The sequence below is a fragment of the Dama dama genome, chromosome 23 (assembly GCF_033118175.1).
Source record: "Dama dama isolate Ldn47 chromosome 23, ASM3311817v1, whole genome shotgun sequence".
In the NCBI taxonomy this organism is placed as follows: Eukaryota; Metazoa; Chordata; class Mammalia; order Artiodactyla; family Cervidae; genus Dama; species Dama dama.
In genome coordinates this window covers 74,249,411-74,318,016 of record NC_083703.1, presented here as the reverse complement: position 1 = coordinate 74,318,016, position 68,606 = coordinate 74,249,411, and the positions used below count along the sequence as shown (strand labels likewise).

Genomic DNA, 68,606 nt, shown 5'->3' with positions numbered 1-68,606 from the left:
TGACCCCATGGACCCCCAGTCCATGGAATTCTCCAGGCCAGAATCCTGGAGTGGGTAGCTGTTCCCTTCTTCACGGGATCTTCCCAACCCAGGAATCCAACCGGGGTCTCCTGCATTGCAGGCACATTCTTTACCAGCTGAGCCACAAGAGAAGCCCAAGAATACTGCAGTGGATAGCCTAGCCCTTCTGCAGGGGATCTTCCCGACCCAGGAGTCCACCTGGGGTCTCCTGCATTGCAGACAGATTCTTTACTAGCTGAGCTACCAGGGAAGCAAGGGTTCAGTCCCTGGGTCAGGAAGATCCCTTGGAGAAGGAAATGGCAACCCATTCCAGTATTCTTGCCTGGGAAGTCCTATGAACAGAAGGTGCTTGGTGGGCTACAGTCTATGGAGTCCCCGAAACAGTCAGACATGACTTGGTGATTAAACAACAACAAGCCTTGCCGGGATCTTGTGTGGATTCAAGGGAGCTAATTAATGAAGAGTATTTATAGGGTGCTTGGAAAGGTAAAGGCACTCAACAAATGGTAGCTGTTGTTTTATTAATTGTTTGAGGGGCTTGCACCATAAAGTGTAGTAAAGAAGCCTTTGATAAATTCAGATCAGGTAAGGTCAAAGGAGAAATGCAGAACTGTGCTTTGGATGGACACTCTGTTTTAAGGGTGGACCAGCCTTCTGAACTGCAGAAAGTTAGGGATGAATTATTTGGATGTGGGATCAGGCTCCTCCTCCTTGGTCACCTTTCTCTCTAAAATGCCAACTCCAGGCTGGGCTGCTGACTAGGAGGCAACCATGCAGATCCGGGTCTCTCTCTTCTCCAACTCTTCAACTTCTGCCAAGGGTGAGGTTAGTATAGAACATGGGAGCTCCAAGAATAGCCTGGGAACAGGGTGGGCACGGCGGGGAGGGGCAGCAACACAGAGAAAGTCTCGGACCAACACTTTCTAGCTTGACATTAGGAAAGACACTTCACCTCTTTGACTTTTAACTTTTTTCATGTAAAGTTGAAAATCCCAATATCTACCTTGAAGAGTAATTGCGAGGATAAAGTTGTTCACTTACAAAGAATATAAAAGGAAATTTATGCTTTTTTAACATAAAAGGAGTTTTATGTTTTCTTTTTTTTTACAAGAAACTTGTAACACTGCCTTAGATTCATGGTTGTCCCCTCCCCACCACAACCCCTTTAACAAATATTTACTGAGAATTCAGAGCCAGGTGTGTGTTAGGTGTGTAGACTGCAGAAAAGAGTATTATGAGGTCCCTGTTTTCAGAGTCTTCTTGGTCAAGGAAGGAAAAAAGTGATTGAGAGCAGCTTCCCTGATAGCTCAGTTGGTAAAGAATCCACCTGCAATGCAGGAGACCCTGGTTTGATTCCTGGGTCAGGAAGATCCCCTGGAGAAGGGATAGGCTGCCCACTCCAGTATTCTTGGGCTTCCCTGGTGGTTCAGCTGGGAAAGAATCTGCCTGCAATGTGGGAGACCTGGATTTGATTCCTGGGTTGGGAAGATCCCCTGGAGAAGGGAAATGCTACCCACTCCAGTATTCTGGCCTTGAGAATTCCATGGACTGTATAGTCTATGGGGTCGAAAAGAGTCGGACACGACTGAGCGACTTTCACTTTTCAGGGTTTACTGATGCTTTTCTATTTATCAAGCTTCCCACTGGTCATCTGTCACCCTTCAGTAAGTCTAAAATGTGCCTATTTTGTTATTTTAGTTGCTAAGTTGTGTCTGACTCTTTGGCTACTCTTGGTAGCCCGCCAGACTCCTATGTCTATGAGATTTCCCAGGCAAGAATACTGGAGTGGGTTGCCATTTCCTTCTCCAGCGGATCTTCCTGACTCAAGGATTGAACCCACGTCTCTTGTGTCTCCTGCATTGGCAGGTGAGTTTTTTACTGCTGAGTCACTAGGGAAGCCCAAAATGTTCATATACATCCATTTTACTTTGTATATGTGAGTGTCTAAGAGATAGGTGATTTATCCAAGCTAGGAAATGATTGAGTCAAGTTCAACCCTGCTCTCAGATTCAAGTTGGTCCTTGTCTTATGATCAGATAACTTTTCTAGAAAGACAGTGAGATGGGGGTGGATGCCTGAGAGATCATCCTCATCAAATCCTAGAAAATCAGACCTGGAAGGATGCTCAGAGATGGTGGAGTTCAGCTCCCTAATTTTACAAATGAAGAGATGGCAATTTGAAGACATTAAGTTGATAGACTATCACATGGTATTAACAGTAAGTGGCAGGGCTAGGACTTGCAGCCGCTTGAGTGGAAGTCTCAAGTCTTGGGTTTTCACCACATCAGGCTACTCCCAGAAATGAAAATCTCAACTGCTATGTAGATGGAGAAGGGGCTAGGTGGACCTGGTGGGCTGAGTGGGAAGAAACACGGAGCTTAGCTATTACAGACAGCCCGGCGCTTGTGGCCAGGGCCGTCCCCTGCCCCGACCCCCTCTGCATATGGAAACAAGAAGTGAGCCTTTCTCAACCACCTTCTCTCTTTAATCAGAATGGGCATTGCAAATGTTTGCAGATATCCCATAAACACTGGCCCCTGCGCAGAATGGACCCAGCGCTGGTTTTACAACTGGAAAACTTTTGAATGTGGGTCTTTTAATTTTGGAGGTTGTTACAGCAATGGCAACAGCTTTGAGAAGAAAACAGAATATGAAGAAACCTGCAAGAAACCTGATTTTCTAATAAGAAGTCAGCCCTCCCTGGAGTCAGGCTTGCTCTAGGGCAATAGAAGGTATTTTTGTGAATAAGAAGTGCATTCCTCCATCTCCTTCTCTCTGCCGTGTTCTTCTTTTTTTTTTTTTTTTTTTAATCACTTAATTAGGCTTCGCCAAGTTTTAGTTTTGGCATGTGGGTCTTAGTTCCCTGACTAAGGATAGAAATCGGGCTCCTTGCATTGGGAGCACACAATCTTAGCCACTGGACCTCCAGGGAAGTCCCCTTGGTGTGTTCTTTATTTTTTAATTAGAGGATAGTTGCTTTACAATATTGCATTGGTTTCTGCCGTGGATCAGAACGAATCAGCCACAGGTATACACATGTCTCCTCCCTCTCGGACCTCCCTCCCACTGCCCCCCCTTTCCCACTCCTCTGGGTCGTTACAGGGCCCCAGTTTGAGTTTCCAGGGTCATACGGCAAATTCCCATCGGCGATCTAGTTTACATTCGATATTCATGTTTCCATGCTACTCTCTCCATTCGTCTCCCTCTCTCCTTCCTCCCCCGTACCCCTGTCCATAAGGCTGTTTTCTATGTCTGCATCTCCACTGCTGCCCTGCAAACAGGTTCATCCGTCCCATCTTTCTAGATTCCATATATACATGTTAACATACAATATTTGTCTTTCTCTTTCTGAATTATTTCACTCTGTATAATAGGCTTTAGGTTCATCCACCTCATTAGAACTGACTCAAATGCTTTCCTTTTAATGACTGAGTAATATTCCACAGATATATGTACCACAGCTTCTTTTCCATTCATCTGTTGATGCATGTCTAGCTTGCTTCCATGTCCTAGCTATTGTAAATAGTGCTGCACTGAACACTAGGGTACACGTGTCTTTTTCAGTTTGGTTTCTTCAGGGTGTATGCCGAGAAGTGGGATTGCTGGACTGTAAGGTAGTTTTATTCCTAGTTTTTTAAGGACTTTCCCAACTGTCTCCCATAGAGGCTGTATCAATTTACATTCCCATCAACAGTGCAAGAGAGTTTGGTGTGTCTTTAAATTACCCACCTCTGTGCCTGAAATTCTACAAATATTGCCAAAATGTTTAAAATCTCAAGACTTTATTTTTAAAATATATACATACATACAAATATTAATATACTGTGGGGATTAAGAGTCATTCACTCTTACTACTGGAGAAGGAAATGGCAACCCACTCCAGTATCTTTGCCTGGAGAATCCCATGGACAGAGGAGCCTGGTGGGCTACGGTCCATGGGGTTGCAAAGAGTCAGACACGACTGAGCAACTGACACACACACACACACACACTTAGTATGAGTTATTGCTTAGTGATTTGGAGGATAAAGGTTTTGGGGGGTGGATGGTGAATTTCAAAACTTGGGGCATGGTATTGGAAGAAACCACATTAGACAGGGAAGTAGATCTTTGGGGTAAAGATTAAATTAAATTAAATTTTATCCACAGGGACAACATTCAATTATCATCTTAAAATAACATTCCTCTGTGTATGCCTTTACTTACTTTCTCTCTTTCTCTCCTCCCCATTTCTCTCTCTGTCTCTCTGTATGAATTATGTAGTATTTTCTATCAGGATTTTTATGTAACATTTTATTGTAAACATTTAAACATTTTACCAGATCAGTGAATATTCTTCAGCATCATTGTTAATGGCTATGTAATATTCTAACCTACAAAGTGCCATAATTTACTTAGCTAATCATCTGTGGCTAAATGTGTGCTTCCAATTTTCCATTATTGCAAAATAACACAAGGTTAAACATTAAGAATGATTTTTAATACCTTTGAAAAGTAACATCCTTAGTGACACCAGAAAGATGGCTGAATAAGAGGTCCCCCTCTCATATTCCTTCTAAATAATTGTTTGGCATCAATTCATAGACAAAAATGCCTTTGTGGAAGTTTTCAGATCCAGGAAGGAGACTGTGAAGCCCAGGGCAGCCCTAGATCTAGGAGAACCATTTGAGAAGGCAGGCCCACACCCAGGCGGCTGACACATCAATCATGGTTCCAGCTAGAGACCCAGAAACAGCTCCATACCCATGAGGACTTGGTTACAGTCCCATTTAGCTTGGTCCTGCCACCAGCACCATATGCCAAGGGACCCAGGCAGAGTCAACCTCCCCCACGCATCAGATAATAGGCCTAGAGAACTAGTGAGCACTGAACTAGTCTGTGAACTGCCTCCAGCCCCTGCCTAGAAGCCCCTGGAGGAAAACCGAGTAAACTTACTCAGAGTGTAGATTCTGAAAGGGCCCTAAAATAGGAGCTGTCTCGTCCTGTCCATGGTATGCAGACAGGCCCACTGGCTCAGGGACCCAAGAGAAGACACTCCCATCTGCGAATCTGGAGATCCCGAAAGGCCCTAGACAGGGTTCCAGCCTTTTCCAGCCACAGACTGTGAGCAGGCTTGCCAGAACAGAGACTTGGCAGGAAACACATCTGTACTTTGGGAGATACAGAAAGGGTCCTAGAATTGGCTCCGGTCCTTCCAGTCACAGTCAGGGAACAGTCCAGCCCAGCCAGGGACCCAGCAGGCAACACTCGTCTGTGCCTCTTGAACCAGGAACACAAAATTCAATCTTGGCTGTTGAACCTGAAAAAGTCCTGGGGCTCCACTTCAGTCCCTCTCAGCCATGGTCCAGGACTAGTTTCACCCACCCAGGGACTCATCCAGTGACTCAGCAGCAGCCCTCCCAGGGACCTGGCGGGAGCCACACCCACCTTGTACCTGGTAATAGGCTCGCTGAATGAGGACCTGACCTTGGACCCTAAAGCAGACCCCTTTCCCAGCACCTCCCTACAGAGCCAGGTTCTAGAGACAGTCTCATCCACCTAAGGACTGGACAGAATCCATGCCTACCTGAGCCTCTGAACTCAAACATGCCGATCACAAACCCACTGCAGATGATGCAGTGACAGTCTCAAAACCAGCTCTAATCCAGCACAACTCTGATTCTAGTGGTAGTCCTGGCAGCTTGGGGAGCTGATAGAAAGTTCTCACATGCCAAAACCAGTATATCAAGACTGGAAGAGGTGTTTGTTCCTTCAAATGCAGAGACACTGACACAAGGCCACATTAATCATGAAGAATCAAACATGGCACAACCAAAGGAACTAATAAAGCTCTGGTAACTGCCTCCAAAGAAATGCAGATCTACAATCTGCCTGTCAAAGGCTGCAAAATAATCATCTTAAGGAAACTCACTGAGGACTTCTCTGGGGAACAGTGGATAAGAATCCACCTGCCAATGCAGGCGACACAGGTTCCATCCCTGTTTGGAGAAGATTCCACATGCCCAGGAGCAGCTAAGCCCATACACCACAAAAACTGAAATGGAGAATTTCCTGCCACATCAGTAAACAAGGTTGTCACAATCCTCAGCAATCCCAGCCCTCCAATTGCGAATTCCTGAGCCCTAAGGGCACCCAGGAAGGAGAGGAATGCTTGCAATTCAGCAGCCATTAGGCTGTAGCCACTCCCTATGGTAAACCCTGAGGAATTCAAGATGTAAAAAATACATGATGCTGGCCCCATGTAGCTGAGATGCAAATGAAAGGAATGATTCTGTGAATTCAGACTCTTGCATCTTCCCATACATAGAAATGTGCTGAATTCCTTAACTTGGGATATCTGATTTTCTTTACTTCACAAAAATACTTTTGCTGTTTAGACTACCTGCCCTTTGTTGCAAACTTCTATATAACCTGACTCATCCCCCTGCCTCCTCGGAGCAGTTCTCTCAGGGTTACTTAAATACTGTCTCCTGAGCTTAAGTTTTTTTTTTACAAGGATGCAGTTTAGGTGTTAGTGACTGACTGAGGCTGTTCTGCCATCTGAAGTTCAACTGGGGAAGGATCCACTTCCAAGCTCACTCACCTGGCTGTTGGAAGGATTCAGTTCTTCAAAGGCTGTTGGCCAGGGGCCACCTTCAGCCCTTGACAACTGGGCCTCTCCAGGGGGCAGCTCACAAACATGACAATGGCCTTCATCAGAGGGAGCAGTGGGAAAAACCAGAACAAGTGCTGGCAAAATAGAAGTTCCAGTTTTTTGTAACTTAATCTTGGAAGTGACACTGCGTCACTTTTCATTACAGTACTGCTCCTGAGAAACAGGTCACTAAGTCCTGTCCACGTCAAGGCAGTGATTACACAAGAGCGTGAATCCTAGGAAGTGGGGATCACTGGCCCCCCTGGGCAGTCTGATTGCCACAGGGAGGAGGAGCTTGGCCAGAGTCACACAGCAGTGACCGCCTAAAGACTCAGTTCTTGGGAGTTTTCTGGTGGTCCAGTGATTAGGACTTCACGCTTCCACTGCAGGGGACATAGGTACGATCCCTGGTTCAGGAATGAAGATCCCGCAATCCATGTGGCCAAAAATAAATGAATAAATAAAGTAAAATTTAAAAAGACTCAGTTCTTGAGTCTCCTTCCTCTCCCTCGATCTTCTCTGATATTTGTTCACAGGTGAAAAGTTGAAGACTTCCAGTGCCTGGTTCCTATGAGTACAAATATCCAAAAGGCCTTACGTCACCAAGTCTGGGTGATGAGAACTGTTGTGATACAAAAGTTGCTTAGATGAGAAGACACACAGAAACTATCAAAAAGAAGAAACTACCAGAAGACCAGTGAGTGCCAGATAAGCTATAGGGGCACTGGAAATAACACTCTTGACATGGTGTTGAGATCTTGCTAAATTTCTTAATCCACATATGGTGGAGGAAAATCTTTCAAATGAACAAGCTCCACAAGCCTTAAAAAAACTTCCTGGGAAGACTGAAAGAGAATAATTCAGGAGCATACATTAATACAGATTTATAACCTGCTTTTATCAGTTAACAATATCAGGTGAAAATTTTCCTATATTGTTAAATATTCTTCAGTGGGATCATTCAAAGGGGTAGAGCTTTCTTGGTATGGCTGGATGATAATTTACTTAAGCAAACTTCTTTGATTAAATATGAAGAGAGTTTACAATTTCTCAGTATAATAAGTAATGCTGTTTGGACTTCTCTGGTGGTCCAGTGGTTAAGAATTCACCTTGCAGTGCAGGGGACTTGGGTTAAATTCCTGGTTGGGAAACTAAGACCACATGCCTCGGAGCAACCGAGACGATGTGCCACAGCTAGAGAGTTCACGTGCTGCCATGGAAGATTCTGCATGATGCAACGAAGATCTGATGCAGCCAAATGCATAAATAAATATTAAAAAAATTAAGTAATGGTACAAGGATAATAAGTCACTGTGAGCATTTCTGACTAGTTAGGATAGATTATAAGAAGGGGACCCTCTGGGTCAGAGAAACATGCATTTTAAAAGCTTTCAATACCTAATACCGTCTATTAAAATTTTCATAATTGCCACTTATGAAACACTTATGATATGCCAGGAACCAAGTTAAGTGCTTTACATATACACTGTCCTCTAATATTTCCAACAGCCCAAAGAGGAAGATTCTATGAATATCTATATCTTACAAATGAGGAAGCTGAAAGTCAGAAAGATAAATGGCTTGATCCAAACAGCAAACTGACAAGGAGTAACGCTGGTGTTTGAATTGAAGTGGGACTCTAGGACCTATATTCTCTTTTTTTTTTTTTCAGCTACACCAGTCAGCATGTCGGATCGTAGTTCCCCAACCAGGGATTGAACCCGCACCCCCTACACTGGAAGCATGGAGTCTTAACCATGGGACCACCAGCAAAGTCCCTAGAACCCATATTCTTAATCTGTTTGCTTTCATTAAAGTTCAGCTCTGTTGTGTGAGCAGCCCAGTCCTTGCTTACCTCTCCATCCCATAAAATCCCCTGACCTCTCCATATGGACTGTACAAGGATATTCTGGGCCTGCCTGCTTCTACCTTTTGATGTTCATATTTTGTGGGCTCTTGAAAGCTGGGATGTTGCGTTACACATTTCTGCACCCAGCCAAGAGAGGTGACGTGTGTACAGAGTAAATACTCTACAAGTACCTATTGATTTGTTTTGTAAAAATTACACTGTGGAGGAAAGGAGGGGCCTGGGATTTATTTTTCAGAGGTAAAGTTTTAAGCTCTCAGCCAGTTCTATGATTCTTGTCATCTTTGAATTACGGAAGAAAGGAAAGAAGGAAGGAAATGAAGGAGGGAGGGAGAAGCAGTGCTAATCAAATTAAACTGCAGACAATAAAATCAAGAGCTGTGAGGAGGGAGTCCAGAAAAAATCATGAAAAAAACCTCAAGAGTGAAAGCCTCCACCCACTATCGAAGGACCTCCAAAGAAATGACAGAAACCCACCAGGGATGACTTTTATCCTCTGAACTAAGATAAAAGGGGAAAGGAAATGCAGAATGTGATATCTGGGTGCTAGTTGTCCCAAGCAATAAACCCAAACTAGAGAATAAAGCCATAAATACATAAGATCAAGAGATTAGGGAATTCCCTGGTGGTCCAGGGGTTAGGACTCTGAGCTTTCACTGCTGAGGGCCTGGGTTCAACTCCTGGTCTGGGAATGCATGGCATGGCCAAAACAGACAAAAAACAGCATAGAAATAACAAGGTGACCTTACAAGTATACCACAGCTGAACCAGATGAGACCAATGGAGAACTAACCCTGAGATAAGCATGAACATGCTTAACTTGTACATTAATATGTTGAGAGATTTAGCTATTTCAAACTAGAGTCTCCAGCCCACCAACAGAGATCATGAGTGAACCAGTGTAGAAAATGTAACCCGCTGTGTCTGTCTGTATTGCCTCCTGGAGGTTGGTTAAAGGAGGGTCCTGTGGGCACCATCCAGGCCACTTGGAGCTCCGCCTGCAGAGTGAACCAGCCTTCCATCAGTGAGCGGTTGTTGTTTTCAGACTGACTGCAAAGGGCAGCTGCCTTCCATAGTCTCTTCCCCTGGTGGTGCCAAGATTCTAACCATAACCCTAAGCCTAATCCTAGCCTGTAATAAACCACAGGCTTTGGACCATTTATCTGGAGAAAAAATTCCGGAAGGCTGTTCAAGATGTGAGGCTTGCAAATAATGGGGTAGGGGGGTACTGTAGCTCTAGGGGGTTCCATCTTTTATATAATAAGCTCACCCCAGTAGGCTTGGTTTGGCTGGGTGCTGGGCTTCTGTGGGGTTGATATCCCATCCGTAGGGGATACGCAGAGACTTCTGGGTCCAAGACCTCCGTGCTCTGCAGGCGGGACCTTCAAATGCTATGCTTTTCTGTAGCTGAAGGGGGCACTGCAGCTCCCCCCAAGTACCATCTTTAACCACTAATGAAACCAGATACTCACCAGATTGCAGCTGTGAATGGAAGACTAACAGCGTCCTCAGCCGTTGCTATTTTTATGTTTTCCTCACCCCCTCCCTTTTGATCAACTGGGTAAACGTGGTCATGGGGCAGGAAGGGTAATATTTGTTGTGTTTGCAATGTGATTATTTCGTGAGCTAATTTCCCAAAGCTCCATCAATAGACAGGACACAAAGAACCACACAGGAGTCATAGGAGCCTCCATAGTTGGTACAGCCCTAGCTCCCAGGGCATTAGGGCTGACAGTTTGAGTTCCATACATGTTAGTAGATGAAGAGGCAAAAAAAGTAATTTCTTCCATGTCCTGTTGGGTCACCTAGCTGCTCTCTCTGCTTCCACATTGCCCTCAGAGTCGATTCTTACATTTAACTTTGGCTGTGCTGGGCTTCTCATTGAGCGGGGCTTTTCTTTGAGGTGCCTGGACTCTAGAGTGGGGCCTCTGTAGTTATGGGAGGTGGGCTCACTTGCTCCATGGCATGTGTGATCTTCCCAGACTAGGGATGGAACATGTGTACCTTGCATGGCGGGAGGATTCTTAATCAGTGGACCACCAGGAAAGTCCCACAGTCGATATAAACATAACAGCCAGAAGGATCTTTTTCAAATGTAAGATGACGTTGTCCTTCTGCTCAAACCCCAATCAGGGCTCCTAAATTCCTCAGAATAAGAGGCAAAGTACTTGTAGTGACCACAGGGCCCTCTGTAATCTGTGCCCACATACCTCTCTGACTATCTCCCCTGGTGCTCCTGACCCCTCACCACTCCAGCCACGATCCTCAAGCAACCCAGGGCACACTCTGACCTCAGGTTCTCAGCCCTAGAAATTTCCTCGGTCTGGCAGCTCTTTCCATGGATTTCACATGGCTCATGTCCTTCTTCACTCAGCTCATGACTTGAATGACACTTTAGGAAAGACCTTCCCTGAATACGCTCTGCAAAGCAACTACCCCCACCTCTCCCCCACCCACTGGACCCACTTGTCACACCCTACTCATCTTTATAGTTTGCCATAATCTTGCCACCACCTGACATGTTTATATGCGTTGTTTCACTCATTTATTGACTGTTCTTCCCCCCTACACACACACATGCACACGCATACACCACACACCTCCTTGATCTCAAATCCACCCCACCTAGAACAGAACATATAGTAAGAACTCAAAAAGGATTTCCCAAATGAGCAATACCTCTGCTTAAGCTGTTCCTCAGACAGGGCTTTCCTCTACTGGTCTGGCTTCAGAACTTCACTTCTTAAGCTCTGGCTCCCTCAAATGTAGCTTTCTATTATCCCAGCAACCCCAACCTGCCCTTTACTGAAGAGCAGATATTTGTTTTTGCATCAGTTTTACCGTACACAGTCCTCTAGACTGGAGGTGGGGTTTAGAGACAACAGCAAGGCAGCCTGTTATTGGAGATGGGAGGTCAGGGCAAGAAGAGACCCTGCCCTGAGCTCTGGAGGGGTGGCAGTTTACCAGGATTCTGGCCCTGGGAGCCAGGAGATGGAGAGAATAAATAAATATAGAAAGAAGGGATAGAGAGGAGGGAATAAAGAAAAGGGTACAGAGAGAAGAAAGGATAGAGGGAGTGAGCTTGAGCTCTAGCTTGGAAAGAAGATACAAGAAACTGACAGCATTCACGGCCTCCACAGAAAACAACAGAGTAGGGACTTCTCTGATGTTCCAGTGGTTAAGACTTTGCTTTTCAATGCAGAAGGTGTGAGTTTCATCCCTGGCTGGGGAACTAAGATCCCAAGTGTTGCTGCCAGAAAACCAAATCATAAAACAAAAGCGATATGGTAACAAATAAAGATTTTTTTAAAAAAAGGAATTCTTAAAGAAAAAAGGAACAGAGTAGCTGGGGGTGGAGGAAGAGTGTCAAGGGTGAACGATGTTTCACTGTGTATTCTTTTCTTTTTTTTGGAGTATAATTGCTTTAGAATGTTGAGTTAGTTTCTGCCACACCAGGGAGTTAATCAGCTATATGTATATATATATCACCTCCCTCTCCCCTCATCCCACCCATCTAGGCCATAGTTGGGCTGTTATGTGCTCTGAGGCATGTGGGATCGTCCCGGGTTAGGGATCCAACCCTGGTCTCCTGCACTGGCATGCAGATTCTTTACCACTGAGCCACCAGGGAAGCCTGGCTATTCATTTTAAAGAAGATGTGGGACATACATTGTATATCCTTTTTTTAATTTTTGAACTGTGATCCATGTGTTATTTCTACAAAATAACAGCTTGATTAAAACAAAAACAAAAACCTACAACAAAGCACCCTGACTTTGTTACCTTCTTTCTGTGTGGCCCCAAGGAAGTAACTTGGCGGAGACCTGTCTGTAACACAGGCTCAATAGTTGAGACCCAGGAGCTTAGTTGCTCCATGGCATGTGGGATCTTCCCAGATGAGAGATCTAACCCAGGTCTCCTGCATTGCAGGCAGATTCTTTACCATTGAGCCACCAAGGAAGCCCTTATCACAATCTGAAGGCTATTTGGGGGATCCAGGAGATCTCACAAGCGAATCTCCCAGCCCTGCATCAGGCACACAGTACCTGCTGCTGTTGTCAGAACTCCCAGCAACTCTGGAAGGATTTCAGCATCTCTCTGAGCCCCAGTTCTCTCCTCCATCACCCTGGGAGAATAACCTGAAACTGCACAGGGCTGGTGGGCGGATTAACGGGGGAAGGGCCTCGGCACCCAGAGCCCTGAGTTACCATCTCATCTCTTCTGGGACTCTGCCTGGACCATCTGGTGGCCACGCCCACTCCCCGCCTCCCAGCCCACAGTTGCAGGCAGGAATGGAATGTGCCGGAATAATAACAGAGGCCACAGGCCCGCCAGTGCTGGAAGCAGTCACTTTATTGGTTGGAAAAAGAAGCAGCTGTGGTTAGCTCAGGAGGGAGGGAAGAGGCCAGGGAGGAGGGCAGCTGGGCTGGAGCCAGACAGGGCCAGGCAGACATTGCTGCTCCCTCAGTCCACAGGCTGCGGTGGCTGGAGCTGGAGGAAGAAAATCATAATAATACCATCAACAACAATACCGGGGACACTAGACAAGAGCGCTTGCAGCTTAAATTCTGATCCAAAGCTCCTCCCACTCCATCACATCCCCCGCTACCTTCCTATCCACTGCCCCCCAGCAAAGCCTCACTTTCTCGAGGCCTTGGGGCTCTGCCGGCATTTTTCCAGAGGTCCTAGACTCACCTCTTCTGCTCCGACCTTCCCTGGATACACCTGGGTATACCATGGTCCCCACGGACCACTGTGACCATTCATGAGGGGTCACTGTCATTTACCTCCCTAAGAATCCTTCCACCACTAGGAAGTTGCACTATACCCCCATTCCTTTGGTTAAGCTGAGTTAACTGATCAAAAAGATCTTATTTATCCCATTTTATAAACAAAATATTTGCAGTTCAGGGAGGTGAAAAAGGCTAGTTAATTGTCATAGCTGAAATCTGAACCTAGGTCTTCCTGACTGCAACGCCAGCCCATGCTGTTGGCACACATGGAGGCAAGAGGCAGCGGGCATCGCTGGAGAGCTCCAGGCCCTGGGGAGACTGTGCTTCTCTTTCAGGCACTGAGTTAGCAACCATGGGTCCTGGGGCATGTTCTCCCCTCTCTCTGGGTCTCAGTCTTCACATCTGGGCAATAGGTTCCATCACTGGCCTGCCAGTCTATTGACTGAGAGCTTATCAACAGCAGTGCACGATTAGCCATAAGATTACAACCAGGGGGTCTTTCCGGAGACTTGCCTGTCCCGTTCCCTCCATCCGGAATAGCTTCCCTACCACTGTACTTCACCAGACTACCCACCTTGCACTCATCCTTCAGGACTGGCTCAGAACCCTGCTCCCTCCTTCCCCCACCCTTGGGAAGGCGAGGCTTCCTCCTGTGTTCCTACCACACCCAGTCCTGCCCTCCACTGATTGTAGGCCTTGGGAGTGTCTGTCCATCTGTCTGCCTCAGCCACCTGGCTGCAAGCTTGGTGAGGAAGGGCAGCAGTCACCTTTTGTCCCAGCACACGGCACAGGGCTGGATCCCTCACTGGACTGAAGATGCATGTGCCTTGGGTTTTGTTTCTCTTTTTTTTTTCTTTTTTAAAAAAAAAATCTTTATGAATTTATTCACTTGGCTGCACTGGGTCTGAGTTGCAGCATGTGGGATCTAGCTCCTTGACCAGGGATTGAACCCAGGTCTCCTGCATTGGGAACTCAGACTCTTTGCCACTGGACCACCAGGGAAGTCCCTCTCTTTACTTCCTTATGCTTGCTTTATGACTTAACATTGTTTATTTTTAATTATCTGTGGGGAAGGAGAGGCTCCACGATCTTATCTTTAGGCATGGGAACCACTCAAAGCAGGTGAATGTAGTCCTGTCGGCCACAGAGTAACTGCACAAGTGAAGGGGAAAAGGAGTAAATCTCACAGCCCAAATAATCAGCAAATATTGTCCCATCCACCTTCATGTATGTTGCAAACCCAGCCTCTTAGGTCACCTGGTCCATCACCTCCCACCTGGCCTCTTGCAGGAGCCTCCATGCTGGTCTCCCTGCTTCTGCCACTGCCCCCTCTAGGGTCTCCACACAGCAGCCGGAGCAATCCTTTTAAATCCAAGTCAAGAGCAGGTCCATTTCCAAGGGCCCAATATCTCTGGGTCAAGACCAAAGTCCTGGACTTTCCTGGTGGTCCAGTAGTTAAGAATCTGCCTGCCAATACAGGGAACCTGGGTCCAATCCCTGGTCCAGGAAGATTCCACATGCCACAGAGCAACTAAGCCCGTGTGCTATAACTACTGCCTGCGTGCTGCAATTACTGAAGCCTGCTTGCCTAGAGCCTGGGCTCCGCAACAATAGAAGACACCACAAAGAGAAACCCGCAACAAAGAGTAGCCCCAGCTTGCTGTAACCAGAGAAAGCCTGTGCATAGCAGTGAAGACCCAGTGCAGTCATAAATAAATAAAATATATTTTAAAAAAGACTGCAGTCCTTACATGGTCTATCAGGTCTCTCCACTAACCGCCTGCCTCTCTGACCCTCTCCTCTATTGCCCTCTCTTTGATCATAGGAGGCTTTTCCTGAAACACACCAGGGGTTCTACTGCTTTATATCTGCTGCCCCCACTGGCCATAACAGTCTTTCTGAAAGCTCCCAGTTCCCTTCATCATCTCCAACAAGTTTGTTCAAATGCTGCCTTTTGGAAGGTGCCGTGATAAAACAGCAACGCAGCTCCCTGCTGCTCCCCATCCCTACTCCGTATCCTCCTTCTGTTTTCTTTTTCTCCAGGTCACTTATTTCCTGCTAACATTTTACAGGGAATGAAGGTGTTGAAGGAGCCTGGTGGGCTCAGGTCCATAGAGTCTCAAAGAGTCAGACACAACTGAAATGACTTAGCACACATGCATGCACAGTATATAAAACCCATCAGAGAGAAATTTTTGTTGGGTTTGTTTACTCATGGAGCTTCCCAGCACCTAGAGCAGTGCACCACACGTGATAGATGCTCAGTGACTATGTTGAACGGATCAGAACAAATCAAAGGATGGATAAGCAAATAGCACTGTGTTAGCTCAGGGGTTCCTTTTCAGCCTCCTGCAGGGGTTGTCATATCTGGGTATCAGTGTATCCCTCCCCGCACCCCAGGGCACCTACCTCAGAAGACAGGGGTGACACAGGACACCTTCCCGCAACCATTGCGGCAGCATTTCAACAGATCAGGACACTGGCTGTCCACCTGGCACTGGTCCCGGCAGAGGCCGAGCTGGGGGAAGGCGATGTCCACCTTAGGGCAGGAGCCCTTCTTCTCTGGGTAGAAAAAGGAGTAAGAGGTGGTGAGCAGAGGTGAAGCAGGCAGCTGCACATGTCTCCACAGCACGTCTGCCCACCTGGATTCACAAACAAGACAGCTGCCTGCCTGAGCGAATCTCAGGGGGCTTGGAAGTTTGTCTGCAACCTTCCTTTCTCCTGTTCTCTCCTCCCAGGGCTTTTGAGATGACTGGACTCCAGTTTGAGTCCCAGTGCTGCCTTCTCCTAACTTTGTGGCCTCAGGATGGAAAGCCCCTAGAGCCCCGTGTCTTCAGGTGTCAGATGAGATCAGCGCTGACCACACCACACGGTTGTTATGGAAGCAATGGAGGCCAACAGACTTCTCCCTGAGAAGTCAACATCCTTTGTAGCAATAATAATGATGATGAGTAAAGGCAACCGTTAACACTTAGCTCCTTCTAAGTAGCAGGCATTATCTGAAGCTTGTGACATTTATTAAGTCATCTAATCCTCGGGGTAATCCTAGAACCGGGGACAAGGAGCTGTAACAATTTCCTCATGTTGCAGATGAGGAAACTGAGTCAACAAGAAGTTAAATAATTTGCTTAAAGTCAAACAGGGTAGAGACAAGATTTGAACCCAGGAACCTGGCTTCAAGTCTGTGCACTATGCATTTTGCTGCTTTGTAAGCTATAAACCATAGTGCCCATGTAAGGGTAACATACCCACAATGCTTTCACTCCCGTATACTCACTCCTAGTTACAACCAGGTGGAATCAAGGTTCCCTTTACACTCTCACTCTAACACCCAGAGAAGCATTCTTCCACTAGTGCACACACACACACACATACACAAAACCACAGAGATGTGCCAGTTACAAAGTCCTTAGTGCAAATCCATTTTGTCCTTTAATTTTCACATCAAACCTCTCTTCTGTAGGGGATAGTCCTTATTACTGTATTCTTGTTACAGAGGAGGAAAATGAAACCCAGAGGGGTGAAGGCATCACCCAACATCACACTGCTGATCAGAAGTAAAACCAAGACTTGAGTCCAGCCTTTCAATGTCTACACACACACAGACACACACACAGACACACACACAGACACACATAGACATACACACCCTGTGCTCCACTCCAGGCTCAAGGAGGAGGGAGCTGGGCTCAATGCCCAGAAGCCCCAGGAGCAAGTCCAGCCAAATGTCAAGCAGGCTCAGAGCTGGGTGATGAGCTGAGAGGACACGGGGGGCCTGCCTTCCTGCACAGACACCCTTTCCCCGGAGAAGGGCAGGAGCTCTCAATACCGAGCTGCCCCAGGACAGAAGGGCACCAGGAGCCCGTGACTCACCAACAAGCCACTGTGAGTGGAGGTTCTACTCTCTCCTGAGACATCTCACGTGTACCATTTTATTTAGCCTCATGTCAGTCCTACAACATCTGAGATTGTCATCCCATTATATAAAGGAGAAAGCAGAGGCTCAGAAAGGGGAAGCCATTTGCTCAGGACACACAACCTGCAGATGGTGCAACAAGGATTCTGATTTAGGAGACCCTCTGGCCCTGCCCCTCTTCCTGCCTCAGTCTATCCATCTGAGACCAGGGAGCAGCAGAGACTCCCCCAAGCAGAAACTCCTCTTTTCTCCCCACTCCCCTCCCATCTGTCTGTCTTTCTCTCCCAATGTCCTCCTCTCCTGGTTTTCCTGACTTTGGTCCAGGTTAGAGATCCACAGACCCACAAGCCCCCCTGATGGGCTGTCCCTCCCTCCAGCCCCCACCACCCAGCTCTGACTGAGGTCTCTGATTACAGGCCTTCCTGGCCCCGTGGGCATCTTCAGAGAAATCACAGGGAGGGAGCATCATAGGGACTTTTTCTCTGGGTAAATACCAGCGATCCCAACACAGTGGGATCCTGGCTTCTAGTCCTCAGTTTTTCCTTCTGAAAAATGAGATGTTCCGGGTCCAAGTTGTCTAAGACCCCTTCCTGCTCAGGTAGGAGTCCCTAGGACCTACTGGACAGTCTTGAGCTCCAGCAAGTGCTTTCTATGAAGGGTAAGCTTCACACACTCTCAGTCTTCAGAGCGGAAGAGAGGGTGTTAAGAGGAGAAGGGGGAGGGCTGCTCAGGATGGGGTCCTGACTTTCTTCGAGCCACTCAGACAAAAAAGGGACCCCCTGTGTTATGAATCGTGTCCAGCCAGGGATGGCAGTGTGACCTTGGACAAGAATCTTTCTCTCTTTTTGCAGCTCACATCACATCTTTCAGATGGGCGGAGTGCTCTCCTAAACCTGGAAAGCCTCCATCTGGACAGAGGAATTTGGGAAGTCCAGGCCAGTAGGCATCCCAAAGCCTTCCCCCAGGGCCGGGGAGGCCACAAGAAAGGGGTTCTGGAACGGGATCGAGTCCCAGACCTTGGGACTCAGCCCACTGGGCAGCCCTGGGCTGCCCCGCGGCTAAACCCCCTGCCGGGAGGAAGCTTCGACCCGGCGCCCAGATCTCAGGGAACAATGGTCCGGAACCACGTCCCCGCGGTGCGTCCCGGAAGTCCGTCATGCACCAGAGCGATGAATCTGGCTGGGAGTGGGGGACCTCCCTTCCCCTCGGAGGGATGTCAGCGACGCCCCGGTGTCCCCGGGGCCGCGGGAGGGAGAGCACGGCTGATCCGGTTCCAGCCACTTCGACCTGGTCCTGGACCCCTGGGTCGGTCGCGCTGGTGTGCCTGAAACGGGGCGCTCGCTTCTGCTGCACCTCCGCTGCCCCGCCCCGGCCCGCGCGGGTCCCTCAGGTTACCATTAGGCATCTGGCAGACGGTGGCGCAGCCGGCCTGGCAGCACTTGAGGTTGTCCTTACAGTTCTCATCCGAGACGCAAGCCTTCGTGCAGTTCACGTCACCCTCCAGCTCGGGACACACACCCGGCTTCTCTGTGCCTGCGCCTGGGAGGTGGACGGGCAGTGGGGGACCTGGGCCCACCCTCAGAGGATGCCCACCTCGTGTCTGATGGCCCCCAATCTCAATCCGCCCCCCACCCCCGAATTCTGAGTCTCTGTTCCTAGGCCCCGCCCTAACAGCCTTCAGAGAGCCCCACCTCCAGGGACCGGGTCCTCCAGGACAGGAGGGACCAAACCCTTGGCTTCTGAGCCTTCAATTTTTAGGAGACCCCAGCCCAACTGAGCTTCTAGGAGCTTCCGATGTCCCGGCAGAGGGTCCCTGCCACTGGCCATTGCATCTCCAGGTTCAGCAAAGAACCTCCCCACCCTCGCCGCCCCCCGCCCCATCCCGGGCATAAGGGTCAGTCTTCAGTGGTCTCCGCGCACCTCCAGCACATTGGACCACACATCTGAAGCTCAAGGGCTACCGCCTTCAGAGCACCAGGGATCCCCACATTTTAGTCTGCAGGGGACTCCCCACTTCCGCCCCAGGGAATCCTCACTGCTCAGAGAGGCTCTAAGCTCCTGCCCCGCTCCGTTCCTGCGCTCCTGGTTCGGCCCCTCTGGGCACCCAGCCTTTCCCCGCCCCACTCACCTGTGACTGGGGGGAGGCCCAGCAGCAGGCCAAGGAGGAGGGCGGCGAGGAGCGGACCGAGGCGGCAGGCAGGCATGGTGCTCGCCAGGGCGGGGTGCGGGAATGAGGCGCCGCCAGCAAGATTTAACTGGGTTCCTGGGGGGCGTGGGGTAGGGGCGGGGCTGAACCCCTGCGGGTAGAGGGCTCAGCACACAGGGCAGGCGGGCAGACTGCCACCTCCTGTCATTTCACAATCTCCCAGGATCAGGTGTCACTCTGGCCCCAGTGGGAACCAGGAACCTAAGCGGCTTCCTGGCCGGGTGCAGCTGGTCGCACCCGGACCCTTGTCCCCTCCCCCTGCCCCACCTCCCTCTGGGCCCTGGGGGCAGGGCAGCAGGAAGCCAAGGGCTAGACCCAGGACTCCTAGGATCCCATTCCAAGACCCAGGGGTCTCCCTGTGATGCCCACTGTGGTAGGAGAGAGGAGGGCAGGACCCACTGGGAGAGAATGCAGATGAAGTGGCTGGACTCGGGGTCAGCAGATCAGGGTTCAGATCTCCCTTTAGGGATTCGTGGTGGGCCTGTTGTGTAGTGATACACAGCTGCACAGAAGGAGCTACAGGAAAACCTACTTATACAGGAACCCACTGGACACAAGACACTGAGGCCAGAGAAGGTGAGACACCTGTTAACATCTGGAGCCGTTCGGCTGTGTGTTTCTCCCTCGCTCTCTTTTCCACGCAGACACTCAGGCTCACTCACTGTCTGTGCTCAGTGCCTCGTGCAGCCATGGATGGTCCCAGACACCTGTGAACAGAGGGATATTGTCATCGCCAACGGTTTGTGACAGGTGAACTGTGTAGAGGGGGCCCTCCCAACTTCCCAAGTCCCAAGTGAAGCTGTAGAGACAAGGTTTGATTCCTAGTCTCCATCTCTCCAAGTCTGTTTTTTTTTCCTGTCCATCATAAATGTATGATTTTGTGACACATCTAGGGCACTCAGTTGCTGTAGAGAAAGTAATTAAAGGAACTCTCAACATTGGCCTTGGGGTGACAGAGTCTGGGTTTGACTCCCTTTTCTCCCACTTCCTAGCTGCGGGACCTTAAATGAATCTCTTCTCTGTTCTGAGCAGCCAAGTTGTCATCTCCAGAGATCTGTAAATGGGCAGAGATGGTGTCTCCTGTTTGTAAGGAGACTGATGAGTAGACATCGAGGTTTAACATGCAGGCTGCTGCTGCTAAGTCACTTCAGTCATGTCCGACTCTGTGTGACCCCATAGACGGCAGCCCACCAGATTCCCCCATCCCTGGGATTCTCCAGGCAAGAACGCTGGAGTGGGTTGCCATTTCCTTCTCCAATGCAGGAAAGTGAAAAGTGAAAAGTGAAAGTAAAGTCGCTCAGTCAGGTCCGACTCTTTGTGACCCCATGGACAGCAGCCCACCAGGCTCCTCCGTCCATGGGAGGCTAGTAAATGCCAAAGCACAGTTACCCGGCAAGAAGTACCTTCAAACATCCTTATTGATCTAAATCTGAGGTCTTTGCTGCTGGAGGGTGGAAGGGGTGGAGAGCAGTGGCCATGGGGATGACAGGTGAGCAGGACTTGATGACAGAAATATGTCCAGCCACTGTCCCCACAGATGCCCCGGGGAAAAGAGGCTGCGAATGCCTCCCCCACTTCCCACATCCAGCCTGGGGACTGGAGACAGGTCCTCGTTGGAAGGGCCAGGGCTGTTTACTCTGAGCACAGAGAAGAGTTAACAGTGGCGGGAGTCAGGTGGGGGCTCAGCCCAGGGCAGCTCCTCAGTCTAGGACACGCAGAGGACGCGTTGACGGGCAGCTGGTTTCAGCCTGTGAATCCAGCTGCCTGCTGGACATTCAGCCCCGGGCGGTGCTGCCCACAACCTTCTTCTGGCACCTGGCTAGCTTGCCCATGCCAGGAAACTGCCCAGCCTCACCCCTCTCCAGCCCTCTTGGGCTCTCCTGGGGACTGACTCTCTTGACAGAAATGGGGATTAGCCTGAGGCGAGTCGGATGGGGCACACAAATGGAGGAGAAAGTGTCATAAGTCCATGGCCCATGGCATACAAAAGATGTTTAGCTTTTGTGATGTTAGCTTGTGCGCTAGGTGTGTTCATACAGTTTGCTTCTACATACACTCTAAAAAGGGCAGAGGCTAATTCCTATGTGACGTAACAGCATCTCACTTTTTGGACCTACATCTTCTTCTTCCTTGAAAGGGGTATCACGAGGGAATTCCCTGGCTGTCCAGTGGTTAGGACTCCGTGCTTTCACTGCTGAGGGCCCAAGTTCAATCCCTAGTCAAGGAACTAAGATCCTACAAACTGTACAGTGAGTGCAAAAGAAGGAGGGTGAAGTGTTTTGTAGGATTATTTTAAGGTTCAAAGGGAAGACTAAGGTCCAAAATTCAGCTTCTCTGTATGCTGGTGCTGAATTGATTCTTAGAGACAGAGTTTTGGATGAAGTAGAAAAGAGCAGCTTTGTTACTTTGCTAGGCAAACGGGGCCACAGCAATCTAATGCCCTCAAAACCATGCATCCCAACTTGGAGAAGACACTGAGAAGTTTTACAGTGATTGTGCAAAGAGGACATGATCAGCTCATGGATATTCTTCTGATGGGTTGGTGGTGACATAGTAGGAGACAGCATCATCAACTTGCAGGTAGGTCCAATGGGTCTGGGGTCGACATGCTTGTGGGCAGATTACCATCATTAATCGTCCACTTCTCCCACCTGGAAGGGGTTTCAATACCCACAAAATAGCACAAAAATATTCTTGTATGTATCTGTTAATGGGGAAGCAGAACCTTGCGCCAAGGCTGTTCTTGACTGTTTCTCCTTTGTCTCCCATCCCCTTCCTTCCCTAACTAACAATTGCTTGAATCTGCTGATTGGACCTCAAGGAAGGTCATGGAGGCTGAATGAAGGCTGTTTTCTATAATCAAAGAAATGGGAGACACAGAAAGACCTTGTGCTCAGGAGTCCCACAGGGCCCTGCTCTATATCAACAGCATAAACCAGAGGTTGCAAATCTGGATAGAATATTGTATTGCGAACCCACACAGTACATTTTAAGAGTTTGAATTAGTTGTCAAATTTAAGAGTGAGGAATTTCACATAAAAGTAAAATTCTAATATCAAAATTTCAGTAAAAGGAAATGGTCTGGGAACACAGTGGCAACCGTCAACTAGAACACTGGGCCTCAAACCTGAGCAAGCATCAGGATCACTTAGACCACTTGTTCAAACACAGATTTGAGATCGCTACCTCCAGGGTTTGAGTCAGTAGGACTGGGGAGAAATCTGAGAATCTGCATCTAAGGGTTTCCAGGGACGCTGAGGTGCTATTCAAGGGACCACACTTTGAAAGCCGTGAACTAAGCTAAGGGGGGCTGCTCTCTTCTCGGGAGGGGAGTGTTCTCTCCAGTTTCCATAATCCCCGCCGTTCCTTACTATCCTCCTGCCTCCACCCCAACTCCAAATACTTCCGTCCCCATTACTCACCTGGCCTGGAGGGCATTTAAAAGTGTGGCTTGTCGGGTGAACTCACAGTAAGTGTTTGGGAAAAGGTAGCTTGTTCTTATTTAACAAGGTTGAAATGGGAGGTGCTATGAGTCAGCTGCAGACTTGCCCACTCTAAGATGACTATAAACAAATGAACGTCAGACATCTGAGAAATTTTCAGGAAGAAACAGGGTACCTTTAACCAAACAATGGCCCTTTGTCCTCTTGGACCCTTTCAAACTCCCTAACTCAGAGGAAACCTGTCTTTCTGAGTGTATTGGCTATTTTGCTGTTTTGTCACTTAGCATCCTTTTGTCCTTTTTCTGATAACACTAGCCTGATTTTGGACTTGCCTGGTGGTACAGTGGATAAGAATCTGCCTGCCAATGCAGGGGTCATGGGTTCCATCCCTGGTCCGGGAAGATTCCACATGCCATGGAGCCTACTGAGGCCCTCCTGTACTAGGGCCTGTGAGTCACAATTACTGAGCCTGTGCCCCACAACAAGAGAGGCCCTGCAATGGGAAGCCTGTGCAATGCAACGAAGAGTAGCCCCATCTCACCGAAGCTAGAGAAAGACTGAGAGCAACAACCAAGACCTAGAACAACCAAAAATAAACAAAGAAATAAATAATTTTAAAAAAGGTAGCCTGATTTTTGTTTGAGGGATTGACCCTTCCTCCACCCCAGATGGGACAGGCAGGTTGAGGGGCTTGCCAATCAGAGTTCTTGATTTTACCCCTCAGACCAAGAGTGGCCAATCAGATGCTCTCCTTGGAATTTTAATGTTGACTAATGAATGCTTCCTTGGTGGTTTAGAGGGTAAAGAATCTGCCTGCAATGCTGGAGACTTTCGCTCCATCCCTGAGTCAGGAAGATCCTCTGCAGAAGGGACTGGCTACCCACTCCAGTATTCTTGCCTGCAGAATTCTATGGACAGAGGAGCCTGGCATCCTATAGTCCACGAGTTCACAAATAATTGGACATGACCGAGTGACTAACACTTTCACTTCTTAATGAATGACAAAAATCCTGAAAATGTATGGTATTCATTCAAAAGCAGCCTGAGAAGACCTTGATTTCTCTTGTTTCCCATCCTTTCCAAGAAGAATTCTTTTTAGCATTTCCTTCAGTTCCAAGACTGAATTACATCAGCTAGTGCTATTGGTTGCCAACTGAATGGATCCAATGGGATGTAACTTAAGAGTACAGTCAGGAAGAGAGAATAGATGCCCTCTACGTCCCCACACCATTCTCACCAATTCCTTCTCTTCTTCCAGTAGCCAGAGTCAGTTTCTGTTGCTCACAACCAGGGAGATTTGATGCCCTTACCGGTCAGCAGCAAGTTTCACATTTCCAAATCCAATGGCCTTTTCTCAGGCCTCAGTCCAGTTGGGCTCAGTTGCTCAGTCGCGTCTGACTCTTTGCGACCCCATGGACCACAGCACACCAGGCCTCCCCGTCCATCACCAACTCCTGGAGTTTACTCAAACTCATGTCCTTTAAGTTGGTGATGCCATCCAACCATCTCATCCTCTGTCCTCCCCTTCTCCTCCTGCCTTCAATCTTTCCCAGCATCAGGATCTTTTCAAATGAGACATTTCTTTGCATCAGGTGGCCAAAGTATTGGAGTTTCAACTTCAGCATCAGTCCTTCCAATGAACACCCAGGACTGATCTCCTTTAGGATGGACTGGTTGGATCTCCTTGCAGTCCAAGGGACTCTCAAGAGTCTTCTCCAACACCACAGTTCAAAAGCAATCAATTCTTTGGTGCTCAGCTTTCTTTATAGTCCAACTCACATCCATACATGACTACTGGAAAAACCATAGCTTTGACTAGATAGGCCTTTGTTGTCAAAGTAATGTCTCTGCTTTTTAATAAGCTGTCTAGGTTGGTCAGCCCTCATCCTCCTCTAACTCACAGGTAAGGTCTTCATGGCATACATGTAAACCAAATTTTTTATACAAAAATTTGTTTCTATATCATCTAATTGAAAAAACTATGAGCAGCAGAGCTTCCTTATTTGAGAACTTTGAGTCTTGTCTTGTGAATCTCCATGGCTTTAGACTATACCGCTTTCAAACTTCTTTTAGAGGGCAGTCTTTGAAGTCAGAGAGTCGAGTTCAAATCGCACTCCTGCCATTATTGATTATGTGACCTTGGAGAAGAGGTTAATCCCAGCTCCATCATTTCCTAGCTAGGTGACCTTGACAACATTATTTAATCCTTCCAAGCTTTAGTTTCTTCATCTATAACATGAAATAGTATTTCTAGCCTCATAAAATCAACTTGGATTAGGAGATAATTTTTTTTAAAAGCAACCAAGATAGAGCTCACATGTGATTAATGTCAAATGTGGTTGTCAAACATTTTTTGATTAATGTCAAAATGTTGTCAAAGGGCTCTTGTCAAAATGCCCTGTAGATGCTCTGAGCTCGGTCTACCTGGCTCTGCTTCATCCCAGTGACCCCAGGGATGTTGTCTACGTTTGTGCTCAGACAAACGTGCTTAGTCCTGGACCAAAGGCACTTTGTGACTGCACCCTCGACAGTTCATGGGGCCTGAAAATATTTTGTCTTTGCCTAGAAAAGTCAGGTGTTATATTTTATTTCTCTGCCTCTGGGAGAGAAACTGTAACAGACACTCCCAGGTATCTGCCCAACAGCCTTTTTCTTTCTTCCTTCCCGAGAAAGAAACTTGATGTTATGGGTGGCAACAAATTCTTTCCTAAAAATACCCATTAAATATGCATGTGAGAAATCTGTCAGTGTCAAGCTATCTACATGCTCTTTGGATGGAGACCATTAATAAATGTTTAGCATTTTAAGAGTAAACTAAGTAAGAATCAAACATGAAATTCTAGAAAACTGACATATAATTTCAATGAAACCTGATAATTAGTCAATAAAGAGCATATATCAAAACACAGACTTAAAAGAGATGTAATCCAGTATGTAAAGTAGTTGAAAGAAAAAAAAAAAAGAAATATGAAGGGAAGAAAGAATCTTCTTCTTTCTCCTTTCAACATCCCTTCCCAGGGTTTATCTAATCTCATCCTCTGTACAGTCATGAGGGGTGGGAGATTTCATCATGCCCTCATTATAGAGAAAAATGAGGCTGAATTGCACAACACAGGACAGGCAGGGGCAGAATGCACACACAGCCAGCATGTACTCCAAGAATTAGTGTGGCTGCTTCTTAGAGTTGTGTAAGGGAGGAGCATACATCTTAAGCAGACGTTTGCAGTGGTTGTTATTCATCTCCATCATTACATGGTACCAGGCACCACCTTCTCTTGTAAGTGGACCCACCTCCAGGGTCACATGGGAAGGCAAGAGCAGAGCCGTGTTCTCCATTTTATTGTGAATCTGCACCCTCCTGGGTCCACATAACCACTTGTTTTAACACCATTTTCCATTAGGTGAATAATCTCAGATATCCATCTCCAGCGTGGACTTCTCTTCACTCTTTTTTTTTTTTTTTTGCCACACTGTGTGGCTTGTGGGATCTTAGTCCCCTGACTGGGGATGGAGGCTGTGCCCCCTGCATTGGAAGCATGAAGTCCTACACTGGACTGCTAGGGAATTCCCTCTTTCTCTACTCTTGGTATGTTACATTTTCTTATTGTTGGCTACTGACCTTTGCTTCAAGCCTTCTCAAGGATTCCCACTGCACCTGGAATTACAACCTAGATGCCCTAAAATCACCTCTGAACAAATCCCTGCCTACTTCCCCCATAGTTTCTCTTGCTGCACAGACCTTTCTGTTTCCCACCTCATGGAGCTTGTTCCTGCCCTGGGGCCTTTCCACTCACTCTTCCTTCCATATTCACAACCATCTGCCTAAAATTGCTGTGATTTGCTTTGCCCTGATTCTGCATGATTTTCTGCCTAGGTGATCTCTTTGTGAAATGTATCTTGTTCATAATCACTGACTGTAACCACTAGCTACAATGTCAGTTCTGGCAGAGCAGGGAGCTGTAAGCTGTTCTCCATTGTGATCCAGAGCCGAGGACAGTGCCTGGCACACACAGCAGGCGTTGAGATAGGACATGGTTATCCCTTCCTGGGTGCAGGCACTATTGTAAGGTCTTTACAAGGATTCATCCCCTTGGTGTCACTATTGACCAAAGAAGTAGGTGCTGTGATTACGGCTCCCACTGTGCAGAGGATCACATGATGACAGAAGTGAGCTGACTACACAGCTAGAAAGTTGGCAGAGCCAGAGGTTGAAGTCACAGAGTCTGGTCTGAACTTTTGATCACTCTGTATTCTATTCCTAACCAGCATTTTCTGATCAAGTGGTTGGATGAATCAATGTCTACTCAACATCTTCCCATGAATGTTCTACAGGTGCCATGGACTCAACATTGACCAAGCTGAACTCTATCTGTTATGCCCGATGTCCGAATCCCCGAGAGGGAAGAGAGAAGGCCTCCAAGACAATGCAACTCACAAAAAGGGAATTTTATTGCTGACTCGAGTCAGGGCTCCTGCCGCATCCAACGCAGTGGTGCAGGGTCAGAGAGCCCCGAGCCCAAGCTGTTACACAAATTTATAGGGTGAGCACACGCCGTTGGTAGTTGGTTTAAGTGGATAAAGCAATTTCATTGGTTAAAACTTTCGCGCGCAAGGGACTTTCCCGGGGGTTTCCGCCCCGTTCCTAATTGGCAAACAGCGGTCAGTGTTAAGTGAAAGCTGATCCAGGTGGCCTGATAATCTTACCACCCAGAAGTAGGAAGGCCTGCTTCTAATCTAAGCTGCCTGCCATGGCATTACTTCTGCTCGCCTCACATTATCCTTCCCCCAGACTTGCTCCCCCTCCCTTTTCCCAGGCACCAGACTGCTGTCGATGCTTCTTCACTCTCCTCACCCCTGGGCGCAGTCTCCCAGCATTCCCTCTCCTCACCCCTGGGCGCAGTCTCCCAGCATTCCCCTCCTCACCCCTGGGCGCAGTCTCCCAGCATTCCCCTCCTCACCCCTGGGCGCAGTCTCCCAGCATTCCCTCTCCTCACCCCTGGGAGCAGTCTCCCAGCATTCCCCTCCTCACCCCTGGGAGCAGTCTCCCAGCATTCCCCTCCTCACCCCTGGGCGCAGTCTCCCAGCATTCCCCTCCTCACCCCTGGGCGCAGTCTCCCAGCATTCCCCTCCTCACCCCTGGGAGCAGTCTCCCAGCATTCCCCTCCTCACCCCTGGGCGCAGTCTCCCAGCAGTCCCTCTCCTCACCCCTGGGCGCAGTCTCCCAGCATTCCCCTCCTCACCCCTGGGAGCAGTCTCCCAGCAGTCCCTCTCCTCACCCCTGGGCGCAGTCTCCCAGCATTCCCTCTCCTCACCCCTGGGCGCAGTTTCCCAGCATTCCCCTCCTCACCCCTGGGAGCAGTCTCCCAGCAGTCCCTCTCCTCACCCCTGGGAGCAGTCTCCCAGCATTCCCTCTCCTCACCCCTGGGCGCAGTCTCCCAGCATTCCCTCTCCTCACCCCTGGGCGCAGTCTCCCAGCATTCCCCTCCTCACCCCTGGGCGCAGTCTCCCAGCAGTCCCTCTCCTCACCCCTGGGCGCAGTCTCCCAGCATTCCCCTCCTCACCCCTGGGCGCAGTCTCCCAGCAGTCCCTCTCCTCACCCCTGGGCGCAGTCTCCCAGCATTCCCTCTCCTCACCCCTGGGAGCAGTCTCCCAGCATTCCCTCTCCTCACCCCTGGGCGCAGTCTCCCAGCATTCCCTCTCCTCACCCCTGGGCGCAGTCTCCCAGCATTCCCTCTCCTCACCCCTGGGAGCAGTCTCCCAGCATTCCCTCTCCTCACCCCTGGGCGCAGTCTCCCAGCAGTCCCTCTCCTCACCCCTGGGCACAGTCTCCCAGCAGTCCCTCTCCTCACCCCTGGGCGCAGTCTCCCAACATTAGCTCTCCTCACCCCTGGGAGCAGTCTCCCAACATTCCCTCTCCTCACCCCTGGGCGCAGTCTCCCAGCATTCCCTCTCCTCACCCCTGGGCGCAGTCTCCCAGCATTCCCTCTCCTCACCCCTGGGAGCAGTCTCCCAGCATTCCCTCTCCTCACCCCTGGGCGCAGTCTCCCAGCAGTCCCTCTCCTCACCCCTGGGCGCAGTCTCCCAACATTCCCTCTCCTCACCCCTGGGCGCAGTCTCCCAGCAGTCCCTCTCCTCACCCCTGGGCGCAGTCTCCCAGCATTCCTCTCCTCACCCCTGGGCGCAGTCTCCCAGCATTCCCTCTCCTCACCCCTGGGCGCAGTCTCCCAGCAGTCCCTCTCCTCACCCCTGGGCGCAGTCTCCCAACATTCCCTCTCTCCACCCCTGGGAGCAGTCTCCCAGCATTCCCTCTCCTCACCCCTGGGCGCAGTCTCCCAGCATTCCCTCTCCTCACCCCTGGGAGCAGTCTCCCAGCAGTCCCTCTCCTCACCCCTGGGAGCAGTCTCCCAGCATTCCCTCTCCTCACCCCTGGGAGCAGTCTCCCAGCAGTCCCTCTCCTCACCCCTGGGAGCAGTCTCCCAGCATTCCCTCTCTCACCCCTGGGAGCAGTCTCCCAGCAAAGCCTGTTGGTTGTCCCTCCTCTGTCTCTGCTGTAGCCACTGCTCTCTGCTGTATCCAGGCCACTCCCATCTCCCCTCTGGACAGTTGTCACTGAAACAGGAGGGAAGGGGCAGAATGACACAGCCATATGTCATTTTGAAAGAATGATATAGCCGTAGGACATGACAAAAACTGGTTAGAATCAACTAGGACCAACCTGGCAGAAGATTCTACTCCCAGTAGACCTTGAGCCTTACTATATGCTCGTTGTAATACATTAGCTCAACACAGACCCATGACAGTTCTGAGGGCAACCATCAAAGACCAAAATGTGGGTGGCGGCCTAGTTTCTGGAAATCTCCACCCCTTCCCCAAAATAGATGGAATAATCCTCCTACTCTTTAGTCTATGAAATTACCCAGCCCATGAAAAGTAACTGTCCCATATTTTGGGGCCCCTCATCTTCTGAGATGGCTCATACTCTGTCGGTGGAGTGTGTTTGTTCCAAGACCATTCTCATCTTTTGAAATGGACCACATTCTGTCTATGGAGTGTATATCTGTCTAAATAAATAAATTTACTTCTTAATCACTTTGTCTCTCACTGAATTCTTTATGCAATGAGACTTAAAGAAGCTGAGCTTTATTAAGGTCCCAGAATAGGTGTGTGACCTCAGTTAAAAGACCATGGTTCAAGTCCCAACCTGGGTTGCATGGTTTCATCATGACCACCCTGCCTTGCCCCCGCCCCCCACCCTCCCCTCCATCCTCTGCCAGGTTCTCCTAAGATGAACAGGTCCTTCCTCTGACCTCAGATAAAGCCCCAAACTCTTAACTCATCTCACAAGTTTCCTCAAGTCTGGTTCCCACTTCTATACCCAGCGCTACCTTGTCCCATCCTCCCACTCATTCTCACATACCTCCTCCTCCATCTCTAGCTTTTCCATCTGCTGAGAACCCTTTCCCCACCTTCCTCTTAGGGACTCTAGCTCATCTCTCAGGTCTCAACAGAAAGTCACTTCCTCAGGGCATCCCTCCATCCAACTCCCACCACCTCCATTCCCCTACAAACTCTCCCTTCACACCCTGTGCATTCCATTCCTTAGTAATCACTTGTTCAATAGCTCATGGAATTTTCTGCTAGAAAATGGACTATAAGAGAGCAGAGACCATGTCTTTCGTGTACATTATAGATGGGTAAATATTTTTTAATAATTATTCATATTAACTGATTTATAAACCCACTTTATGTGCGTGCGTGTGTGCGCGCGCACGCACTCACACACACACCCAAAGAGTTGAATTTTCCCTCCTAATTGTAGAGAGGGTTTGTTTGGATCCAAGAGGCAGCCACTGTGGGCAGAGAGTGCTTTCCTTAAAGAGCAGTTCCTAATGCTGGTTCCTTGGGGCTTTAATTGAAAGGAGAACCAGCAGAAAGTCAAAAGTTTCCCCCTATATTTTTGAGAGACCATGGGGTCAAATATTTTTGCATGGGATGGGCGTGAGAGTGGATCTGGGTGAGACCTACTACCGAAGCCAGAGGGAATTAAATTCAGTGCGAAGAAGAATGGGACAAATTTGGAAGAGGACTTTGACATTCCTTAAACAATGGGGAAATTCCTAATAGTGGACTTCTAGAAGGTGATGATCCCAAAGAAAAATGCTGTTTGTTCCTTTCTTTAATGGAGTTGATAGCACACTTAAAAAGCAGTCAGGAGCCAAAACCCCCCTAAAACTTGATATTATTGTTTAGTTGCTAAGCTGTGTCTGACTCTTTTGCGACCCCATGGACTGTAGCCCACCAGGCTTCTCTGCCCATGAGATTTCCCAGGCAAGAATACTGCAGTGGGTTGCCATCTCCTTCTGTGGTTCTTCCTGATCCAGGGATTGAACCTGTGTCTCCTCCATTTGGAGGTGGATTCTTTACCACTGAGCCACCAGGGAAGCCCAAAACTTGATGTGTTTCTAGCCAACTTGTTTTGGTCTGTGGTGTTCAAAACACTTCAGCATCATAATCTGTTAGTCTTCAAAAATACCCAAAGGAGAAGATTTCTTTCATCTTCTATTAAAAAAAATTTATTTATTTATTTGGCTGCACCAGGTCTTAGTTGCACCATGTGGGATCTTTAGTCTTCCTTGAGGCATGCAAGATCTTTAATTTTGGCATGTGAACTCTTGGTTAGGCATGTAGGATCTAGTTCCCTGACCAGGGATTGAACTTGGGCCCCCTATACTGGGAGTGTGCAGTCCCAGCCACTAGGCCCCCAGGCAAGTCAGAGGAGTAGATTTCCTAAGGCAGGTGCAATTACCTTATTTTTCAAAGAAAGAAACTGTGGTTCAGAATGGTGAAGGGACTTGCCCAAGGTCATACAGCAATACCCAGAGCTACTGAAGTCGATCTCTTCTATTTAGAACCAAATACTTTTCCATTATACTGCTATTAATTAATATTTATTAATTATAATTAAATAACTTATCTATTGGGCTTCTCAGACGGCTCAGTGGTAAGGAATCCACATGCTAATACAGGAGCCGCTGGAGGCTCAGGTTTGATCTGTGGGTCAGGAAAATTCCCTGCAGGAGGAAATGGCAACCCACTCCAGTATTCTGGCCTGGAGAATCCCATGGACAAAGGAGCCTGGTGAGCTAGAGTACATGGTGTCACAAAGAGTTGGACACGACTGAGTGAGTACACACCCACAATTTCTTTATTAATAGTATTTCTTAATAATTTCTCTCATTGGAGCTGCCATTCATTGAGGGGTACTCTGCCAGGCACTTATCCAAGCATTTTATTAATACTGTATCCTTAATTCTCACCTTAATTCTATGAGAAGTTATGAGAAAGAGAAAAGCAGCCCCTGAAATCTGAAAGCCGAGTTGGCACTCACAGTTGGGTTTATGTTCTCTTGCTGAAAATAAGTATTTCACAGAATTTTCATGTCAGACAAGACCATTTTGTGTTTATGATGCATCCAGACAGTGATAGGACACTCTGTAGTTGAGTTTGAACATAGGCAAAGCAAGCTAAATTATCCCGTTATCCTGCCTAAAATGAGTGCTGCTGATGCTGCTTTACCAAGTACAGCTCTAAGCTCTATTTAATCTTCCCTTCTTAAAGATTAAGACAGCCAATCGGAGAACTGCTCACTTCCTGACAGCAGCCTATTCAGAGCAAAGCCAGCTTCCTGAATCCTGAAGCTAACCATACCACATCCTGTAAAGTTCTTTCTAACATCTTGTTGGAAAGCCATATCGTTCCTCAAGGGAGATGTTCTGTGAGGTGCTGCTGTGAGTAGTAAACCCAACTTGTTCAGCTAGGAACAGGGGTGTTTCTAGTGGTCTATGGCTGGAAACAATAACAAGTACAAGCATTATCCTTATTTTATAATTAAAGGAAGCAAAACTCAGAGATTTGAGGAATAGTCCCAAGACTATAAGGTAGTGAGTAATAGAATCACAGAAAGCTAGCCAAAATGATCACATGCAGCGCAGTCTTGTGTAACTCAGTGAAGCTATGAGCCATGCCGTGTGGGGCCACCCAAGATGGACGGGTCTTGTTCTCTCTTTTCCTTTATTTAATTATCTCTGGTATTTATAGCCTCAATGCCTCAGTCACTTCATCTGTAGTGAGGCAGTTAATCTCTGCTCTCCGAAGATCCATCCATCGTATGTTTTCTCAGAGACAGGGGCGTGAAAAATGTCAAAATGGTGCTACCTGGGAGAGTAGGGCTCTCCCTTTGACTGGGGACAGTGGATTCTGAATATATTCCCACAATGCTATGCAGCTGAGAAGCTCAAATAATGAACGTGAAGTATGATGTATCCTGGGCAATACCTCCATGAGCCTTGGAGTCCCGCCCCCATCTTCGTCCTACCCCTTCCTCTTTTTAAATAATATTTATTATTTATTTTTGGCTGTGTTAGGTCTTAGTTGTGGCATGCTCTGTATGGCAAGGCTCGGGCTCAGTTGCCCTGTGGCATATGATATCTTAGTTCCCTGATCAGGGATGAAACCCAGGTCCCCTGCATTGGAAGGCAGATTCTTAACCACTGGGCCACCAGGGAAGTCTCCTACCCTCTCCTCTCAGCCACCCTCATGTAGCTCACAGTCTCTGATGATCAGTGCTCTTGACCTATTAGGGAAAGCAAAACAGGAGGGTGACCTGCGTGCTGACCGTTCTCTTATTCTTACACCAACTTCCCTCTTCCAACTCAGTAAAGGAGTACCTCCTGAGGGTGGCTACCATCCTATCAGCCTCTGCATAAACTGATAGAAGCTGAACCAAAGGGATGTCCACATCTTTGAGGCCTGAGAATCTGAAAGCTGGCAGAGGGGACTTAGCAAATGTTGCAAGAGAACCTAAAGGACACTTTGGGAGAGATGGGGGTACTTCCCTGATTGCCATCTACCAGTGTCTCGAGGAATGTCTTAGGACAAAGAGAGCAGAATTGGTCCACAGGTTTCTTAGGAGCAGAGTAAGGACCAATGTGAAAGTCAGGGCCAGATGGGAGGGGTGCTCTTACTGGTTCATTAGGACAAAAGACTTTGTATGGATGAAAGCTGCCAGCTGGCACCTGCTGCCCAAGGAAGTGTGCTCCCCATGGAAGGAGGTATAAAAACTGAGGTTGGTTGAGTATCTGACAGCTAAATATCCCTGTATTTAATTTTTTAGATGCCTTCTTCAATTTTGTGTTCACCACCAAATCCTTCATTCCAACATCCACTCATATATGTTATTCAGCTCAGATGGGTCTGTTTCTTAGAGACGCTAAAGGCGGCTGCCTCACTCCCCCAGGAGCAGGGACTAGCAGAAGGAAGCAGGTAACTCAAGCTTTGGGACAAGGGCTCTCCCGCAAATGAGGTGTTTGCCTCACATCTCCTAGGTATCTCCTCTTCCTCTGTCTCTACTGAGGGGACTCCTAGATCTGTCTGTATTCAGGGTTGAGTGGACTTTGATGAACCAGTTGGGCTCTCCCTTGTGATGCTCAAAGGCTACATGGAAACTGATATAAACTCCAACTTGGGAGCTGGATGGAAGTTGAATCTTTGCTCTCATCTCCACGTCTCTGTCTTACCTCTTCTCTCCACCTGATAGAATCCAATCCACCCTTCCACACTCAGCTCAAACCTTGCCTCTTCTGGGAGGTGGGCCTTGACCTCTTCAGGTGACAGTTAGGGTCTCCTCTTGGGCTCCCACAGCATGCACATTTCTGAAATTATGTCTGCCTTCCAGGCCGGGTGGGAAGTTCTTTGCAGGTGAAGCCTGTCCTGGTCTAGAGGTGTCCAAAGTGGGGTGCCCTGGGGGGACAGGAGAAAACATCTACAAACGTCTGCTTTTCTTCCTCTAGCCTGTGCTGTGTGATGCTTAGTCACTCAGTTGTGTCTGACTCTTTGCAACCCCATGGACTGTAGCCCACCAGGCTCCTTTGTTGGTGGGGATTCTCTAGGTAAGAAATCTGGAGTGGGTTGCCACGCCCTCCTCTAGGGGATCTTCCCAACCCAGGGATTAAACCAGGTCTCCGGCATTGCAGGTGGATTCTTTACCATCTTAGCCATGAGGGAAGCCCATGAATACTGGAGTGGGTAGCCTATCCCTTCTCCAGGGGATCTTTCCAACTCAAGAATCGAACCGGGGTCTCCTGCATTGCCGGTGGATTCTTTACCAGCTGAGCTACCAGGGAAGCCCTTTCTCTAGCCTATTCTTTATTAAATATATATTATTGAACATTTCAAGTGTGCTTACTAGTACAACAATGTGCATATGAGTGAATGCACAAATACATATTCAAAATATTTACTAGTGTGAATGAGAGTAATCACATAGGTTTGAAAGCTACTATCTTAGTCATTACTGTTTCCCTGCCTCCTATCACAGAACAAACACTAAATGCAAGATAAAGAGTGATGAATGATTGAAAGAATGAGTGATGTTGCCTGGGTTTAGTCTATTATAATGTCTCATAGTTGTTAGTTGGGTGACACCGGGCAAGATATTCCCCTTTCTTTGGCTCTAAATTCCTCACGTATGAAATAAGGACTCTGAATCAGCTTCAATTCCACATGCCTTCCAGCATGAATATTCTTCAGTTCAGTTCAGTTCAGTCACTCAGTCGTGTCCGACTCTTTGAACCACATGAACCGCAGCACACCAGGCCTCCCTGTCCATCACCAACTCCTAGAGTCCACCCAAACCCATGTCCATCGAGTCGATGATGCCATCCAATCATCTCATCCTCTGTCATCCCTTTCTCCTCCTGCCCTCAATCTTGGCATCAGGGTCTTTCCCAGTGAGTCAGCTCTTCGCATCAGGTGGCCAAAGTATTGGAGTTTCAGCTTCAACATCAGTCCTTCCAATGAACACCCAGGACTGATCTCCTTTAGGATGGACTGGTTGGATCTCCTTGCAATCCAAGGGACTCTCAAGAGTCTTCTCCAGCACCACAGTTCAAAAGCATCAATTTTTTGGTGCTCAGCTTTCTTTATAGTCCAACTCTCACATCCACATATGACCACTGGAAAAACCACAGCCTTGACTAGACAGACTTTTGTTGACAAAGTAATGTCTCTGCTTTTTATTATGCTGTCTAGTTTGGTCATAACTTTCCTTCTAAGGAGTAAGCGTCTTAATTTCATGGCTGCAATCACCATCTGCAGTGATTTTGGAGCCCAGAAAAATTAAGTCAGCCACTGTTTCCACTGTTTCCCTATCTATCTGCCATGAAGTGGTGGGACTGGATGCCATGATCTTAGTGTTCTGAATGTTGAGCTTTAAGCCAACTTTTTCACTCTCCTCTTTCACTTTCATCAAGAGGTTTTTTAGTTCTTCACTTTCTGCCATACGGGTGGTGTCATCTGCATATCTGGGGTTATTGATATTTCTCCTGGCAATCTTGATTCCAGCTTGTGCTTCCTCGGTGAGGTCAGAGTCATTCCTTCTCCAGGGAAGGCCCATATGATTTAGTCAGTAATTATTCTAACAGGTGTTTACATTGCACTAATTACATACCAGGCTCTCTGATCTTAGGACTCAGCATGTCCTAATTCACTTTCCTCACAACATCCCCAGGTAGGAAGAAGACAAGTGCAGAGATGTTAAGTAAATTATTCAAAGCCACACAGTGTGGTAGATGTGTGCCCGCCGACTACTACCACCTTCAGTGTTGCTGGCTGGCTTCCTGCTGCCAGTATCTGCAGCTCTTTGCCTGAAGGATTTCTTGGGGCCACACAAGAAGCCTGTACACCGAGGGAGCCAGAAGTCCCCAGTCACTGAGTGACAGGGAGTTGGTGTGTAACTGCCCTTTAACCTCTCAGGGGAGGCAACTACAAGGAAGGTGTTGTACCCCACCTGGCCCCTCCCCCATGGGGTGGAGGGCATCACTAACAGTGCCAGTGGGCTTGCTCCTCCATGTTCGTTGGCCACCTTCCCTGCCCTTTCTCATACCCAATAAACCATATTCCCTTTGTTCTTGGGAACCCCAAATTAAAACAAACCCAGGCTCTGGATCTTTACAGACTGGCTGGGGAGTTGGGCTCTTAACTCTCTGTCTCCTTGCAAAGGACAAAAGCTTTGGGACAGTCAGCTAGGCTGTCATGGTTAGGGTTCTGCCACTGTGTTCCCACCAATAAAGAGATGTTGGAGTCCTAACCCCCAGGAACTCAGAATGTGAGCTTGTTTGGCAATAGGGTCTCTAGTGTGGGGATTAAGTTAAGCGTTCATTAGGATGGGCCCAAATCCAGTATGACTGGTGTCCTGACAAAAAGGGCAGATTAGGTGACAGACTGGGAGAATGCCATGCGAAGACTGGACTCATGCTGCAGCAAGCCAGGCCTTCCAGGAGCTGAGATGCTTGGAATGGATCAGGGCCTTCTGAGGGAGCATGGCCCTGCTGACCCCTTGATCTCAGACTTATAGCTTCCAGAAGTGAGAGAGAATAAATATTTGGTTTTCAGGGAATTTCTTGGCTGTCCAGTGGTTAGAACTCCAGGCTTCCACTGCAGGGGACACAGCTTTGACCACCTGGTCAGGGAACTAAGATCCTGAAAGCTACATGGCATGGCTAAATAAATATTAGTAAATAAACCACTCAGTTCATAGTGCTTTGTTATAGGAACTCCAGGAAACAAACCCACCGGCCAGCTGACATCTGCATACCCGTTTTATCCTCAAAGGATTCTCAGATGATTAAATGAAATAATGCCAGAAAAATGCTAAGCACAGAGCCTGGCACACGACAGGTGCTAAGTGGGTGGATGCTTTTCTTTAGAAGAAATAAAAGTCCCAACTCTGCCACAGTATTTTGGGGGAGGGGTTTCCTTGAGCAAGTGGACAAGTGAGCCTCACCCTCCTTCCTTTCTCCTCCCAAGAGTCCAGGAGGATGACCAGTCCCCAGACTGATCTGGTCCAAAAAGTAAACAAATGCTTTCACAGCATGGTATCTGTCACCCAGTTTTTTGTGTTGCTTGGGGTTGCCATTAAGAGGTAGATGGAGCTGGAATGGTTTCTACACCTGGTAGGGCCCAGTCTGAGAACAGAAAAAGGGGAGGTGCCTTCCACACCGCTGAACAGTGAGAAGGACCATCATTTTCATGGACCCAATGGGTTACTGTTCTTGGTTGCAGACAACAGAATTCACTCCTGTTAGTTTAATTAGAAAATGAATGTATTAGATATAAGGCCAGAGGTTGAAGCCACAAACAAATATGCAACATCACTGTGGGGCAAGGGGGTTTCTTTACTGAAAAGACTTCTGCCACCACTGATGCTCAGGGCTGGACCAGAAAATTCCCCCCTGCCCCCTCCAAGGAGAGCAGTGACGTTGGGGAGTGGGGTGAGGGTGAGGTTGCAGTGAAGAGAGAGGCAGGGTTCTGCTGAGGAGGGTAGGCTTGAGAAGGAAGCAGAAGAGACTCAAATCGCTCAGAAGCAGCCACAGCCAAGCCCTGTGTGGGGCCTCCTAGGACTTCAGCATCTCAGGGAGCACAGTTGCCGGACTCTCTGTAAGAAGAAAGAAGAAAGGAACTTGTTGACTGTCATCACCGAAGTCCCTGACCTTGACAGCCTACACCCTGACAGAGTCTTGCCAACCCCAGAAACAAGCGAGCGTGGTACTCCTGACACCAGGATGACCAGGAAGAGAAAAGCCCTTTTGCTCAGGAGCACGGTGGACCCGCTGGGCAGGGTGGCTGACTCGGTGTTCCCATCTGAGAAAGAGAAGCCTGTGAGTGGCTTAGATTACCTAGAGGGTGATTCTAGGGGTGAGCTTCTGGAAAGCTGGCCCTTGGAGAACTCGCTCAGTGTGTGGTTTCACAGGACTCTTCAGCCTCTTCTGGCAGCAGCGGGGAGGAAAGACCCGGCAGGTGGGAATGGTGTGTGGCCCCCTGAGCCCCGCCCTTTTCCCCAGCCCCTGAGCCCCGCCCCTTTCCCCAGCCCCTGAGCCCCGCCCCTTTCCCCAGCCTCTGAGCCCCACCCCTTTCCCCAGCTCCTGAGCCCCGCCCCTTTCCCCAGCCTCTGAGCCCCGCCCCTTTCCCCAGCAGCTTCCCCTCCCACCCTGCCCTGCCGGGTCTCACCCTGGGCCCTGTTGCCGCCACCACAGGTGCTGATGCACTCCTTCTCATTCAGGAAGTTGTTCTGCTTCCTTCTGCATCCTCCGTAAGTAAAGGTCTGGCAGAGCCCGGACATGGCGTTGTAGAAGTACCTGGTGAACATGGCCCTGCAGGGACCAGTGTATGGAGGCTGCAGACAGAAGGCAGGGCGCAGGCCTGAGGGGTTGGGAGGGACAATGGGTCAGATACGAGGATGGTCATCACAGCTCGGGCTACAAGTCAACAAATGGAACCTCCGTGTCTTGAAACAGAGAATGGTGGGGTGGCGGTAGGGGTGGTGAGGAAAGCCTGAACTGCGAAGCCTCCGCTTGAGGACCTACATTATGAGGCATTATTATTAATTCTTTTAGGTGTGTAGATGATTCGCTGATGGTGTAAAAAACCCATATACCCTTCATGAAGTATTTATGGATTTATTGGCATGATGCCTTAGATATAAACAATATTATCTCTATGTTGATAATTGCTGAAAGTGAACAATGGGTACATAGGGTTTAATTACTATTTTCTGTACTTCTGAGTAAGGTTGAAAGTTTCCAGTATTTAAAAAAAGTGAGAAAGAATCATGCTGTAATGGAGAAAGTCATGGAAAAACATACGGCATATTATTTAAATTTTAATTAATTAATTGGCTGCTCTGAGTCTTTTTCACTGCAAATGGGTTTTCTCTAGTTGCGGCGAGAAGGGGTTACTCTCTAGTTGCGTGGGCTCAGTAGTTGTGGCCCATGGGACTAGTTGCTCCACAGCATGTGAAATCCTCTCGCACCAGGGATCAAACCCATGTCCCCTCATTGGACAGGCAGATTCTTAACCACTGGACCACCAAGGATGTCCTACAGTGTATTAACTTTGGCTATCTCATGGAGATGGGAATACTAGAATTTTAAGGGGGTGTGATGTTGTGATTTATAATATAATTAAAAATATATATTTGGTGCTAGTTCCATCCCAGCACAAAGCTCCTAAAACCCTGGGAATTTTCTAAATGAGGAGAGTGATAAAGGTGTCTTCAGTAATGTGAAGAGGATGACTTTGGAAAGCTCCCAGGTGACCCAAGGATGGGAGCCGGCTGCCAGGGGGACCAAGTGCCTGATTGGATGGTTGAACTGTTTCCTTGGCTCTCTGAAGCCCCCACCTCCAGGGAGAAGAGAATGGGTGGAAGTTTATCAGTTACCAATAGTACATGATTTAATCAATTGTGACTGTCTGAAGAAAGTGAAAGTGAAGTTGCTCAGTCGTGTCCGACTCTTTCCGACCCCATGGACTGTAGCCTGCCAGCCTCCTCCATCCATGGGATTTTCCAGGCAAGAGTACTGGAGTGGGTTGCCATTTCCTTCTCCAGGGGATCTTCCCGACCCAGGGATCGAACCTGGGTCTACCTGCATTATAGGAAGGCGCTTTACCATCTGAGCCACCAGGATAAAGCCCCGCTTTACCGTCTGAGCCACAGATTGTATGAGTCATCATGACTGCATGAGGAAGCCTCCAGCAAAAACACAAAAGGACTGCATCTGAAGAGTTTCCAGGTCGGTAAACAGGAGCGGAGATTCCCTGGTGGCTTAGATGGTAAAGCATCTGCCCGCAATGCAGGAGACCCGGGTTCGATCCCTGGGTGGGGAAGATTCCCTGGAGAAGGAAATGGCAACCCACTCCAGTACTCTTGCCTGGAAAATTCCATGGACGAAGAAGCCTGGTAGGCTACAATCCATGGGGTCGCAAACAGTTGGACACGACTGAGTGACTTCACTAAATCACTACTAAACAGGAGCAGGTTCAGGGAGTATGAGCAAGAGACAGCATGGAAGCCCTGTGCCCTTTCTCCATATCCTGCCTTGTGCAGGATCCATATTCCAGGTTGTCCTGAATTATATCCTTTTATGATAAGCTGGTGTGTGCCTGCGTGCTACGTCGCTTCAGTCGTGTCCGACTCTTTGCGACCCTATGGAGTGTAGCCTGCCAAGTTCCTCTGTCCATGGGGTTCTCCAGGCAAGAATACTGGAGTGGGTTGCCAAACCCTCCTCCAGGGGCTCTTCCAGATCCAGGGATGGAACCTGCATCTCCTGGGGCTTCTGCATTGCAGGCAGATTCTTGACCACTGAGCTACTGGGGAAGCCCTGATAAACTGTTAATCTTGTAAGTAAAATGTTTCCCCAAGTCTGTGCTGCTCTAGCAAATTCACAACTCCAGGGGGGTCGTGGGAAGCTCTGATATACAGCTGTTGGTAGAAGCATGAGTGACAGGCTCACGGACTGTATTTAGAGTCTGAACCTGTAATTAGAGTCTGAAGATGGGAGGAGACTTGTGGGCCACAGTCATTAACTGGTGGAAATCTGACACTATTTCCAGGTTGCTAGCGTCAGAACTGGTATGATGCAAAGACAGCCAGTCAGTGTTCCCTGAGAACTGGACAATTGGTTGGTGGCTTGGGAAAACAAACACACAGCAAGAGGAGGAGTCTTAAAAACTTTCCTTACACATCTTTATATCTTCTCAAGTTCCTGTGAGCATGTATTCCTTTTGCAATTATGAAAGAAGACATATTTAAAATAAAATATACCACAATTTCTATAAGCAAGTAATGCTGTACAAGAATATTTATTGACATCAGAAAATGGTTGAAGTGTATTGTGGAGTAAAAGCGCTCCATCAAGTGATGTGTTTTGTTAAGGATAAAACTCCTGCCCTGAGGATATGGGTGTTAATCCCTTTTTAGCAACAGATCCCTTCTTCAAAAAGGAAACTTAGAAGAAATGTGGGTTTTGGGTAGGTCCCATCCTTAGCCCTCTCACTACCCACCCCTCAGAGTCATTTTCCCACCCCTTCTTACCCCAGTACACCCAAGTCTCAAGGAACATCTAGTGCAAACCCCTAGACTATATTCTTTAAAGTCTTAGAGGAGCCACTCTTTGGCTGTGTGACCTGAGGTGAGACAAGTAACCACTCTGAGCCACAGCATCATCATCATCGAAATGAGCATAATAACCCCTACCTCAGGAACTTGTTGAGAGAATTAGAGATGATGTCTGTCAAGTAACTGGTAATCAATCAATACTCAATAAACACTAGTTATTACAGTAATTGTTAGATGTGCTCATTAAATTAATTTAATTTTCCAGGGCAGAATCCAAACTAAAAAATCACTCGTGGACACAATTGCCCATTAAAGCCCTTTAAGCTTCCCCCATCTATACACAATAGAGAAGTCCCCAGGGACCACGCTGGACACCAACACAGCCAGTTTTCCCAACACTGGGAAACGTGATGCTTCTTTTCTGGAGCTTCAGATTAAGTAAATACCTTCATTATAACACTCAAGCATATCAAGAACACATATTTATTCTATGCAACATTTTAAAATATGTATTGGTTCAGAAATTGGAAAAATAATTAACACATAGTTTAGATGTAAGTTGTCAAAATGTAAACTATCTTGATGAACATTTAGGATGGGAACTCAAAAGTCTCTGAGTTATTCAATATGTTTATACAAACACAGACTTCTTGATCCCTTAAACAAACCATCCAATAAATAGGAAAAAGAAAATCCTGAAACTCAGGCTAAAAAAGATCACATAAATGCCCAGAGAGGAGAGGGAAAGCTCTCATTTTCGAGAAAACCTTTGCATCAATTAGAAAGTTGCTTTCCTTAAAGCCTAAAGAATGGCAATTCTCTATTTAAAAGAAGAGTTTCCTCTGAAGTAGCAAGTTACATCTGATAGAAGAAAACATTTTCACTTGAAATCGGGAATGAAGTGTATTCAAGTCTCAGTGTAAAACTCTTGGTCCCAGCTGAGCAGGGCCAGGGTTGGGGTGAAGCAAAGAGGCAGGTCAGGCAAGTGAAGGGTCACATCCTTTTCGTTTAAAACTTTCATATTGGGTCAGTGGTAAAGAATCTGCCTGCAATGCAGGAGACTCGGGTTCTATTCCTGGATTGGGAAGATCCCTTGGTGAAGGAAATGGCAAACCACTCCAGTATTCTTGCCTGGAAAAAAACCCCTTGGACAGAGAAACATGATGGGCTACAGTCCATGGGGTTGCAGAGTCGGACAAGACTAATCGACTCAACAGCAACATTGCAAATCAATTATGATCTATCTGCGTTATTAAGTTTTTTTAGCTTCCCTTTAAATCCTGGGCTGAGTGAGGGCCTCACTCACCTCACCCAAATTGCAGCCCCGTGGCGAAGGTGGAGCCTGTCCTCTCTGGAGGCTGAGGAGCTGAGGAAAGGGAAGGCTGTGCTTCCGGAGGGCAGCCCTACCTGCGGGGTAGCTCTGCCTAGGTGCTGCTAGATGCTAAGTCGCTTCAGTTGTGTTTGACTCCTTGACCCTATGGACCATAGCCCTCCACTCTCCTCTCTGTCCATGGGATTCTCCAGGCAAGAGTACTGGAGTGGGTAGCCATTTCCTTCTCCAGGGGCTCTTCCCAACCCAGGGATTGAATCCGAGTCTCTTATGTCTTCTGCATTGGCAGGTGGGTTCTTTACCCCTGAGCCACTGGGGAAGCCCCAAGCTCTGCCTGAGGCTGCACTGTTCCCCCCTCATCTCTGGATGAACAAAGTTGTGAGTTCATGTACATTAAGACCTCAAAGTAGAAGGATTTATCCCTAATCTTCAGGTTTCTAGATTTGAAATCTTGATTTACCCTTAACATTTTTTTTTTAAATTAGAGGATAATTACTTAACACTATTGTGGTGATTTTTTGCCATACATCAACATGACTTGGCCATAGGTATATATATATTTCCTCCCTCTTGAACTCCCTTCCCACCTCCCTCCCCATTCCACCCCTCTAGATTGTTACTGGCTTGGGTTCCCTTGTCTTATATCATACTCCCACAGGCTATCTAGTTTACATACAGTAATGTGTATGTTTCAATGCTATTCTCTCAAATCCCACCCTTTCCTTCTCCCACTGTGTCCAAAAGTCTGTTCTTTGTGTCACTCTTGTTGCCCCACAAATAGGATCATCAGTACTATCTTTCTAGATTCCATATATATGTGTTAATATATGATATTTGTCTTTTTCTGACTTCACTCTGTATAATTGGCTCTAGGTTTATCTACTTCATTAGAACTGACTTGTACATGTTCCTTTTTACAGCTGAGTAATATTCCATTGTGTATATGTACCACAACTTCCTTATCCATTCATCTGCTGATGGACATCTAAGATGCTCCCATATCCTTGCTACTGTATTTATTTGGCTGTGCCAGGCCTTTGTTGAGGCACTCAGGATCTTCTCTTCTTGTGGCATATGGGATCTAGTTCCTTGACCAAGGGTTGAACTCATGTCCCCTGTTGAAGCCTTAGCCACTGGACCACCAGGGAAGTCCCTTGATTCACCTTTTGATATTTTTATTTTCTAAGGTTTATGTATAAAACTAGTATAATGAACATTTTTCTAGTATAATGAATGTATACTAATGCATTTGTGTATCAGAAAACAGCAAAGATGCTTAATTGTTTAATTAAGCAACAGAATTATCCTGAACAGGGCAAGCCATTCATTCATGTTATTCAAGGGAACTGGAGTCAACCCAAAGACATAACAGCTACACTCTCCATCATGGCTCATTGGACCGACCACTGCAGAAGCTGTTCACCCGGCCTCTCTGTCCTTCGCCCCCTAGAGGCCACTCTCTGCACTGCAGCCGCAGGGATCCAGTCGTAACTTGAGTCCTACCGGTGGCTCCTGTGACCACTCCCAATCTCAGTGACTCCCCCGCTCTCTCAGAGTCAAATTCTGATTCTTGTAAAACCCTAGGAAGCGCCTCACGACCTTCCCCCATGGCGTCTCTGCCTTATCCCCCTCCTCTCCCCTCTGCTGCACCAACTCAGTTCCAGCCATTCTGGTCCTGGCTGCCGCTCAAACACCTCCTTATCACTGAGGGTTTTGCTAACGGGTCTGCAGAAAGAGCATGGATTCCTTTCCCCCATCAATCTCTACATTCAAAACACTTGTCATGAACTGCCATAGTATTTCACCTACTCAATTGTCTGTCTCCCTTCTAGGGTGCACTGGTTCTTGTGCTACATTTTGTTCCTAGCTGTGTCCTCACACAAAGAACAATGGTTTGCTGGGCTTTGATAAATGTGTGTCAAGTGAATGAATCTCCCACTTCAGGCGCTTGCTGGCTGCAGTCATTGAGTAGAATGAATATAACTAAATTCCTGAAATGTCTGAAGCTGGGCAGGAGCTTATGGAGTTCTGGGCACAAAAGCCTTTCTCTGTCCCCAGTTTGTTTCTTATTTGCAGGAAAAATACTTCAGCCACCTAGACTTTCCGGAATACCAAAGGGCAGATTCAATCAGTAGCTAATCAAGAAAGGGAGGGGAAGCAGAAACAAAGGAGAAGCAGTTAAGAAACAATAGTGAGCATTGGGGCAGGGCAGGGTCGGGTCCAGGCTCCTCCAGAATGAATACTTATCAGTATCTTTGAATTCTTTTGCAGCAACTAAATTCCCCACCCCTGTGGAGGAAGGTAACTTCTGGCTGAGCACAAGGTTCTTGGAACACCAACCATTCAGAAGAAAGTCACACAATCACACATCTGCAGCTTTCACCCCAAATCTTGCATGTAAAAGCTTCTCTCTGGGGGAGTTGGTGTTTTTAAGACCTGAGCCACTCTAGTCTCCTTGCATGGCCCTGCAATAAACCTTTCTCAGCTCCAAACTCAGACTTCTCAGTTTGCTTAGCCTCACTGTGAGTCAGGCACATGGACTTATCTTTAGTAGCAGCACATCTAGAAAACTATGAATCTACTGCAACATTCCATATCCTGAGATGATAATAAAATAATAGACAAGGGATTAAAGGGAAAGGCCTTGAGTCATCACAAATATTCTAACAGCCTGGGAGAAGTATAACCTTGTCCCCATAAGCCAAGTCATGGAAGTGTTGCATTTTTGCAATAGTAATGGAGAAATAATATCACTGTTGTTGAAGCACTAAATGGTGTCCGACCGAGTCTTTGCCATCCCATGGACTATAGCTTGCCAGGCTCTTCTATTCGTGGAATTTTCTGGGCAAGTATACTGGAGTGGGTTGCCATTTCCTCCTCCAGGGGATCTTCCTGACCCAGAGATCGAACCCACATCTCCATGTCTCCTACATTGCAAGTGGATTATTTACAGCTGAGCCACTGGGAAGCCCAATAATATCATTATTTGGCCCCTACATATTTTTTTCTTGGGGTTAAGTAGACAAAAATTCTTCAGACTAAGACATCTTGGTGGAAAATGTATGTTATCAGGCGTGAAATGTGAAAAAAACTCTATATTCATGATTGATAATTCCTTGCAAGAACTTGTTTGGTAGTTTTCCCTTATATAGGTGAGGAAACTGCAGCAAAGTGACTGACCTCAGGTCACAGAGGAGGCGAGTGGTAAGGTCGGGTCAATGTATAATCCTGTTACAACCCATGTGACGAAGCACCTGCCGTCTGCAGGGAATTGTTACAATCTAGGTAACTGGTAAGAGTTTCTGGGAACACTGCCCTCCACTTTTACTCACCTGTATTTGAGCCTCCTTCCAGCCATCAAAGCCCAGGGATATACGAGTCTGGATTTCTTCTGCACACCAAACATGTGGCATCTCTTCCAACACCAACCAATTCTCTGGACCAATGCGGTGTCCCTTAAGTCAACTCACTTCAGACTCTAAATCTGAAGAGTTAGCCTCGACTCCCCAGGGTGAGGGCTCAACCCCACAAGAGAGCCCCACTTCAAATGCCAGCCACATGTCCCTGGGGTCCCACAGACCTCTCAGCAACTGGCTAGAAATTCAGGGGCTGTGTGACTCCCACTCTCAAGTTCCAATAATTGACTATAATGACTCACACAACTCTTTTATTTAGTGGATAAAGGATAAAACTCAGGGGCTTCCCGGGTGGCTGAGTGGTAAAAAGAACCTGCCTGCCAATGCAGGAGACATGGGTTTGATCCCTGACCCAGGAAGATTCCACGCGCCACGGGGCAACTAAGCCCATGCGGCACAGTTACTGAGCCTGCGTTCTAGAGCCCAGGAGCCGCAACTGCTGAGCCCAAGTGCCCTAACTACTGAAGCCCAGGTGCCCTAGAGCCTGTGCTCTGCTCACTGCAGGGAGAAGCCTGCTCTCTGCTATTAGAGAAAAGCCCTCTTGAAGTTCCCCACCCAGGAAGCTCTGCGATTCCTCGTGTTTAGGGGTTTTTATTCACTGGGTTGGCAAATGGATTGACTCATTAGCTGTTGGTGACTTGACTTCTATCCCAGTACCCTCCCTTCCCCATGGAGGAGCTGGGGGCTGAAAATTCTAATCCTCTTATCACCTGATGGGTGTCCTGGAGACCAGTCCCACCCAGAAGCTATTGAGGGCTCAGATGGTAAAGCGTCTGTCTACAATACGGGAGACCTGGGTTTGATCCCTGGGTTGGGAAGATCTCCTGGAGAAGGAAATGGCAACCCACTCCAGTATTCTTGCCTGGAAAATCCCATGGATGGAGGAGTCTGGTAGGCTACAGTCCATGGGGTCACAAAGAGTCGAACACAACTTAGCAACTTCACTTTCCTTAACATACAAAAGGCAGCAAATTCCTAGAGTTTCAGGAGACCTGGACCATAAACCCGGACAAGGGTCAAATAGCGATCTTTTTGTTATGCGACAGTCAGGTTCGAGGACCAGGCAGTGACCAGGAATAGAGAGTCTCAGAGATGCGGCCCCTGATCTGATAGAGTTATGCAAGATAATATTTTAAGCTGAAAGCATAATGATTTTCTTTTTGAGAGTCATGAAATGTCCCTGGAGTGAAAATTGCTCAGTTTCCCAGGAGAAATCCAGAGAGGGTTGGTAACGCTCGCCCCACCCCTGCTCCCCAGCCCCTTCCAGGGACTCCTGTTTTCCCTCCACCCGGTCTGTAGAGGAGACAGGAGCTGGGACTTACTGTCCTTGTTGCTGTCATCACCCTCTGGGGTGCCGGCCACCAGGGTGCCCAGGAGAACCAGAAGGGCTGCAGAGAGGCAGAGCTGGCTCATCTTCGTGGCCTTGCAGGAGGGCTCCTGAGGATGCTGGGGGCTGGCTGGGCTTTTCACACCCCTTGTGAGGGGTGGGATCAGGCGATGAGCAGGGAAGGGTAGGGGGAAAGGGGAGGGGCTAGGGTCAATCCTCTCCATGCTCGACCTCCCCACCTAACCAGACTTCTTCCTGCATCTGCCTGCTGGGGCCCAACGCCCAGTAACAGTGCTTCACAGACTTCGTTCTGCCAGCGGGTCTTGTGGAAATAAATGCACATTCTGATTCCCCAGGTTTGGGTGAGGCTTGAGAAGCAGCATTCCTAACAGGCTCCCTGTTACAGGTGGGTCCCCAGGCCATTTCCTCTCCTATTAAACGATCCTCAGAACCGCGCTTTGAAAGCAAGCCTGTAGGAGCCCTCACTGGGGCAGGCGGGGAAGGGCAGCAGGCGGAGAAAAGCTGCCTTCGCCACGCACCCTGGGAACGTGGAAGAGGAGCCAAGGTCAGGAAGGGGTGACTCTCAGAAAACCCCACATTCTCTCCCCTAACCTGCACACTGGAAGCATTTGTCTTCTGTTGCAAAATAGAAACACTAGTGCCTCCCCGCTCCCTGAAGATGAAGTGATCCATCAGATTTCCATGTACAGCTGATTAGCAAACAATGTTGTGAGAGTTTCAGGTGAACCGTGAAGAGTTTCAGCTGGATAGACACATGTATCCGTTCTCCCCCCAAACTCCCCTCCCACCCAGGCTGCTGCATAATGTTGAGCAGAGTTCCTTGTGCTATACAGTAGGTCCTTGTTGGTTATCCACCTTAAATATAGCAGTGTGAACAGGTCCATTGCAAACTCCCTAACTGTCCTCCCCCCCATCCTTCCCACACAACCATGAGCTTGTGCTCAAGTCTGTGAGTCTGTTTCTGTTTTGTAAGTAAGTTCATTTGTATCCTTTCATTTTAGAGTCCACATACAGGGGATGTCATACAGTATTTTTCCATCTTTGTCTGACTTGCTTTACTCATTGGACACTCTTTAGGCCCATTCATGTTGCTGCACATGGCATTATTTCATTCTTTTTTAATGGCTGAGTAATATTCCATTGGCGCTTCCCTGCTGGCTCAGTCAGTAAAGAATCTGCCTGCAGTGCAGGAGACATGGGTTCAATCCCTGGGTTGGGAAGATCCCCTGGCAAAAGGAATGGCAACCCACTCCAGTATTCCTGCCTGGAGAATCCCATGGACAGAGGAGCTTGGCAGGCTACAGTCCATGGGGTGGAAACAGTTGGACACAACTTAGTGATTAAACCACCACCACCAATATTCCATTTAGACCTCAATGCTTATTTTATTGGATAAGGCAATGGCATCCCACTTCAGTACTCTTGCCTGGAAAATCCCATGGATGGAGGAGCCTGATGGGCTACAGTCCATGGGGTTGCTAAGAGTTGGACACGACTGAGTGACTTCACTTTCAATTTTCACTTTCATGCATTGGAGAAGGAAATGGCAACCCACTCCCGTATTCTTGCCTGGATAATCCCAGGGACAGGGGAGCCTGGTGGGCTGCCGTCTATGGGGTCGCACAGAGTCGGAAACGACTAAAGCGACTTAGCAGCAGCAGCAGCTTATTTTATGTTGGAGATAAACTCAGCTGAGATGTTGGATCCCAGGGTGTGATGACTGCATGTTTCACAGTGAGGGGAAACATGTCATGTGTTCCCCCGCAAACAGGCCACATGGTGTGTGGGTTATTTTGAACTGAAGACATTTGAGACCCAAAAGACTCAGGAAGAGCTGATTATTACTTCCTTAACTGCCTAAAAGATTTAGTTAGAGGGCCTGTATCTGGAAGGGAACTAACTCCAAAGATAACTTTTAGTATCAAAAACACTTACCTAGCTGCATGGCAGGTATTTGTTAACCAAATATCTGCTTTTCTCATCTTCCCAGAATTTATCTTCCTCCCCTTTGAGCCCCAATCCTCACTCCCTTCTCCTTCACTCTGAGTGGCATATAAGCCTCAATTGCCTGACCATGTCTTTGGGGATGATGTATGTATGAAATTTGTTTTTCTCCCATTCATCTGTCTTATGTCAATTAAATTACCACACCAGCCAAGGACCCTAGAAGAGAAACAAGGAAACGTTTCCTCCCCTACAATAGTAGGAGGACCCAGGTTTGGCAAATTACCCATTGTTCCTGGGCCTTGGTACTGTCATCTGTAAAATGGGATTATTTATCAAATCAGCCCATGTCTTTGGGATGCTGTGAATGCATTTGAGACTAATGAACACAGAATGCTTAGCTCTGTGCCTCTAAGAAGTAAATGATCAAAGATTCAGGCCTCCTCTTATGATCGTCAATGGGACACCCAACTCCCAGTAGGAACTTCTGCGTCTGATCTCAGGCCTGTGTTGAAATAAATATCTAGACTCAAGATGAGTCACTCCAGGGACTTCCCTGGTGATCCAGTGAAGAATCTACCTTGCAATGCTGGGGACATGAGTTTGACCCCTAGTTGGGAAATTAAGCTCCCACATGCCATGGAGCAACTAAGACCCAATGAAGCCAAATAAATAAATCTTACAAAAAAAAAAAAAAAAGATGAACCACTCCAGCCTGGGGTGCCGTGTCAGCAAACCAAAACTTAACTCTGTCCCTGTAAATGCTCTGAGGTTCTCTGGACCCTTGGGGATAGAAACTGCCCACTTTATGAAGTGTTCAATAGAGTTTCTATGTTCTTCGACCATTTTTTTAAATTAAGTGTTTTATTTTGCTCTGTTTATTTCTGGCTGCACTGGCTCTTCGATGCTGTGTGAGGGCCTTCTCCTCCTTGCGGTGCGTGGGCTTCTCATTGCAGTGGTTTCTCTTGTTGTGAAGCACAGGCTCTAGGCGCATGAATTTCAGTAACTGCAGCACTCAGGCTCTGTAGTTGTGGCACACGGGCTTAGCTGCTCATTGGCAAGTGGAATCTTCCCAGAGCAGGGATCGAACCCATTTCCCCTTCTTTGGCAGGTGGACTGTTAACCACTGGACCACCAGGGAAGTCCTTTAATGGTTTTAAACAAGGGAATTGCCTCTTTCCCACTAGGGGTCTGGGGCGTCCCTGACTAAGGTCAGCCGTGTAGGTGGTATATGCCCATGTGACTGACCACAGTAAAAAAAAACCCAAGACTCTCAGATAGGAGTAAGCTTCCCTGGTTGGCAACAGCTTGGATGAGTTGGGCTGACAGAATCAAGCAGATTCTGTGTGACTGGACAGGGAGGAAAGTGAAAGTGAAAGTTGCTCAGTCGTGTCCGACTGTTCGAGTCCATGGACTGTTGTCCACCAGGTTCTTCTGTCCATGGAATTCTCCAGGCAAGAATACTAGAGTGGATTGTCATGCCCTTCTCCGGGGGATCTTCCTAATCCAGGGATTGAACCCAAGTCTCCCGGATTGCATGCAGATTCTTTACCATTTGAGCTTCTTGGGCATCCGGAAAGGGAGGAGACATTTGGAAGCTTGTGTTTGTGTTCCTCCAGTTTCACCGTCTGCATTTTCTCCCTTCTGCATTTCCCCCTTTGTTGACTGGACGCTTGATCCATTTGCTGTAAACTTAAGTATCAATACAACATGTTAGTGTTCTGTGAGTCCTTTTATGAACTAAGCCTGAGTGGTCTTGGGCATTCCAAACACAAGTAGTCACCATTATTGGGGCTTCCCTGGTGGCTCTGATGGCAAAGAATCTACCTGCAATGCAGGAGACCTGGGTTCAATCTCTGGGTCAGGAAGATCCCCCTGGAGAAGGAAATGGCAAGCCACTCCAGTATTCTTGCCTGGAGAATTCTATGGACAGAGGAGCCTGGCAGGCTACAGTCTGTGGGATCGCAAAGAGTAGGACATGACTGAGAGATTAACACTTTCACTTTTCCATTGTTACCCCCAAAGAGAAACTGTATCCGCAGAGGTTAAATAATTTGCCCGAGATCACACAGATAGTGACTAGCAAAGCTGGAAATTAAAACTTTCTGACTCCAAAAGACATAGGTTTTTTTTTTTTTTTTTGTATAGCAAAGTTTTATTAAAGTGAAAAGAGACAGAGAAAGCTTCTGACTAGACATCAGAAGATGGACAGAGAATGCTTTGCTAGTGTTAGCAAGGGAGTTATATACTTTTTAAATTGGTTATTATAGTAAATCAAAAGAATGTCTCAAGTTTGTAAAGATCTTACTAGACCCACTCCCACAATTTACATTTTAAGATAACAGGATTAGCCAGAAGGTTTTCAGGAAGAAGAAACTGTCCTCAAGCAGGATACATTGTTGTCATATAATCCTTAGTACAGAGTTTAAACTGAGTTGTTTGTTGTGTAATCATCAGTTTCAGGCTTAAAGAAAAAAATGTTTTATGTGACTAAGACTAAGGAATGTAGAGAAAAAAAAAAAAGATTTTTGAGATGTTTGTCCTTTCCTCCTTCTTGAGAATTCCAGATCCCTATCTCTGCTTTGAGAGCCCCAGATCCCTTTCTCCTCCTTGGGGACCCCGAACTTTTTATTAACCTGCCTAGGAATTGACTCTCTCATTCCCCCTTTTTCTTTGAAGAGAATTATGCTGCCAAGGGAAAGGGGCGTCGTTTTCATTCCATAACTACTTCCTGCTGTTGAGGGGCATGGTTCCTAGATTGTTGAGGCATCATATTCTCCTAACCCTCATATTGAGAGTCTCTGAGCCAGGGGCCCCAAGTAATAGTTGGAGGAGGTTGTGGCACTCGTAGGAGCTTGGATAACCACCTGTAACTTAAAAGCTTTCAGACAGTTAGAAACAAACCCTGTTTTACAGTTACAGACGTAAGGCAAAATAGTCATTAAACCAAATTAAAACATAATGAAAATTAAAAGTTACATTATGTCCATAGTTACATCAGTCCATCTTAGGAGTGTTAGATGTCATCAGATCAAGAAGAGGAGTCACATTGATTGTTGTTGGTGTTCTCAGAGTTGAAGAAAGTCCTTTCCTTGAAGTGGAGAAACTCACCATGGGAAATCTTCAATTGATGAGGAAGGGATTGTTCCAAGACCCAGCACTTATGTTGATTGTGGAATGAGGAGCACAAGAATGAGCCCAGGACAGGAAGGTCTTGTCTTGAGGGCATAAGGCATACTTTTAACAACTACTGGATCACAAATGAAGATAGTTTAACATAAGTGATGTCTCAAAAAGAAAAAGAAGACAATGGGAACAGATTTTTTTTTTCCTACTATGTCATGTGGCTTGTGGGATGTTAGTTCCTTGACCAGGGATTGAACCCGTATCCTTGGCAATGAATACTCAGAGTTCTAACCACTGGACAACCGGGAAATTCGTGGGAACAAAAAATTTATTTCATGATGTAATATAAGAAAATCCACCTCTCCACCCTGAAATCTGTAGGCTGAAAAATCATTCCATGTTCTAGTACAAAAAATGATGCAGAATGATACCAAAATAGCCTTGTTAAGTTACTGAAGCTTAAGGATAAGCAAAAAGGTTTTTAGTCATTCAAGTATGAAAATAGTAACCTCCAAGGGAGAAAAATATTTAGGCCACTTCATCGACACTCCATGGCAGAATTCAGTGGACATATCCACAGTTGTTCTGGGAAAAGAAATTCAGCCTTTTCACAGGGAATTGAACTGCTTAATATTTTGTGGCAGCCTGGATGGGAGGGTGGGGTTAGGGGAGAATGGATACATATATATGTATGGCTGAGACCCTTCACTATTCACCGGAGACTACCACAACATTGTTAATCTGCTATACCCAATACAAAATAACAAGTCTAAAATTAACAAAGAAAAGAAATTCAGCCTTCTGGATTTTCCTGAAACTCATCAGAGACACTCCAGTTTTGTACTATCTGTCTCCCCTGGCTGTAACTCTCTCCCCTGATGGCCTCGTGGCTCCTTCCGGGATTTGCACAAGCCTTTGTTCATAAGCTGCCTTCCTGGAGTTGCCCTCACTGATGGTCCTAGGTAGAAGTTATAACACTGCTCCTTGCCCCTGTCACCACCCCAGTACTCCTTATACCCTTTCTGTTTTCTTTTCTTCTTCAGAACTCTGACCTCCCTCTAACATCTACAGAATATACTTGCTTATTTACTTTGTTTATTGTCCAGTAGCATATAAACCCCACAGAGAGAAACTTTTGTCCGAAATGCTCGCTCCCAGAGCATCCTAACATCTAGGACAGTGCATGGCACGTGATAGACACTCGGTGAATATCTGCTGAGCAGATGAAATCAATGGACAGGTAGGTGATCAGCAGTGTGTTAGCTCAGGTCTTCCTTTTCAGCCTCCTGCAGGTGTCTGCAGAACATCAGTGCCCTTATCTCGCCACCCCAATGTCACCTACCTCAGAAGACAGGTGTGACACAGGACGCCTTCCTGCAACCACTGTGGCAACTTCTCAGCTGACCAGACCCATGCTGTTTATCTGGCACTGACCCAGGCAGAGGCTGAGCTGGGGGGCAGGTGACATCCAACTTGGAACAAGAACCTTGCATTTCTGGGTGGAAAAAAAGAGTAAGGGATTCGGGCAGAGGTGAAGCAGGGGGATTAACACTTCACAGCATGGCCTCCCACTGCCCCTCACCTGGTTTCACAAACAGAAGAGCTGCCTATTTGAGTGGATTTCAGGGGAGCAAGAAGATCATCCGCAGACTTCTCTCCCCTGGTCTCTCCAGCAATGACTTTGAGATTATTGGACCTCAGTTTGGGTACCAGTTATGACTTTTCCTAACTTTGTGACCTGGGGCCAGAAATCTCCGAGGGCCCCCGTGTCTTCAGGTGTCAGATGAGATCAGCGCTGACCACATCAGGGTTGTTGTGAAAGCTTTGGAGGCAGCAGGCATACATTCCTTCTCCCTGAGAAGTCAAAGTCCTTTGTAATAATAATAATAAGTCACAACAGAATCATGAAGATCATGGCATCTGGTCCTGTCACTTCATGGCAAGTAGATGGGGAAACAGTGGAAACAGTTGACAGACTTTATTTTTGGGCTCCAAAATCACTGCAGATGGTGATTACAGCCTTAAAGTTAAAAGACACTTACTCCTTGGAAGGAAAGTTATGGCCAACCTAGACAGCATATTAAAAAGCAGAGACATTACTTTCCCAACAAAGGTCCATCTGGTCAAGGCTATGGTTTTTCCATTGGTCATGTATGGATGTGAGAGTTGGACTATAAAGAAAGCTGAGCGCCGAAGAATTGATGCTTTTGAACTGTGGTGTTGGAGAAGACTCTCAAGAGCCCCTTGGACTGCAAGGAGATCCAACCAGTCCATCCTAAAGGAAATCAGTCCTGAATATTCATTGGAAGAACTGATGCTGAAGGTGAAACTCCAGTACTTTGGCCACCTCATGCGAAGAACCGACTCATTAGAAAAGACCCTGATGCTGGGAAAGATCGAAGACGGGAGGAGAAGGGGATGACAGAGGATGAGATGGCTGGATGGCATCACCAACTCAATGGACATGAGTCTGAGTAAACTCCGGGAGTTGGTGATGGACAGGGAGGCCTGCATGGTGTACTGCAGTCCATGGGTTTGCAAAGAGTCGGACACGACTGAGCTACGGAACTGAACTGAACTGAACTGAACTGAATGGCAGAATGACAGCATTTAGCACTTGTCTCCTTCTATGTACCAGGCATTATCTTACATACTTGATGTATATTAACTCACTGAATCCTCACAATAGTCCCAAATAGGTGGTGAGGAGCTGTTACTATTTCCTCATGTAACAGATGAGGAAACTGAGGAATTGAAAGGGTAAGTAACTTGTCAAAGGTCCTACAAGGTAGAGATAGGATTTGAACCCAGGAATCTGGTTTCATCATCTGTGCATATGCACTCTGCTGCATTGCTGGCTGTTAACAATCCGGGAGGTGTGACACCCCCACAATCCCGTCAGTCACTCCTACATATTCACTCCCAGTTACAATCATGTAACACTAGCCTCCCTCTCACTCATCCGTGCAGACGAGCATTTTCCACTCACGCACACACAGCACAGAGATACACCCTGTGCTCCACTCCAGGCTCAAGGAGGAGGGAGCCGGGCTCAGTGCCCAGAAGCCCCAGGAGCAAGTCCAGCCAAACGTCAAGCCGGCACAGAGCTGGGTGATGGGCTGGGAGGACACGGGGGGCTGCCTTCCTGCACAGACATCCTTTCCCTGGAGAAGGGCAGGAGCTCTCAATACCGAGCTGCCCTAGGACAGAAGGGCTTCGGGAGCCCGTGACTCACCAACAAGCCACTGTGAGAGGAAGGTCTGCTCTCTCCTGAGACATTCCACATGCATGATTTCATTTAGCCTCAAGTCAGTCCTACAGCATCTGGGTTCTCATCCCATTGTATCAAGGAGAAAGGTACAGAGAGGCTCAGAGAGGTAAAGTGACTTGTTCAGACCCCACAGCCAGCAAATTAGACAGGATTTCATTTCAGGAGCCCTCTGGCCCTGACCCTCCTCCTGCCCCAGTCTATCCATCAGAGACCAGGAGCAGCAGAGCCTCCTCCGAACAGCAGAGACTCCTCTTTTCTCCCCCTCCTCTCTCATCTGTCCAGCTTTCTCTCCCAATGTCCTCCTCTCCTGGTCCTCCTCACTCTGGCCCTGGTTAGAGCCCTCCTCTCCCCTCACCCTGACCAGAAGCCCCCTAATGGGCCGGTCCTCCTCCACCTCCCGACTCCCTGCTCGTGAGTGACTGAGGTCTCTGATTACACACCGTCGCGGCCCCTGTGGGCGTTTTCAGAGAAATCACAAAGAAGGAAAATCACAGGGGCTGGATTTGGATAAAGACCAGTGATCATAACACCTTGGGACCCCAAGTCATATGCCAGTCTCTAGTTGTCAGTTTCTCCCTCCGAATAGTGAGGAGCTTGGATTCCACACGGTTTAAGGCCCCCTCTGCTCTGATGGGAGCCGCCGTGACCTGCTGCACAGTCTTGAGCTTGGGCAGGTACTTGTTTATTTGTTTAGATTGGAGTATAATTGCTTTACAACGTTGGGTTAGTTTCTGCTCTCCAGCGAAGCGATTCAGCCATATGTACACGTACATCCCCTCCCCCTGGAACCATCCCCCCCTTCCAGGTCATCACAGAGCACTGAGCTGAGCTCTCTGCTCGTCAGCAGATTCCCGCCAGCTATGAATTTACACATGACAGTGTACATGTGTCCGTGCGACTCCCAATTCATCACACCTTCCTCTCCTCGCCACCTGCCGTGTTCATGTCTGTTTTCTAAGTCTGCTTCTCTGTGGAGCAGGTGCTTTTTATGACACCGAGCTTCACATACTTTCTCTCCCTCACTCCTGAGAGCGGAAGAGAGCATTTTCAAGAGGCAGAAATGGGAGAGGTGCTCGGGGAGCAGTCCTGATTTCTCCAAACCACTCAGAAGAAGCTGAACCTCCTTGCTTGGACTCCTCTGCAGCCAGGAATGGCGTTGTGACCTTGGATATCTGTCTCTCAGATGCTCACTCCACATCTTTAAGATGGGCTGGGCACGCTCTTCAATCTGTAAAGTCTGTTTTCACCTGGACAGAGGAATCTGGGCATCTTGCCAGGCCAGGTGCCCCCAAGCCTTACCCCCATGGCTGGGGGAGGCCCCAGGGCAAGGCACTGATAAGGACCATCTCCCCAGGCTTGGGGATCCAGCTCTCTTGCTGAGACTGCCTGCGGCTCCTGCTGGCCGGGGAGGTCCTCTGACCTCTGGGAATGGCGTCCCCAGGGTGTGTCCTGGAAGCCTGTCTTGCTCTAGAGCACTGAAGCTCTCTCCCCTGCTGCACTTCAGAGATGCCTCTGTCTCCTGGGCTGCAGGAGGAAGAGCCGATCTGGTTCCATCTGACCTGACCTGGCCAGGGGTTCCTGGACTAGGAGCGCCCCCGTTCCTCAACCAGGATCTCCAGCCACTTTCCAGCCCCTGCCCCAACCTGCTCCCAGGCGGTTTCCCCGGGGTTAGCATGGGGCACCTGGCAGACAACGCAGCCTGGGCTGCACTTGAGGTGGTGGGCACATTCCCATCGGAGAGGCACTCCTGCGTGCAGTTCAGGTCCCCCTCTAGCGTGGGGCGCATGCCTGATTTCTCTGCTCCTGTGCCTGGGAGGTGGACGGGCAGTGGGGGATCAGAGTCCTAGAGTCAGAGCATGCCTGCCTGCTGTCCTAGCGAGGGAGGGAAAAGATGGGGTCCTGGTTAGACATTTACATCTGGCCTCCTGTTTCTATTTCATGGGGCACGAAGAAGTGGGCTTCAGGCCGGACACTTAACAACTGTTAGCATTTCCTGAGACAAGATATAGATGGGCTCCAGGTGAGGCATTTACAGTCAGCCTTCTGTTTGCCCTCTGAAATGGAAGTGACAACAGAAACAGGATTAACAGCCAGTCTTTGCTTCTCGTAAACACCTTAAGGTAATAGTCACAGCAAGAACAAAGACAGGCAAAATCATGTTTGATTAAAAGATTAAGGGACCTTCACCCACCCCACCCTCCCCTGCTCTTTTGGGTCAAGGGAGACTCTACACATGTGCAGAAAGACTCCTTGGGGGTCAAAAGTCAGGGGATAGCACCAGGCGATAATGAGTCTCGCTCCTCCCAGAAGCCTTCGCTTCATGATCCATCTTGGCTGAGGGGTGTGTGTGCACCTAGGGGAGGGTCCCAGGGTAGGTCAGGTGTGGGAAAAAAAAAAAAACCCAGATGTTTGGCTAAAGGTAAACAAAGACCCGGAAGAACCGACCTATATAAACGACCTAACCGTCTCTTTACTGCGCCCCTCACTGTGGGGGACGCCCACACCCTTTCTCTCTGGGTGTGCATCTCTGCCTTGCTTTTATCTTAACTGAACAAACTGTTTCTTTGTGTACCCTCCCACTTGTTATTGTGCTTTGTCTCTAGTAATACATTTTGTACCTGCACCTGCAGTTTTTGCCTCCTTGATAAATGCATTTTTCACTGGGGGCCAAGATCCAGGGAAAAATAGTTTCTAGCCTCTAGCCCTTGCTGGTGGCTAGGATTCCTGGTTTTCATTTAGACTCAGTTCAGTTCAGTTCAGTCACTCAGTCGTGTCCGACTCTTTGTGACCCCATGAATCGTAGCACGCTAGGCCTCCCTGTTCATCACCAATTCCCGGAGTTTACTCAAACTCATGCCCATCGAGTCAGTGATGCCATCCAGCCATCTCATCCTCTGTCGTCCCCTTCTCCTCCTGCCCCCAATCCCTCCCAGGATCAGGGTCTTTTCCAATGAGTGAACTCTTCGCATGCGGTGGCCAAAGTACTGGAGTTTCAGCTTCAGCATCCGTCCATCCAATGAACACCCAGAACTGATCTCCTTTAGGATGGACTGGTTGGATCTCCTTGCAGTCCAAGGGACTCTAAAGACTCTTCTCCAACACCACAGTTCAAAAGCATCAATTCTTCGGCATTCAGCTTTTTTCACCATCCAACTCTCACATCCATACAAGACCACTGGAAAAACCATAGCTTTGACCAGATGGACCTTTGTTGGCAAAGTAATGTCTTTGCTTCTTAAAAGGCTATCTAGATTGGTCATAACTTTCCTTCCAAGGAGTAAGCGTCCTTTAATTTCATGGCTGCAGTCACCATCCGCAGTGATTTTGGAGCCCCCAAAAATAAAGTCTGTCACTGTTTCCACTGTCTCCCCATCTATTTCCCATGAGGTGATGGGACCAGATGCCATGATCTTAGTTTTCTGAATGTTAAGCTTTAAGCCAACTTTTTCACTCTCCTCTTTCACTTTCATCAAGAGGCCTTTCAGTTCCTCTTCACTCTCTGCCATAAGGGTGGTGTCATCTGCATATCTGAGGTTATTGATATTTCTCCCAGCAATCTTGATTCCAGCTTGTGCTTCTTCCAGCCCAGCGTTTCTCATGATGTACTCTGCATATAAGTTAAATAAGCAGGGTGACAATATACAGCCTTGATGTACTCCTTTTCCTATTTGGAACCAGTCTGTTGTTCCATGTCCAGTTCCAACTGTTGCTTCCTGACCTGCATACAGGTTTCTCAAGAGGCAGGTCAGGTGGTCTGATATTCCCATCTCTTTCAGAATTTTCCACAGTTTATTGTGATCTACACAGTCGAAGGCTTTGGCATAGTCAATAAAGCAGAAATAGATGTTTTTCTGGAACACTCTTGCTTTTTCTATGATCCAGCAGATGTTGGCAATTTGATCTCTGGTTCCTCTGCCTTTTCTAAAACCAGCTTGAACATCTAGAAGTTCTCGGTTCACATATTGCTGAAGCCTGGCTTGGAGAATTTTGAGCATTACTTTACTAGCGTGTGAGATGAGTGCAATTGTGCAGTAGTTTGAGCATTCTTTGGCACTGCCTTTCTTAGGGACTGGAATGAAAATGGACCTTTTCCAGTCCTGTGGCCACTGCTGAGTTTTCCAAATTTGCTGGCATATTGAGTGCAGCACTTTCACAGCATCATCTTTCAGGATTTGAAATAGCTCAACTGGAATTCCATCACCTCCACTAGCTTTGTTCGTAGTGATGCTTTCTAAGGCCCACTTGACTTCACATTCCAGGATGTCTGGCTCTAGGTGAGTGATCACACCATCATGATTATCTGGCTCGTGAAGATCTTTGTTCTTCTGTGTATTCTTGCCACCTCTTCTTAATATCTTCTGCTTCTGTTAGGTCCATACCATTTCTGCCCTTTATCTAGCCCATCTTTTCCTGAAATGTTCCCCTGATATCTCTAATTTTCTTGAAGAGATCTCTAGTCTTTCCCATTCTGTTGAACTCAGGTTCAATTCCTGGGCAGGAAATTAAGATCTCGATTCACACCACTGCTCACTGCTGCCTCTCCGAGATCACTAGGGCCATAAATCTCAATTCCAAAGGTATCTTAGTCTCTGACTTTGGACTTACCTGGTGACTCAGATGGTAAAGAATTCGCCTGCAGTGCAGAAGACTTAGGTTCAGTCCCTGGATAGGGAAGATCCCCTGGAGAAGGGGATGGCAACCCCCTCCAGAATTCTTGCCTCGATAATCCCATGGACAGAGGAGCCTGGTGGGCTACAGTCCATGGGGTTGCAAAGAGCTGGACATGACGGAGTGACTAACACACTGGCGCCCTCTACAGACTTCAGTCTCATCTCTAGGGTCCTCAACATCTGGGAGGGCTGGAATGACCAAACCCTTGGCTTCAGAGCCCCCAGTGCCTAGGGACCCCCTCCCCAATCCCCGCATAGTTGAACTTCCCCATGTCGCCCAGAGTTCCTGTCCTGCCGCTGTCTCCATCCTCTGCACAGAGCTCCCCCCAAATGCCAGTCTTCTGTGGGCTCCCCAGCACATGAGATCCTACCCCCTAAACATTTTTGTCTCCACGGGTCTCCCCATTTCCACCCCAGGAATCTCCACTTCTCTGTCCCCAGACAGGCTAGGAGTCTTCAGCAGGGCACTCCTGGTTCCACCCCTTCTGGGAAAAAGTCCTCCCCCTGCCCCACTCAGCTGGGACCAGAGGAGGGGCAGGGTGGCAACAGCACCCAGAGACGGCGGCAGGCAGGCACAGCGCTCTTAGGGTGCAGGAATGAGGCGCCGCTGGGTGGGAAGGGTTAATGTGTGCCTGGAGGCTGGACACCAATACTTTGGCTACCTGATGCAAAGAACTGGCTCATTTGAAAAGACCCTGATGCTGGGAAAGATTGAAGGTGGGAGGAGAAGGGAACGACGGAGGATGAGATGCTTTGATGGCATCACCGACTCAATGGACATGAGTCTGAGTAAACTCCGGGAGTTGGTGATGGACAGGGAGGCCTGGCATGCTGCAGTCTGTGAGGTCGCAGCTGAACTGGAGGCTGGGGTGTGGGCGGGGCTGAGCCAGCTTAGGTAGAGGGCTCAACAGGCACCCAGGCCTACTGCTGCCACCTCCTGTCATTTCATAATCCCTGGGATCAGGTGGCACTCTGGCCCCAGAGGGAACCAGGAACCTAAGCGGCTTCCAGGCTTGGGGCAGCTCAACCTGCTGCATTGGGACCCTTGTCCCCTCCCCCTGCCCCACCTCCCTCTGGGCCCTGGGGGCAGGGCAGCAGGAAGCCAAGGGTTAGACCCAGGACTCCCGGGATCCCATTGCAAGACCCAGGGGTCTCCCTGTGATGCCTACTGTGGTAGGAGAGAAGAGGGCAGGACCCACTGGGAGAGACTGCAGACGAAGTGGCTGGACTCGGGGTCAGCAGATCAGGGTTCGGATCTCCCTTTAGGGATTCGTGGTGGGTGTGTTGTGTAGTGATACACAGCTGCACAGAAGGAGCTACAGGAAAGTGTATTTATACATGAACCCACTGGACTCAAGACACTGAAGGCCACAGAGGACTCAAGACACCTGTTAACATCTGGAGCCGTTCGGCTGTGTGTTTCTCCCTCGCTCTCTTTTCCACGCAGACACTCAGGCTCACTCACTGTCTGTGCTCAGTGCCTCGTGCAGCCATGGATGGTCCCAGACACCTGTGAACAGAGGGATATTGTCATCGCCAACCGTTTGTGACAGGTGAACTGTGTAGAGGGGGCCCTCCCAACTTCCCAAGTCTCATGTGAAGTTGTAGATAAAAGGTTTGATCCCAGGTCTCCATCCCTCCCAGCCCTTGTTTTTTCCTTCCATCATAAATGTACATTCTTTATGACACATCTAGGGCACGTAGTTGGTGTAGAGAAAGTAATTAAAGGAGCCCTGGCCCCCACCTCCCAGCTGAGCCAACTTGAATGAATTACTTCCCTTTTATGTGCTGCCATTTTGTCATCTATGGAAGATGATGGTAATATAAGAAGTCCATGAGAACACGAATGGTGTTCCCCGGGTAGAAGAGCTGTGTCCTTCAGGGCTTGGTACACATTGATTGACACAAGTACCCCAGCTCTGGTTGGTTGTAGCTCAGGGGCTGTGAGCACTCGAGAAATGATATCTGCTGTTAGTAAGGAGACTGAGGAGTAGACATCAAGGTTTGAGATGCAGGCTGGTAAATGCCAAAGCATGGTTACCCAGCAAGAAGTACCTTCAAACATCCCTCCTGATCCAAATCTGAGGTCAGTGAGCCCCAGGAGGTCTTTGCTGCTGGAGGGTGGAAGGGGTGGAGAGCAGTGGCTGTGGGAATGACAGGTGAGCAGGACTTGATGACAGAAATATGTCCAGCCACTGTCCCCACAGATGCCCCGGGGAAAAGAGGCTGCGAATGCCTCCCCCGCTTCCCATGTCCAGCCTGGGGACTGGAGACAGGTCCTCGTTGGAAGGGCCAGGGCTGTTTACTCTGAGCACAGAGAAGAGTTAACAGTGGCGGGAGTAAGGTGGGGGCTCAGCCCAGGGCGGCTCCTCAGTCCAGGACACGCAGAGGACGCGTTGACGGGCAGCTGGTTTCAGCCTGTGAATCCAGCTGCCTGCTGGACATTCAGCCCCGGGTGGTGCTGCCCACAGCTTTCTTCTGGCACCTGGCCAGCTTGCCCACACCAGGAAACTGCCTGGCCTCACCCCTCTCCAGCCTTCTTGGGCTCTCCTGGGGACTGACTCTCTGATAGGAATGTAGATTAGTTAAGAGGATAGGGTAGGGCAGAAGGTTGGAGAAGAAAGTTTATTAGATGGAAGGTCTGAGGTAGGAAAATCCAGTTCGCTTTTGTGCCCTTGGGCTCTGTGCTAGAGATACATGCTTAGTCGCTCAGTCCTGCCTGACTTTGCGGCCCCATGGACTGTAGCCCACCAGGCTCCTCTGTCCATATACTTTCCCAGGCAAGAATACTGGAGTGGGTTGCCATGTCCTCCTTCAAGGGGTCTTTTTGATCCAGGGATGGAACCCACATCTCCTGCATCTCCGGCATTGGCAAGCAGATTCTGAGCCATCTGGGAAGCCCCTGTGCTAGATATAGTCACATACTTTTGCTTCTGCATAAAAAGACAAGAGCTTTAAAACCAAATACACTCAGATCCAAATCAGGAATTGGCTACTTCCTGTTTATGTGATATGGAGAGAGGCACTTCACTTTTTGAACCCACATTTTATTCCTTAGAAGTGGTACCATGATAACTTCTGTAGCCTTATTTTAAGGATTAAATGGAAAAGCATAAACCAATGGTTGGAAATCAGCCTAAAATGTACTATTAGCCACATAGTACCTTTTAAAATTTTGGAATAGTTGCCAATATTTAAGATTGGGAAATTTCATATAAAAGTAAATTTCTAGCATCTGTTGGAAAAAGTAAACAATTTGGCAACACAGGTCAATCAAACTCCCTTGGTGAAATTCATTAGAGAAGTGGGTTTCCAACCTCAGCCAGCATCAAATCACTTAGAGGGCATATTAAAATATAGATTTCAAGAATCCCACCCCCAGAGTTTTGATTCAGTAGGACAGTGGAGAGACCTGAGAATCCACATCCAAGGGTTTCCAGGGACGCTGATGGTGCTGTTCAAGGGACCGTGCTTTGAAAGCTGTGAACTAAGCTAAGGGGGGCTGCTCTTTTCTCATGAGGGGAGTGTTCTCTCCAGTTTCCATAATCCTTGCCATTCCTTACTGTCCCCACGCCTCCACCCCAACTCCAAACATATCCATTCCCATTACTCACCTGACTTGGAGGGCATTTAAAATGGTGACCTGCGGGGTGGGCTCAGAGTAAGTGTTCAGTGAAAAGATAACTTGTCATTATTTAACATGACAAGTTAGGTGTTGGGCTCCCCACGTGGTGCTAATGGTGAAGAACGTGCCTGCCAATGCAGGAGACGTAAGAGAGGGGTTTGATCCCTGGGTGGAGAAGATCCCCTGGAGAAGGAAATAGCAACCCATTCCAGTACTCTTGCCTGGAAAAGTCCATGGACAGAGGAACCTGGAGGGCTACAGTTTATGGGGCTGAAAAGAATTGGACATGATTGATTGAGCGGGCACTTGAACACACACACACACACACACACACACACACACACACACACACACACCCCAGGTATTATTTTTCCCATTTTACAGATGAAGAAACTGAGGAAGTTCAGCTAGGCAAAGTGACTTGCTCAAGGAAACACAGCAGAAAAATCAGAATAAGGCCTTGACAAAGCAAGTCACAGGCTCCCAGTTATTTCAATGTTATGCACACACACACACACACAATCTGAGGTTAGCATAGCTGTTGTTGTTCAGTCACGAAGTCATGTCCAACCCTTTAAGACCCCGTGGACTGCAGCATGCCAGGCTTCTCTGTCCTTCACTGTCTCCTGGAGTGTGCTCAGATTCGTGTCCATTGAGTTGGTGATGCCATCTAACCATCTTATACTCTGCTGTCATCTTCTTTTGATTTCAGTCTTTCCCAGCATCAGGGTCTTTTCCAATGAGTTGGCTCTTCACGTCAGGTGGCCAAAGTCTGGAGCTTCAGCTTCAGCATCAGTCTTTCCAATGAATATTCAGGATTGATTTCCTTTAGGATTGACTAGTTTGATCTCCTTGCTGTACCAGAGTCTTCTCAGATGACGCATCAAAATTTTTGAAGGTGATTTCTTAAGTATAAAGTCATATTTATCATGAAGAAAGGGAGGAAAGGAAATAGAAAACAAAGTTTTGTTTAGTGGGAGGTGACATGAGTCAGCTGCAGACAAGCTCACTCTAAGGTGACTGTAATCAAGGGAACACGGAAGATATGAAAACATCTCGGGAACATCAAGGTGTCTTTTACCATACAATAGGGCTTTGTTCACTTGGAATTTGGACCCATTCAAACTCCCCTCTACCTGAGAAACTTCTGTCTCTCTGAGTTTATTGACTATTCTGCATCCATTTGTCCTTTTACTGATAACCATAATCCGACTTTGATTTGAGGAATGACTCTTCCTCTGCCCAAGACAGGTGGGGTTGAGGGACTCATCAATCAGAGTTCCTGCTCTACCTCCAGACCAAAAATTTTCATCTTGACCAATGAATGACAAAACCCGCAGATGCACGGAGCTCATTTGGAGGTGGCCTATAAAGGCCTTGGTGCTGTCTTGTTTGCCATCCTTTCCAAGCTGGGTCCTTTTTAGCATGCCTATCAGTTCCAAAAGATAAGCTAGATCAGTTAGCAGTATTGCTCACAAGCAAAAAACTCCAACAGGAGGTCACTTAAGGGCACAGTCAGGAAGAGAGGATGGATGCCCACCCACTATGTCCCCACCCCATTCTCAACAATTTCTTCTCTGCTTCCAATAGCCAGACTCAGCTTCTGTTGCTCACTACAAGGGAGGTTCTATGCCTTTACCAGGGTTATCACCAAGTTCCTCATTTACAGATCCAATGGTATTTTCTCAGCCCTCATCCTCTTCTAGCTCATAGTTAAGGTCCTCCACAGCATAAATGCAAACAAATTAGCCATAGAAAAAAATTTTTTTTTTCTACATCATCTCAGTACAAAAAACTATGAAAAGGAGCATCCATATGTGATGTAACTTGAGTCCCATCTTGTGAATCTACAGAGTCTCTGATGGCATTGCTTTCAAACCTCTTGTAGAGGGCAATCTTTGAAGTCAGAGAGTCTTGAGTTCAAATCCCACCATTTCCTAGCTGGAAGACCTTGGCAACACTATGTAACCCTTCTAATCTTCAGTTTCTTGATTAATAGTATGATATAATACTTCTAGCCTCATAAACTCATAAAATTAACATGGATTAGGAGACAATTTTTTTTGGCAAAGCATCAAGACAGCGCCAACTAAAGACTTGCCTGGTGGTCCAGCGGTTAGGACTCCTTGCTTCCACTGGAGGAGTGGGTTCGATCTCTGCTTGGGGAGCTAAGTTCCTGCTAGCCTCAAGGAGCAGCAAAAAAAAAAAAAAAAAAAAGTGCCAACTCACCATCAACAGCTGTTGTCAAAATGCTCCCAAGATGCTCTGAGCTCTGTCTACCCAGCCCTGCTTCATCCCAGCAACTCCAAGGACATTGTTTACCTTTGTGATCCAACAGCTCAGGTCCTAGACCAAAGATACTTTGTGCCTGCACCACGGACAGTTCATGGTGCCTGAAAGTACTTTGTCTTTGTCTGTAGAAGTCAGGTGTTATATGGTTTCTCTGCCTCAGGGAGAGAAGTTGTAACAGACACTCCCAGGTATCTGCCCAATAGCCTTTTCTCTTTCTTCCTTCTTGAGAAAGAAACTCAATGTTGTGGGTGGCAACAAATTCTCTCCAAAAAATAGCCATTAAATATACATGTGAGAAATCTGTTGGTGTCAGGCTACTTGTGCGCTCTTAGGATGGAGATCAAAAATAAATATTTAGCACTTTAAGAGTAAACTATTAACCAGTAAGAATCAAACATGAAATTCTTGGAAACTGGTGAATGATTCCAATGAAACCTGATAATGAGTAAATAAAGAGCATATACCAAAACAGAGCTAAACAGATAGAAAACAGTAATCCATGATCTAAAGTACTTGAAAGAAAGAGAAAAGAAAAAGAAAAATGAAGGAAAGAAAAACCTCTCTCTTTCTCCTTTCAACATCCCTTCCCAGGGTTTATCTAATCTCATCCTCTGTACAGTCATGAGAGATGGGCAGGGTGGATTTCATCATGCCCACTTAATAGAGGAGAAGACTGAGGCTGAATCAGAACAACACAGGACGGGCAGGGGCAGAATGCACACACAGCCAGCATGTACTCCAAGAATTAGTGTGGGTGCTTCGTAGAGTTGTGTAAGGGAGGAGCATGCATGTAAAGTAGATTTTTGCAGTGGTTGTTATTCTTCTCCATCATTACATGGTACCAGGCACCACCCTCCCTTGTAAGCGGACCCACCTCCAGGGTCACGTGGGAAGGCAAGAGCAGAGCCGTATTCTCCCTATCACTGTGATTCCGCACCCTCCCTGGTCCATATAACCACTCCTCTTAACACCATTTTCCATTAGGTGAAAATTTCTGATCTCCATCTACAACTGACCTCCTTCACTCTTGGTGAGTTCCATTCTCTCCTGTTGGCCAGTGACCTTTTAGAAATTAAATTGAATCCTGATATTTCCCTGTTCCAAGTCCTCCGGAGGATTCCTCCCGTCCACCTCCTACCACCTCCACACTTGGCCAGTCTCCAGCTAACTCTCCCATCTCATCCTGTGCTTCCTTCTCTCTAATGGACAGTTCTCATTAATCACTTGCTAAATATCTCATAGGATTTCTAGTAAAGCGAACTCATGAGAGCAGAAATTGGGTTTGTCCCATGTATTACACATGCTTAGTAAAGATCTGATATTAATTGTTCATATTAAGTAAGATACACACAGACACAGGGACACACACAATCTTTTTTGTTGTTAAATTTTTTGGCCATGCCCCAGGGCTTGTGGGAATCTTACTTCTCCGATCAGGGATCTAACCTGTGGCCCTTGAAGTGGAAGTGTGGAGTCCTAACCATTGGACTGCCAGGGAATTAACCCGCCCCGCTTCCCCGCCCCCCCCGCCCCCCACCAATCCCCGCCCCGACCGCCCCTTTTGAAAAAACAAGATTAGGAGTTCAGTCTGCCCACATCACACAGTAGAGGTTGTGTGAAGCTTCCAGTGAAGATCGCATTTCCTCATATTGCCACCAGGGGGCAGGCAAGCAGTGTGGCAGAGTTAGTCGCTCGGTCGTCGCCGACTCTTTGCGACCCCACAAACTGTAGCCTGTCAGGCTCCTCTATCCATGGATTCTCCAGGGGCAGGCAATGTCTTCCCTAAAGAATGGTTCCTAATGGCTGAGGAACA

The 68,606-nt window shown here is 47.8% G+C and overlaps 2 protein-coding genes across 2 annotated transcripts; both read right to left on the bottom strand.

Annotated features, from left to right (window-relative positions):
• Positions 1-12,856: 12,856 nt before the first annotated feature.
• On the bottom strand, positions 12,857-19,537 carry WFDC2 (WAP four-disulfide core domain 2). Its single transcript, XM_061127372.1, has 4 exons — positions 19,299-19,537; positions 18,566-18,709; positions 15,664-15,816; positions 12,857-13,012 (listed from the first exon to the last, which is right to left on the bottom strand). The coding sequence occupies exons 1-3, from the start codon at positions 19,372-19,374 to the stop codon at positions 15,665-15,667; spliced, it is 372 nt and encodes a 123-aa protein (XP_060983355.1). The 5' UTR covers positions 19,375-19,537; the 3' UTR covers positions 12,857-13,012; position 15,664.
• Positions 19,538-37,821: 18,284 nt separating this feature from the next.
• LOC133044317 (pancreatic trypsin inhibitor-like) lies at positions 37,822-47,930 on the bottom strand. The gene is made up of 5 exons (XM_061125710.1): positions 47,861-47,930; positions 47,510-47,545; positions 38,885-39,076; positions 38,427-38,518; positions 37,822-37,842 (listed from the first exon to the last, which is right to left on the bottom strand). Exons 1-5 carry the CDS (start codon positions 47,928-47,930, stop codon positions 37,822-37,824), a joined length of 411 nt encoding a protein of 136 aa, XP_060981693.1.
• Between the last annotated feature and the right edge of the window lie 20,676 nt (positions 47,931-68,606).

Excerpts from the sequence above, each read along its gene's own strand:
- WFDC2 (XM_061127372.1), bottom strand. The coding sequence starts at position 19,374 with ATGCCTGCCTGCCGCCTCGGTCCGCTCCTCGCCGCCCTCCTCCTTGGC. Across the intron at positions 18,710-19,298 it reads GGGCCTCCCCCCAGTCACAG|GCGCAGGCACAGAGAAGCCG; the intron begins GTGAGTGGGGCG and ends TCCACCTCCCAG. Across the intron at positions 15,817-18,565 it reads CGTCTGCCAGATGCCTAATG|AGAAGAAGGGCTCCTGCCCT; the intron begins GTAACCTGAGGG and ends TTTTCTACCCAG.
- LOC133044317 (XM_061125710.1), bottom strand. The coding sequence starts at position 47,930 with ATGAGCCAGCTCTGCCTCTCTGCAGCCCTTCTGGTTCTCCTGGGCACC. Across the intron at positions 38,519-38,884 it reads TGGCGGCAACAGGGCCCAGG|ATGGGAACACCGAGTCAGCC; the intron begins GTGAGACCCGGC and ends TCTCTTTCTCAG. Across the intron at positions 37,843-38,426 it reads TGGTCATCCTGGTGTCAGGA|ACTGGGCCCTACCAGGTGTA; the intron begins GTACCACGCTCG and ends TTCTGTTCTCAG.